At 39.4% G+C, this 72,089-nt stretch overlaps 2 protein-coding genes, 1 non-coding gene, 2 pseudogenes and 2 gene segments (V, D, J or C); 6 read left to right on the top strand and 1 right to left on the bottom strand.

The window, feature by feature from the left end:
• Positions 1 to 3,600: 3,600 nt before the first annotated feature.
• Positions 3,601 to 3,673, top strand: trnar-ucg (transfer RNA arginine (anticodon UCG)). The gene has a single exon. It is a non-coding gene; the product is annotated as a tRNA-Arg (tRNA).
• Positions 3,674 to 16,701: 13,028 nt separating this feature from the next.
• LOC137194876 (uncharacterized) lies at positions 16,702 to 33,182 on the bottom strand (annotated as a pseudogene).
• Positions 33,183 to 36,534: 3,352 nt separating this feature from the next.
• On the top strand, positions 36,535 to 39,332 carry LOC137194808 (uncharacterized). The gene is made up of 9 exons (XM_067606968.1): positions 36,535 to 36,807; positions 36,891 to 36,932; positions 37,101 to 37,163; positions 37,358 to 37,399; positions 37,485 to 37,547; positions 37,812 to 37,874; positions 37,986 to 38,048; positions 38,259 to 38,387; positions 38,973 to 39,332. The coding sequence occupies exons 1-9, from the start codon at positions 36,552 to 36,554 to the stop codon at positions 39,254 to 39,256; spliced, it is 1,005 nt and encodes a 334-aa protein (XP_067463069.1). The 5' UTR covers positions 36,535 to 36,551; the 3' UTR covers positions 39,257 to 39,332.
• Positions 39,333 to 46,164: 6,832 nt separating this feature from the next.
• LOC137194875 (uncharacterized) lies at positions 46,165 to 51,302 on the top strand. Its single transcript, XM_067607053.1, has 4 exons — positions 46,165 to 46,491; positions 47,153 to 47,234; positions 50,388 to 50,674; positions 51,279 to 51,302. The coding sequence occupies exons 1-4, from the start codon at positions 46,180 to 46,182 to the stop codon at positions 51,300 to 51,302; spliced, it is 705 nt and encodes a 234-aa protein (XP_067463154.1). The 5' UTR covers positions 46,165 to 46,179.
• Positions 51,303 to 56,849: 5,547 nt separating this feature from the next.
• On the top strand, positions 56,850 to 57,707 carry LOC137194874 (uncharacterized; annotated as a pseudogene).
• Positions 57,708 to 60,579: 2,872 nt separating this feature from the next.
• LOC137194873 (Ig kappa-b4 chain C region-like) lies at positions 60,580 to 62,406 on the top strand. The segment is given in 3 exon segments: positions 60,580 to 60,598; positions 60,976 to 61,053; positions 61,906 to 62,406. Coding segments are annotated over 3 exon segments (429 nt in total).
• A 1,362-nt stretch (positions 62,407 to 63,768) lies between these two features.
• On the top strand, positions 63,769 to 66,965 carry LOC137194872 (T-cell receptor alpha chain V region RL-5-like). The segment is given in 4 exon segments: positions 63,769 to 63,858; positions 65,379 to 65,421; positions 65,715 to 66,037; positions 66,798 to 66,965. Coding segments are annotated over 4 exon segments (624 nt in total).
• Positions 66,966 to 72,089: the final 5,124 nt, after the last annotated feature.

Genomic DNA, 72,089 nt, shown 5'->3' with positions numbered 1-72,089 from the left:
TTCTGCACTGTGTTCAACCATTCTGTCAATAATAACTGCTGCTGTGAAGAGAACAATTCTCAGACTGAATGTTGAACATCAGATAGTTTCTCCTGTTGATTTAAACCTTGTTGTACAGATGGAACATTGGCTGTGGATTATTCTTGCTGCTCTTTTCTTTGGTAAGACAGAAAGCAGAATGTGTTTCCTTTCTCAACAGTTTTTAACACAGAACTGAGCTATAAGTGCTTTTAATGTCCATCATAAAGGAAACAAGTTATTTCTGCTGCCATTTATAACTTTTTTAGAAAAAAAGATGTGGTTCAGTCTGACAGACAGCAGTCAGTATAAACAGACTATTCTAGATGTGTCAGTGTCTGCTAGGTAACTCTTTAAAGCTGCTGATTGTTCTCCTTTAATCAATCATCTTTATTGATTCATCTCTTCCTCTGCATGTTCTGTTCTTCCCCAGAGTGTAAAGGACAAGACAGCGTGACCCAGCCAACAGGAGATGTCATTGTTGCTGAAGGAGACACAGTTACACTTGGCTGTCAATATAAGAGCAGTGGAACTCCCTATTTGTTCTGGTACAAACAAGAAGTAAATGATTCCCCAAAGTTTATACTGCGACGTGATAATTATGGAGCTGAACATAATGCTGCTGAGTTTGAGAAGAATAGATTTGATGCTACAGTTAACGGGACATCAGTTCCTCTGAAGATCCAGAAGCTGCAGCTGTCTGACTCTGCTGTGTACTACTGTGCTCTGCAGCCCACAGTGACAGGAAACACCAAAACTCTGTACAAAAACCTTTGGAGCAAAGACAACAGAATACTCCATAACATCCACTAGAGGGAGTCACACACTGTTAAACTTCAGTGGTTTCTTATCAAACAGTCTAGATTCTTTTCCCTCATGAGACACAGTTGTGATGAAGAGTTTTACAAATGAATGTCATTTGACATATGAGTCTCCTCCTACTGACTGCAGAGGTGGCTGCATGGCAGAGAGCTGTTTGATTCCAGCTGTGAACATCAGACCAAACACAACTCACAAAACCACTCAACACTTATTCAAACTCAACATTCACTTACAGCATTTCACTTGTGTAACCATGGAAACACTGGCTGTCATTTTACTGTTTTCAGCTCTTGTAGGTACGTATGTTTTTGTCATTGTGTGATATTTTCCAAATGATGGATATTTGACTCTGGAACAGAACTTTAATACAACATGTTTCCTTCACTAGGTAACACCTTGGAAGATGATTTCTATAGAAATCAGTCAAATGAACAGTTGATCAGTTTGTGTCCACAGAGTAACACTGTACAGTTGACATTTTCCACTGTCTTCTCCTCTCAGCCTCATGAACAATGTTAGTCTAATGGCTTCATTTTCTCTACTTTTTCCAGGACTAATAGCTGGAGACACAATCTCTCCTGAACAAGATGAAGTCAGTGGAAGAGAAGGAGAATCTGTCACACTCACATGTACCTATCAGACAAGTGCAGGGGGTGCTATGCTTTACTGGTACAAACATCATTCTGACCTTCAGGCACCTCAGTTTATACTCAGGAAAGGAGCAGGATCACTGAATGGTGTTGATTATATTCCTGATAATCGATATAAATCCAAAACATCAGATACATCAACTGAGCTGACCATACAGAATCTAACCCTGGCAGACACAGCTCTCTACTACTGTGCTCTAGACACACAGTGATAGAAAGTGTAGAAGAGGCTGTACAAAAACCTGAACACAGATATCTGACTACTCTTCAAAGAGGAGGGAAGTGGTATTCAAACCACAGCTTCATATCAGATGGATTCTGCTAATTCCTGTTTTATCAGAGTCACTGTGGTTACAGCTGCTAATGAAACACTGTGGGAGGATTCACATGAGCAGCAAATCCACATCAATGACAAACCAGCTGGATGATGCTTCAAACACAAGACACCATTTCAGAGACAAAAAATATTAAATGAAAAAAACTAATCAACAGATTATTCAAAATTAAAAAGTTTTGATATTTGCAGCCTTGTTCATTTTTCCTTGTTTTGGTTTGTATCAAGATTTCAAGTGTTTGTTGTCACTATTCAGCCATGATGTGTCAGTAGATGAACACAACACAGAACGCATCGTTGCCATCAGAAAAAGTGCTTTCAGTCAGTCAGTATTCTGTCATTGCAGCTAAACAGTGGAACTCGCTCCTCAAGCTCATCAAGGAAATTCATACATATCACACTTTCACAGACCAGCTGACGATGTGGCTCATTGAAAACCAGGTTTGCCGACATTAGTCTGTCGACAGCCCTCTCTGCTGCCATCTTGTGTTTTTAATGTGATACATGTAATTCTGTTTTATCATATGTCTTCAGTTATTACCTTATTCTGTTCATGCTGTTGTGTATATATGTGTATATAACAAAAACATCGTAAAAACGGTAAAACGTCTGTCAGCAAAAGTTGCCAAACACTTACCATCAAATAACAGTAAAAAACCTTTAATTATTCTACAGAGATTTCTTTAAAAATACGGATATTTACTTTGAACATTGTCTGCATTTTTACAGTCCAACCATTGTAAAATAAAAAGAAAATATCATTATAAAACATCACTAGAATGTTAAACAAATGTGTTAACCTGCACAAAAAAATTTTTAATGATTGCAGAAATATCTTAAAATTACTTAATTTAAATGAAGACTGTTGTTTTCATACAGTAATCTTTGTTAAATTCATAGGATTATCCAATCCATCCACAAGAACTCCCCATCAAAGGACAGATTTCTGGATGTAAAACACAGAAAAATTATGTAAAATTACATTTAAATTACCCTCCTATAACACCCATTAACTGTATCTTGAGAGCTTTAGGCTTTTATTTTATGTGATTATCCAGTCTATTTACAGTAAATTCCTGGTAAAAATGATTTTATACTGTACAAAAATATAAGATCATGTGATAATAGTTTATAAAAACATAATTATGATAATCGTTACTTTATATAAACATTATTTGACAGTAAGAACAAGCAACTCTCCAATATATTTACAGGCTTTTCCCATTAATGTATGAGGTTTACTTTATATAAACATTATTTGATAGTATTTAAAAGCAACTATAAAATATATCTATTAGGGGTGTGCCCGAATACAAAGACGCTATTCAGCAAAGCACAAAAAACATGTGAAATACCAGCGTGGAGGTCGGTTACATCACTATCTCAGTTTCTCTCCTCTGCTCCGCTGTTACGTCTATCAGCAGGTCTCAATGAGGGGAGTCACATCCACCTGCTACATGACTCACATTTCCTTATTTGGACATCACTCCTGGAATACACTGAGAGCGTGGTGCTGATAACGCCAAGGTCACAGGTTCGATCTGTATACTGGCCAGGATCAGTTGTTGTAAAGGGAGAAGTTCTTGTGCCGCCTGCAGATGGAAAGAAAGTTGATGTAAACTTCCCTGTTTCTAACCCATGGAATGACCAACAGTGCCACATCATCTCACACGTGTATCCCGTGAAAGCTTCACGTCCAAAGTCCTGCTCCTTCTTACTCGTTGTCTGGAGACTACTACTGTAGCCACACTGAAACGTACACTTCCCTTTCCACATGACCACGTGGCCTAAAGGACAAGGCGTCTGACTTCGGATCAGAAGATTGAGGGTTCAAATCCCTTCGTGGTTGGCTATCCCTGCTTGCATTGCATATGTGTCTGTTGAGTGGAGAAAACCTCAACAAGAGGCTGTGAACATGTACATCAACCTATGTGACATTGCTGATCATGGGTAAAATCTACTAGTAGTCACAGAAATGCAGCAGATTAAACAAAGTGTTTGGCTTTAGGAACTTACAGGAAGTATGTGTTTCCTGTGATTAACATCTGTATCAGAGGGGGTACCTGTAAATATTCGGCACCCTCGCTCTGCTTATTATGGGCACATTAAGCAGGAGTAACGCTTTGGAGGAATCCTGGTTAACGTCAGTTCCTTCAAATCAAGGCATTGTGTGTTTCCTGCCATGAAGATTTGTATGCAGAGCGTTGGCTTTTCAATGTTTGGAACCACAACATTGCTGATTGTGATGAAAAACTACTCATGAGTGGAGTAATGCTTTGGAGGAACTGTGCTATAAATGTGTTTGGTGTGTACACCAGCATTATGCAGAGAAAACCTACTTCTGTCATGGAATAACTTGAGATGGACAGCAGCAAAGTCACCAGCAATGTGGGGGGAAATTCAACCTTCTGGGGGTTACACAGTCCCAACTGTCAATAGGCTGCCTATACTGTAAGGCAGGTTCAGGAAGTGCTACCATCGTCCTCCCCCCATCGCTTCAATTGGATGCGTCCATCCATGTAATGTCACAGGTCAAGCAGGAAATAAATCAAGATGGAAAGAGTGGAGTTTGAATCTAAAATAACGGTAGCTGATACAAATGGATGAAGGTCCCAGAAAACAAAAAGGTGGAGCAGAAAAGGTCAGAGAGAAAAAGAAAAAGATCTTGAGGCTGATGCTGCAAAATGTTTTAAGTTAACACATTTATTCAAAATATCGATGCCACTGCCAACCAAAATCCTTCTAGCATTAGCATGGCTAGCTGCAGTGATAACATTAACAGTCCATCACCAGATGAAGAGGAGGAGGAAGAGTCTGGACAGAAGAGCAGCAGGCTGATTCCAGTGGAGAGCAGGAGCAAGAAGAGGAGGACGCTGCCGAGGATGAGTGAAAGCTGCATGATAACCTCCAGCAGGTGATACTGCTAACGTTAGCTCATGTAGTGACAGTGTTAACAGCAGAGCTCTGAACCTGACGCTCTCTGTTACACAAGTAGCATGCAAGAGCAGCTTCATCAAGAATAGATTACGGAGCACTACATTTAGAAGCCTTCATGTTTATGGCTACAGAATAAAACTTTCTTATAGCTTTAGACACTGATGGAATGATGTAATCGACAGGATGGCAGAGAAGAGACGTCTTCTCACCACCTAAGGTAGGACATGCTATTCTATTCTATTCTATTCTATTCTATTCTATTGTATTTGTTGCTTATGCTGTTTTTTAAATGATGTCAGCTGATTGGTCACACTGGGTCCACTCCATTAGGCTGCAGGCCTGCTGCTTGTCACAGCCTGACAATACCAGTGAGTGAATGTTTAAATAGTGTCGGTATCATGAAATCCTGACTGTTAAGCCTGATGTGTGAATTGCATCAGATCAGCTGCAAACACAATGTTGGATGATTGACTATTAATAGTTCTCACAATTCCAGATCATCAATGAATTAAATCCTAAATACGCCTCTTGGGCTGCTGATTTGACCTCTAAGCTATTTCTTGGCTATTTATTTATTTATTATAGTATTTTATGAAACCCTGTAAGTACACCTGTTGTTTGGGTTCTAACTTGATATCTATTGCTTAGCTTATATGTTATAAATACCCTGTTATTGCTTTATGCAACTCATAAGTGTGTTTGTTGGGGATAAATGTTGCCGGTCCAGATGAGAATTGCCAGGGCAGAATTTTGTTCCCAGTCTGACTCTGCAGCCCACAGTGACAGAAAACACCAAAACTCAAAGTCAAACACAACCTGACAGATTTTTGATGCTTCTGTAGTTTCACATGACAACAGATCAGTCATGTAAAAGCTGCTCCAGGCAAAGTTTTTATGTTGACAATGAAGACATAAGAGAAGAGAAAGAGTCCTGCGATGGTGATATAACTGGTAGGATGTCAGTATACACATCCTCCTTACTGGGATCAGTGATGTCACAGTGATGTCATTAAGGGAGGAGGGGCTTCCTCTACAGATGGGAGAAGCCCAACTGTCCCCATCAGAAAGTAAGCAGACTTCAGTAAGTTGACTTTGAGGATTACTGAGCTGTTTATCTTTGAACATGTTGCTTTTAGTGCCAGCTCTGCTCCTCTGTATATTCACTGGTAAGTCACATTTTAATTAATCTCTTGGAGTTAAATTAAATGAGAGGAACATTCATATCTGATAATGTAATTAAAGCAGCTACATAGTTACTGAAGCACAGAACAAGAAGCCCAAGAAAATGTAAGTTTGTTCACTAACTTCTCGATTTAAATATTTTCATGTAGGTCTCAGCTGTGAAGAACTCACTGCAGTCAAGAATGAAGAGAACAGTTTGGAGGGCAGCGCTGTTACTCTGTCCTATAAATACCCAAAACTTTCACCTAGTGATTATTTCTTCTGGTATCGACAATATCCAGGAAAACCACCAGAGAACCTCATCCGGCACTCGGCTTCTGGAGCAGTAGCAAATACAAAACCTGGACTGGAGATTACAGTGAAGGACAAACAAATCCATCTGCAGATCTCCTCTGCTGCAGTGTCTGACTCTGCTGTGTACTACTGTGCTCTGCAGCCCACAGTGACAGGAAACACCAAAACTCTGTACAAAAACCTTTGGAGCAAAGACAACAGAATACTCCACAACATCCACTAGAGGGAGTCACACACTGTTAAACTTCAGTGGTTTCTTATCAAACAGTCTAGATTCTTTTCCCTCATGAGACACAGTTGTGATGAAGAGTTTTACAAATGAATGTCATTTGACATATGAGTCTCCTCCTACTGACTGCAGAGGTGGCTGCATGGCAGAGAGCTGTTTGATTCCAGCTGTGAACATCAGACCAAACACAACTCACAAAACCACTCAACACTTATTCAAACTCAACATTCACTTACAGCACATTTCACTTGTGTAACCATGGAAACACTGGCTGTCATTTCACTGTTTTCAGCTCTTGTAGGTACGTATGTTTTTGTCATTGTGTGATATTTTCCAAATGATGGATATTTGACTCTGGAACAGAACTTTAATACAACATGTTTCCTTCACTAGGTAACACCTTGGAAGATGATTTCTATAGAAATCAGTCAAATGAACAGTTGATCAGTTTGTGTCCACAGAGTAACACTGTACAGTTGACATTTTCCACTGTCTTCTCCTCTCAGCCTCATGAACAATGTTAGTCTAATGGCTTCATTTTCTCTACTTTTTCCAGGACTAATAGCTGGAGACACAATCTCTCCTGTAAAAGATGAAGTCAGTGGAAGAGAAGGAGGATCTGTCACACTCACATGTACCTATGATACAACCGAGACTACTCCTTTGCTTTACTGGTACAAACATCATTCTGACCTTCAGGCACCTCAGTTTATACTCTGGAAAGGAAGAGGATCACAGAGTCACCGAGAATATATTCCTGATAAACGATATAAATCCCAAACATCAGATACATCAACTGAGCTGACCATACAGAGTCTAACCCTGGCAGACACAGCTCTCTACTACTGTGCTCTAGACACACAGTGATAGAAAGTGTAGAAGAGGCTGTACAAAAACCTGAACACAGATATCTGACTATTCTTTAAAGAGGAGGGAAGTGGTATTCAAACCACAGCTTCATATCAGATGGATTCTGCTAATTCCTGTTTTATCAGAGTCACTGTGGTTACAGCTGCTAATGAAACACTGTGGGAGGATTCACATGAGCAGCAAATCCACAACAACTCTATTTATATATCACAATTCATGCATAAAATGCCACACAAACTGCTAAATATGAAAGCAGATAATCATAGCATTTCTGATAAAACAAAACAAAAAAAAATTAAACCAACAGGAAAAGACAACATAAAATAACCATAAGGTAAAAACACTTCAGGAGAAAGCAACAGTAAAAAGATGTGTCTTAAGTTTTCATTGTAAAGTGTCAACAGATTCAGAGCCCTTCAGACTCTCAGACAGACTGTAATTAACGAAGGCTGCCTCCCTGAGTCTGTTAGTTCTGACCTCAGGAACAATCAAGAGGTTTGAGCCAGAGGATCATCTGTCTTATCCATGTCAGACAGATAAGACGGGGCAAAGCCAGTCAGTGATTAACACCAATAGAAGAACTTTAACATTAATTCTGAGACTGACAGGTAACCAGTGTAAATATTTTAAAATTGGAGTAATGTGGTGTCTCTGTCTGGTTTTCATCAGAACACCTGCTGCTGCGTTCTGTACGAGCTGTAACTGACCAACAGCTTTCTTAGACACACCAGACAGAAGAGCGTTACAATAGTCCAGCCTGTATTGTACAACCTGTATGTATTAACTTTTCTGTGTCTGACTCTGACACTATTCCTTAAATGATAGAAGGACACTTGAGTCACGTTTCTTATGTGACATTAAACATTTAGGTCCGTCAATAATAACACCAAGATTATTGACCTGCTCCTTGGTGTTTAGTGTGAATAATTTTAGGTGGTCATCAGGATCTCAGTTTTGTCTTGATTCAGCTGTAACAAGTTCTGAGTCAGATGCATGCAATCTTGTCACTGATAGAACTGTAATCATTTGAACTTACAGAGATACGTATATAGCAGGGTATCATCTGCGTAATTATGGAGATTGATGTTGCAATATCTAATAATATTGCCAAGCGGTAACATATACAGACTGAGAAGAATTGGTCCTAAGATAGAGTCCTGAGGGACACCACGTCAGGTCTATTTTATTGGGGGAGTGGTCGTCCATGGCCACAATGAATTGTCGACCAGTTAAGTAAGACCTGAACCATCAAAGAACTGTACCAGAGAGACAGACCCAGTGTTCAAGTCTGTCCAGCAGAATAATGTGATCTACAGGATCAAATGCAGCACTGAGATCTAACAGGACAAGCACAGAGAGATTCTTCTCATCAGTGTTCATCCTGAGGTCATTCACAACTTTGACTAGAACTGTTTCCATACTGTGATGGGCCCTGAAACCAGACTGGAACTTTTCAAATACAGTGTTGTCACAGAAGACCTCCTTCAACATTTTTTTTCCTAAAATCTTACTCAGAAAAGGCAGGTTGGATATTGGTCTGCAGTTTGAGATGACAGAACAATCTATACTGTCTTTTTAAGCAGTGGTTTAATTAAAGTGGTTTTGAAAGCTGCAGGAAAGGTGCCTGTGAACAGTGAGTGATTAATTATTGTTAAAACTTCCTCTGCTAAAAAGTTAAAAAACAGTTTTTAAAAAGTGGTGGGAATGAGATCAAGAGCACAGGTAGAGGATTTTAACTCACAGACAACTTTCTTGATTGTTTCCAAGTCCACTGATGTAAACTGATGTAACTGATGCTTGGTGTATTATAATATTCATTCATTGTCTGTAAAATAGGCAGAAAATTCATTGCATTTAGTAACGTTCAGGTGATCAGAGTAATAGTTCGGGGCCAGGCTCATGAGACTGTCAGCAGTTGAAAAGAGAAGCCTTGGATTGTTAGAATTTGTATTTATGAGTTGAGAGAAATACGATCGCCTGGTGTTTCTGATGGCTGCATTGTGTTCTGCTCTGAGTTCTTTAAAGACATCATGGTGGACCTGAAGTTTTGTCTTTCTCCATCTCCGTTCAGCTTTGTGACAGTTTAATTTGAGTTGGTTGATATCCTGTTTTCTCCATGATGGTTTCTGTTTTTGAGGATTTTTTTGTCTCTGACTGGGGCGATATGGTCAATAGCTGATTGTAGTTTTGTATTTAAATTGTCCACTAGATCATCAACAGATAAAGGGAGAGTTGGCAAAGATATATTTTTTGTATGCAACATAAAATTTACTGCCATTTCAGATGTAAGATATCATCTTTTTACAGTGTGTCTAGAATTACAATACAGCCTATGAAGAGAGACGGTGAATTCAATAAATGATCAGACAGAAGCACATTCATAACTGATGAAATGTCAGCAGAAAGTCCCCGTGTAGTGACAAGGTCTAAGGTTTGACCACAGCTGTGAGTTGGTTCATTGACATGTTGTATGAAGCTCAGATCTTCCAATAGATGTGAAAAGTCAGAAGCCTTCTTGTCTGTGTTATTGTCAGTGTGTAAATTAGAGTCAGCAATGATGATTATATTGTCATAGTTAGAGCTGATGATAGATAAGAGCTCAGAGAGATAAGACAAGACATTTGGGCAATGCTTTGGTGGTCTACAGACAATAGCTGCAAAAAGACATTTCAGTATGACAGCATGGTACTCAAATGAACTAAAAACATCTAAAGAATCATCCCTCGGCCTCAGAGCATCGATACATATGGCGGCTGTCCCTCCGCCCCTCTTCCCTTGTCTAATGGAGTAGGAGAAATTATAAGTTTGCAGGTTAAATTTCATTAAGAGCATCTGTGTTTAGCCAGGTTTCAGTTGAAAATAGACAGTCAAACTGAGGCTCTACAATAAGATCATTCATTTAAAAGGTTTGACTGCTGAGGGACCTGATATTTAAAAGTGCTATTTGTAGATTTACTGTCTTGCTTTGATCTGTAAGTGGTTGGTAACAGCTACTGGATGCAGGGATGCATATGAGGTCTTATAAGAGACTGAGATTTGTTGAATTAGATTTTAAAATGGTCTATGAGGTCTTTCAGTTGCATGGACTGGAATCCTGCCTGGTGAGCAGATAGATGGTACATGCTGATCAGATAAACTTGAGGATATGTGTGAAGTATTTGTTGCAGCAGAACAAAGTCTGTGAAAAGTCCGATGGTCAATTTTACAGTCAGAGCCTGAATAAACACTGTGGGAGGATTCACTTGAGTAGCAAATCCACATCAATGACAAACCAGCTGGATGATGCTTCAAACACAAATTGTGATGAAGTTCATGATGTCATTGATGGTTCGACAACCTATAGAGGTGATTTCCTGGCCCCGCCCTCTGAGGTTCAACTCAACCAATGAGATTCTTTCTGTCTCCAGAGCAGAAATGTTTGAGGAAGTAAAATCCCAATCAGCTTGATGCTGAGGAGAAGGGCTGTGCAGCAGAGAGGCTGTTTAGTTTCTTCATTCTACTGCAGTGGAAGAACATTGATCATCTGCTGTCTGTTTGGTTTCAACAACTCCAAAGACATGTTGCTTTGCCTCTTTATACTTTTATCTCACTTTATAGGTGAGTGTTGGAACAGAGATGAAAGTCTCATTTTACCTGATGTATTAACCAGATATCTGTTTTTCATAGCTGAATGATTTTGTGGAAGTAAATTCAGAAACGAACCTGCTGATTGTTCTCCTTTAATCAATCATCTTTATTGATTCATCTCTTCCTCTGCATGTTCTGTTCTTCCCCAGAGTGTAAAGGACAAGACAGCGTGACCCAGCCAACAGGAGATGTCATTGATACTGAAGGAGACACAGTTACACTTGCTTGTACATTTGAGACCAGTTACTCAAATCCCACTTTGTTCTGGTACAAACAAGAAGTAAATGATTTTCCAAAGTATATTTTGCGACGAGATACCTTTGGAACAGGAGATAATGCTCCTGAGTTTGTGAGAGAAAGATTTAATGCTACAATCATCAAACCATCAGTTCCTCTGAAGATCCAGAAGCTGCAGCTGTCTGACTCTGCTGTGTACTACTGTGCTCTGCAGCCCACAGTGACAGGAAACACCAAAACTCTGTACAAAAACCTTTGGAGCAAAGACAACAGAATACTCCACAACATCCACTAGAGGGAGTCACACACTGTTAAACTTCAGTGGTTTCTTATCAAACAGTCTAGATTCTTTTCCCTCATGAGACACAGTTGTGATGAAGAGTTTTACAAATGAATGTCATTTGACATATGAGTCTCCTCCTACTGACTGCAGAGGTGGCTGCATGGCAGAGAGCTGTTTGATTCCAGCTGTGAACATCAGACCAAACACATCTCACAAAACCACTCAACACTTATTCAAACTCAACATTCACTTACAGCACATTTCACTTGTGTAACCATGGAAACACTGGCTGTCATTTCACTGTTTTCAGCTCTTGTAGGTACGTATGTTTTTGTCATTGTGTGATATTTTCCAAATGATGGATATTTGACTCTGGAACAGAACTTTAATACAACATGTTTCCTTCACTAGGTAACACCTTGGAAGATGATTTCTATAGAAATCAGTCAAATGAACAGTTGATCAGTTTGTGTCCACAGAGTAACACTGTACAGTTGACATTTTCCACTGTCTTCTCCTCTCAGCCTCATGAACAATGTTAGTCTAATGGCTTCATTTTCTCTACTTTTTCCAGGACTAATAGCTGGAGACACAATCTCTCCTGTACGAGATGAAGTCAGTAGAAGAGAAGGAGAATCTGTCACACTCACATGTACCTATGATACAACTGAAACTTATATTTCCCTTTACTGGTACAAACATCATTCTGACCTTCAGGCACCTCAGTTTATACTCCGGAAAGGAGCAAGAGACATTACAACTGAATATATTCCTGATGATCGATATAAAAGCAAAACATCATATACAACAACTGAGCTCACCATACAGAATCTAACCCTGGCAGACACAGCTCTCTACTACTGTGCTCTAGACACACAGTGATAGAAAGTGTAGAAGAGGCTGTACAAAAACCTGAACACAGATATCTGACTACTCTTCAAAGAGGAGGGAAGTGGTATTCAAACCACAGCTTCACATCAGATGGATTCTGCTAATTCCTGTTTTATCAGAGTCACTGTGGTTACAGCTGCTAATGAAACACTGTGGGAGGATTCACATGAGCAGCAAATCCACATCAATGACAAACCAGCTGGATGATGCTTCAAACACAAAACCATTTCATGGAACAAAAGATTAAATGAAAAAACAAATCAACAGATTATTCACATTAAAGTTTTGATATTTGCAGCCTTGTTCATTTTTCCTTGTTTTGGTTTGTATAAAGATTTCAAGTGTTTGTTGTCACTATTCCGCAAAGCACAAAAAACATGTGAAATACCAGCGTGCAGGTCGGTTACATCACTATCTCAGTGTCTCTCCTCTGCTCCGCTGTTACGTCTATCAGCAGGTCTCAATGAGGGGAGTCACATCCACCTGCTACATGACTCACATTTCCTTATTTGGACATCACTCCTGGAATACACTGAGAGCGTGGTGCTGATAACGCCAAGGTCACAGGTTCGATCTCTATACTGGCCAGGATCAGTTGTTGTAAAGGGAGAAGTTCTTGTGCCGCCTGCAGATGGAAAGAAAGTTGATGTAAACTTCCCTGTTTCTAACCCATGGAATGACCAACAGTGCCACATCATCTCACACGTGTATCCTGTGAAAGCTTCACGTCCAAAGTCCTGCTCCTTCTTACTCGTTGTCTGGAGACTACTACTGTAGCTGCATTGAAACGTACACTTCCCTTTCCACATGACCACGTGGCCTAAAGGACGAGGCGTCTGACTTCGGATCAGAAGATTGAGGGTTTGAATCCCTTCGTGGTTGGCTATCCCTGCTTGCATTGCATATGTGTCTGTTGAGTGAAGAAAACCCCAACGAGAGGCTGTGAACATGTACATCAACCTATGTGACATTGCTGATCATGGGTAAAATCTGCTAATAGTCACAGAAATGCAGCAGATTAAACAAAGTGTTTGGCTTTAGGAACTTACAGGAAGTATGTGTTTTCTGTGATTAACATCTGTATCAGAGGGGGTACCTGTAAATATTCGGCACCCTCGCTCTGCTTATTATGGGCACATTCAGCAGGAGTAACGCTTTGGAGGAATCCTGGTTAACATCAGTTCCTTCAAATCAAGGCATTTTGTGTTTCCTGCCATGAAGATTTGTATGCAGAGCGTTGGCTTTTCAATGTTTGGAACCACAACATTGCTGATTGTGATGAAAAACTACTCATGAGTGGAGTAATGCTTTGGAGGAACTGTGCTATAAATGTGTTTGGTGTGTACACCAGCATTATGCAGAGAAAAGCTACTTCTGTCATGGAATAACTTTGAGATGGACAGCAGCAAAGTCACCAGCAATGTGGGGGGAAATTCAACCTTCTGGGGGTTACACAGTCCCAACTGTCAATAGGCTGCCTATACTGTAAGGCAGGTTCAGGAAGTGCTACCATCGTCCTCCCCCCATCGCTTCAATTGGATGCGTCCATCCATGTAATGTCACAGGTCAAGCAGGAAATAAATCAAGATGGAAAGAGTGGAGTTTGAATGTAAAATAACGTTAGCCGATACAAATGGATGAAGGTCCCAAAAAACAAAAAGGTGGAGCAGAAAAGGTCAGAGAGAAAAAGAAAAAGAATCTTGAGGCTGATGCCGCAAAATGTTTCAAGTTAACACATTTATTCAAAATATCGATGCCACTGCCAACCAAAATCCTGTTAGCGTTAGCATGGCTAGCTGCAGTGATAACATTAACAGTCCATCGCCAAATGAAGAGGAGGAGGAAGAGTCTGGACAGATGAGCAGCAGGCTGATTCCAGTGGAGAGCAGGAGCAAGAAGAGGAGGACGCTGCCGAGGACGAGAGAAAGCTGCATGATAACCTCCAGCAGGTGATACTGCTAACGTTAGCTCATGTAGTGACAGTGTTAACAGCAGAGCTCTGAACCTGACGTTCTCTGTTACACAAGTAGCATGCAAGAGCAGCTTCATCAAGAATAGATTACGGAGCACTACATTTAGAAGCCTTCATGTTTATGGCTACAGAATAAAACTTTCTTATAGCTTTAGACACTGATGGAATGATGTAATCGACAGGATGGCAGAGAAGAGACGTCTTCTCACCGCCTAAGGTAGGACATGCTATTCTATTCTATTCTATTGTATTTGTTGCTTATGCTGTTTTTTAAATGATGTCAGCTGATTGGTCACACTGGGTCCACTCCATTAGGCTGCAGGCCTGCTGCTTGTCACAGCCTGACAATACCAGTGAGTGAATGTTTAAATAGTGTCGGTATCATGAAATCCTGACTGTTAAGCCTGATGTGTGAATTGCATCAGATCAGCTGAAACACAATGTTGGATGATTGACTATTAATAGTTCTCACAATTCCAGATCATCAATGAATTAAATCCTAAATACGCCTCTTGGGGTGCTGATTTGTCCTCTAAGCTATTTCTTGTCTATTTATTTATTTATTATATTATTTTATGAAACCCTGTAAGTACACCTGTTGTTTGGGTTCTAACTTGATACCTATTGCTTAGCTTATATGTTATAAATACCCTGTTATTGCTTTATGCAACTCATAAGTGTGTTTGTTGGGGGTAAATGTTGCCGGTCCAGATGAGAATTGCCAGGGCAGAATTTTGTTCCCAGTCTGACTCTGCAGCCCACAGTGACAGAAAACACCAAAACTCAAACTCAAACACAACCTGACAGATTTTTGATGCTTCTGTAGTTTCACATGACAACAGATCAGTCATGTAAAAGCTGCTCCAGGCAAAGTTTTTATGTTGACAATGAAGACATAAGAGAAGAGAAAGAGTCCTGCGATGGTGATATAACTGGTAGGATGTCAGTATACACATCCTCCTTACTGGGATCAGTGATGTCACAGTGATGTCATTAAGGGAGGAGGGGCTTCCTCTACAGATGGGAGAAGCCCAGCTGTCCCCATCAGAAAGTAAGCAGACTTCAGAAAGTTGACTTTGAGGATTACTGAGCTGTTTATCTTTGAACATGTTGCTTTTAGTGCCAGCTCTGCTCCTCTGTATATTCACTGGTAAGTCACATTTTATTCATTTCATTAATTATTTGAATTCAGTGGCAAGAACATTCATATCTGATAATGTAATTAAAGCAGCTACATAGTTACTGAAGCACAGAACAAGAAGCCCAAGAAAATGTAAATTTGTTCACTAACTTCTGGATTTAAATATTTTCATGTAGGTGTCAGCTGTGAAGAACTCACTGCAGTCAAGAATGAAGAGAACAGTTTGGAGGGCAGCACTGTTACTCTGTCCTATAAATACCCAAAACTTAAATCTGGTGATTATTTCTTCTGGTATCGACAATATCCAGGAAAACCACCAGAGAACCTCATCCGGCACTCGGCTTCTGGAACAGTAGCAAATCCAAAACCTGGACTGGAGATTACAGTGAAGGACAAAAAAATCCATCTGCAGATCTCCTCTGCTGCAGTGTCTGACTCTGCTGTGTACTACTGTGCTCTGCAGCCCACAGTGACAGGAAACACCAAAACTCTGTACAAAAACCTTTGGAGCAAAGACAACAGAATACTCCACAACATCCACTAGAGGGAGTCACACACTGTTAAACTTCAGTGGTTTCTTATCAAACAGTCTAGATTCTTTTCCCTCATGAGACACAGTTGTGATGAAGAGTTTTACAAATGAATGTCATTTGACATATGAGTCTCCTCCTACTGACTGCAGAGGTGGCTGCATGGCAGAGAGCTGTTTGATTCCAGCTGTGAACATCAGACCAAACACAACTCACAAAACCACTCAACACTTATTCAAACTCAAACAGCATTTCACTTGTGTAACCATGGAAACACTGGCTGTCATTTTACTGTTTTCAGCTCTTGTAGGTACGTATGTTTTTGTCATTGTGTGATATTTTCCAAATGATGGATATTTGACAGTTGATCAGTTGATAATTGAAAAAATATATAAATTAGTTATGGACAGGCCCACTGTTGTGTTTTTCATTGTATGTACCCTATCACTCAATTCAGGCAAATTAGATGTTTTTACCTAATACATAAAAAGAGCCCCCCCCCCCTTCAAAGCCCTGGTCTGGTCTGTTGCTTTGGTTCGCTTGTAGCCTACTACCTGCCTCTCGCCTGGAGTTTGCTATATTAGCCTGCTTTATCAAGCTGTTTTTGAATGAGGCCATAAGCGGAGCAACCGTGGGGGCAGAGAGGGCCACTGCCTCAGGGCCCGCGCTCAGTAGGGTCCGCGCTCAGTAGGGTCCGCGCTCAGTAGGGCCCACTGTGGACGTAGCGCTTGACCCCGCGGGTTCAGCAGGAATAGGAGAACTTAACTCTCTCAGCTTCTTCTGTTCATTCTCTATGGTAGTTTTTATCTCTATGGGTGTAATCCCCCCTCCCACCACAGTGTGGGTTGCAATGGCAGAGTGGCGCTGTCCGTATTTCTGCTCGGTTAACTCTGCGGGAAGTGAAGACCGCAGAAGCAGCGATTCAAAGTTTATGACTAACTTTGCTGAAAACTTTATCCAAAATATGAGATATTCGCGTCTTTTTATGTTTCTGGTGAATGAAACTTGCCAGACAAAGTTTCAGCCTTCTGAGGCTCATTAAGAGCTCTTTGCGTTCATGTGTGGATGAGGCCAAACTATCCAACCTCACTTTGCTGTGTGTTGAGCGGGACATAAACATTAATAAGGACTAAGTGTTTGGCAGGTTTGCCACCATGAAGGAGAGGAGGATGAAGTTTTAAAAGGGACCGTGAAATGTAGAAAGTTTGTCAAACTGTTTGGATTATTTTGTTCCATGGAGGATGGAGAAATATACAAATGGACTAACGATACACTAAACTACAGCAGTCTAAGCAGGGACAACAACTGGTGAGTGAAACATCCATAATTAGTCTTTATTAACTTAAAAGAAATCAGTCATAATGTTAGATGAATGTGTTTAACTCCATGTTTACTGCATCTCAGCACCTGTCTGTGTCACTGCCTGTGGTGTTGCAGACTGTCCTCTTTGTATTTGAATAGACCTTGTAGTGTTGTGGACCGCTGTGTCTATTTTATGTTTATGTTATTTCCGTGTTAGAAAGACATGGTGTGGAGACAGAGCACCTGGCTTGTCTCTATCTATCGGTGGTGGTGCTGAACTGTTGGTCAGTCGGTGTATGTAGAGCACCACATGCTGTCCTCAGTGCTGAAACATTTGAACACGGCTGGCAACCTGTTTTCTTTTTTGTTCTTCAGAACAAGCTTGTCTCAAAGTGGCTTCACTGTATGTTTCCTGAGACATAGGCTTGCATGGCTCAATAACAATTTGTGATTATGAATAGGATATATCAGCTATTTTACAGTTGCGCATTTTAAAATGACTGTTTTAGAAAGGCCCCTTGAGAATGCTTCGCCCCCTCTGTGCTGAGAGTCTAGCTCCGTCCCTGAATGAGGCATAATGGCAAGTAAGAGACAACATGAATCTCTGAAAAAAAGCTGAAAAACGGAGGAAGAGAAAACTGGGCCCCCATGACCAATTATGCTTAGGGCCTCCAAATGGTTAGCAGCGGCCCTGACGGAAGGTTGGATATCGGCCTATAGTTAGTCAGTAGATTACTATCTAGGTTTAGTTTTTTTAATAAAGGTTTTACAACAGCTGTTTTGAAGGTATCTGGGAAGATGCCTGTTCTAAGAGATGTATTTATAATGTTCAGGACATGACTTGAGACACTATTAAACACCCGCTTAAAAACTGCAGTAGGTATAGGATCAGTGCAGTTTTGCAAAGATCACTTCATGTGATACATGTAGATCTTCCCATGGTTACATTACAGTGTTTGCTGAGATCATCTGTGTTTACACCAGCAGCTCTATTTGAGGTTATTTTGTTGTTGTATAACAGTGCGAGCTCCTCACACTCTGCTGGTGAAGACTGTGGAGGGGTGGGGGGGGCGGTGTTGAGCAGCTGATCAACAGTGGAGATCAGTACTCTAGAGTTTCCAGCGTTCTCTGTAATAATTTTAGAGAAGTACTCCTTTCTTGCCATGCGTACAGCTTTGTTATAGGCAGTTTCTCTTGATCTCATTAACATAATTATTGCTTAACCATGGGGAGATTCTGTTGGTCGACCTCTTTTTGACTTTTAGTGGAGCAACAGTATTTAACACAGATGACAGTGCACCATTGAGATTTTCTACCATGTCATTTAGAGAGCAGTCATGACTGTGTGGCTCGAATGATCTCATAAGATCAGAAAATTTAGCTTCAGCTCTATCATCTTAAAAATGCTTTTGATCTATTAGTTCGTTTTTAGTTCTAGTTAAGGTTTCTCGGCATCAAAGAGTACACAGTGATGGTCAGAGAGGTAATTCAGTTACTGAAACATTATCGATGTTTAACCCAGTTGCTATCACTGAGACTAGAGTATTACCATGCTGGTGAGTCGGACCAGTTATATGCTGAGTTAGTGCAAAACTGTCTAGTAAATTTATGAGCTCTATAGTTTTAGAATCATTTCTTTTATTAAAATGGATATTCAGGTCTCCGTTTAGGATCACCTTATCATATCCAGTAACACAGAGTGAGATCAGCTCAGACCATCAGTTATCAGATCATTAACTAGAATAATGTTGTACAGTGATGTCTCATGTTTAGGGATATTTCTGTAACTTCCTGTATGTAAGAATCAATAAATAACACTTCCCACATCCAGCTGATACAAAAAGCTGCTACCAGTCTGTTAACCAGGAGGAAGAGTAACTGAGAGAAGTGAAAATACAGATCTAAGAGGAGACGGAGAGATTCAGGGAGGAGCTAAGCTGTTACTGAACTATAGAAGAGAGACGAACTTCCATATTCAGCAGAGTTCAATACACAAACCACAAACTTCAAAAGACACAAACTTTCACTGTGATGTTTAAAACAAAACAGGTTTTCAATCCTCTCATGAGCTGTTCTGGATCAGAACATCAGCAGAATTCCTGAATATATTCTTGAATATAAGATGCTAAATGAAATATTCAGTTATTTGAAACAACAATTTTCAGGTTTTGCTGATCCTTCTGAATTTGAACTCTACTATTGAGAAATAAAACAACTTGAATCCATCATCTCCATGATCTGTGTGACTTCAGACTCTGGTATTGAATCTTTTTATTCTTCATTTTATAATAGAATAGAATTGATTTCTTGGGTCACAATATTTCTGGTGTACCACAGGGTTCAATCCTAGGTCCTCTCACTTTCAGTTCATGTGTTGCCTTTGAATCGGTAACTATAGAATCTGATATATTTAGTTATTTACAGCAAAGTGTGAAACAACAGCATTTGAGTGATTCTAGAAAAGAGATCCTTTAACTTCCCATAAAATTCTTTAGAGTGGTTTAACTCAAACCTGCTAAGGTGTCCATTAATGTTAAGCATACTGCTTATGGTCTGGATGTGATGCTGAGTTTTCCTTCAAGCTTTTCAGCTGATTTATGTTATAATGTGATAAATAAATGTTGTATTAACTTTAGGAACATAGATTAGATCCTTCTTGAGTTTGCAAATCCTGAAAATGTGAGTCATCCTTTCAATCATTGTGGCTTCCTTTCTGTAACTGAGAGAAGTGAAAACACAGATCTAAGAGATTCAGGGAGGAGCTAAGCTGTTACTGAACTATAGAAGAGAGACGAACTTCCATATTCAGCAGAGTTCAATACACAAACCTCAAACATTACCTTCATTCAACATGCTGGCATTGAATAGCTCTGTATTTGTATTGCTGTTTCTCTGCATTTTAGCAGGTATGTTAGATTTAACCATTAAATAATTTAATGTTTTCGAAATGTAATTAATTTATTGAGAATTTCACATGTTATAACAGAGTTATCTCTTCCTTTAGGTGTCAGCTGTGAAGAACTCACTCCAGTCAACAATGAAGAGAACAGTTTAGAAGGCAGCACTGTTACTCTGTCCTACAAATACTACAAACAAGCTGATAATAATGATAATTTCTTCTGGTATCGACAATATCCAGGAAAACCACCAGAGTTTCTCATGTACATCTCAGGGCTAAATGTCACAAGACTAGCAGATTCTCTGAAATCAGAAACAAGATTCTTTACTGATCTGTTTGAAGAAAAGCGTGGAGTCAAACTGCAGATCTCCTCTGCTGCAGTGTCTGACTCTGCTGTGTACTACTGTGCTCTGCAGCCCACAGTGACAGGAAACACCAAAACTCTGTACAAAAACCTTTGGAGCAAAGACAACAGAATACTCCACAACATCCACTAGAGGGAGTCAAACACTGTTAAACTTCAGTGGTTTCTTATCAAACAGTCTAGATTCTTTTCCCTCATGAGACACAGTTGTGATGAAGAGTTTTACAAATGAATGTCATTTGACATATGAGTCTCCTCCTACTGACTGCAGAGGTGGCTGCATGGCAGAGAGCTGTTTGATTCCAGCTGTGAACATCAGACCAAACACAACTCACAAAACCACTCAACACTTATTCAAACTCAACATTCACTTACAGCACATTTCACTTGTGTAACCATGGAAACACTGGCTGTCATTTTACTGTTTTCAGCTCTTGTAGGTACGTATGTTTTTGTCATTGTGTGATATTTTCCAAATGATGGATATTTGACTCTGGAACAGAACTTTAATACAACATGTTTCCTTCACTAGGTAACACCTTGGAAGATGATTTCTATAGAAATCAGTCAAATGAACAGTTGATCAGTTTGTGTCCACAGAGTAACACTGTACAGTTGACATTTTCCACTGTCTTCTCCTCTCAGCCTCATGAACAATGTTAGTCTAATGGCTTCATTTTCTCTACTTTTTCCAGGACTAATAGCTGGAGACACAATCTCTCCTGTGCGAGATGAAGTCAGTAGAAGAGAAGGAGAATCTGTCACACTCACATGTACCTATAAGACAAGTTATACTGATGTTTGGCTTCACTGGTACAGGCATCATTCTGACCTTCAGGCACCTCAGTTTATACTCTGGAAAGGAGCAAAATCACGGAGTGATGAATTTATTCCTGATAAACGATATAAATCTCAAACATCAGATACAACAACTGAGCTGACCATACAGAGTCTAACCCTGGCAGACACAGCTCTCTACTACTGTGCTCTAGACACACAGTGATAGAAAGTGTAGAAGAGGCTGTACAAAAACCTGAACACAGATATCTGACTACTCTTCAAAGAGGAGGGAAGTGGTATTCAAACCACAGCTTCATATCAGATGGATTCTGCTAATTCCTGTTTTATCAGAGTCACTGTGGTTACAGCTGCTAATGAAACACTGTGGGAGGATTCACATGAGCAGCAAATCCACATCAATGACAAACCAGCTGCATGATGCTTCAAACACAAGACACCATCAAACATAAAGTGACATAAAACTGTGTGTTGAACAAAAACCTGAAGTTACTCGTCGGGTTAAAAAGTGAATGTAATGAAAATATGAGAATGTTTGTTTTATACTGTCAGTTTTTATCATGAGCTGTTTAGGTTCTGCTGTAAAATCATAATTTGACATATAAGTCAATCTTTAAAATGTTCAATATTATATTTCAGTATCATATTAGCTATGAGCTAATCAGTATGATGTGATATGAAAAGCACATTGAACACATTATTAGTCAGAGCTGTGAGAGCAGGGAGGAGGAGATTGAGGGAGGAGCAAACTGTCACTGAAGTACAAAAACCTTCTTTAGTGTCAAAATTAAAAATATCCACCTGCAACTGACCTATTCAAGAAATATAACATGCAGTTCACTTTATCCACCAGTCTGTGCTCCCCCTCTTCTACACTCTCCAGTTTTACTACCAACTGTTGCTGAAATATCTGGCCTCATTCGAAAATCCAAATCTTCTGCCTGCCAACTAGATCTTCCTCCTACTCACTTGGTAAGAGCCTGTCTACCCCACCTGTCCTCTCTAATAACCGACATCGTACATTCCTCCCTTATTTCTGGTCTTGTTCCTTCATCTGTCAACACAATTTGAATAATTTCAATATCAAATTTACCATTTCTCTCTTAAATACTCAAAAGAACAGTTGCAGCTCAGATTCAGGTTCACTTGTCAGACAATAACCTGTATGAACATTTTCAGTCTGGTTTCCGTCCCTCCCACAGTACAGAGACAGACTTGGTCAGAATCACCAATGACCTGTTGATAGCAGCAGTCTCTGGCCTCTCAACCATTCTTGTCCTCCTGGATTTGAGTGCAGCCTTTGACACCATGTCACATACCATCCTCCTTGACAGATTAGCTTCCACTGGAATCACTGGTATCCCACTTTCCTGGTTTCATTCATATCTCTCTGGTTGCCCTCATTTTGTCCAACTTAAAAATCTAAAATCCCAGTCCTTCCCTGTTATTAGTGTTCCTCAGGGCTCTGTCTAGGGCCTCCTTCATTTTATCATTTATCTCTTACCACTTGGCCATATTCTCAGAAAATCTGGAATACAGTTCCACTGCTATGCGGATGACACCCAGCTCTACCTGTCTACCAAACCTACTTCCACTCTTGCATCCTCTTCCTCTTCCGCTTGCCTGCTGGAAATCAAATCCTGGCTTTCACATAATTTCCTCAAACTTAACAGTGATAAAACAGAGATTCTCCTCGTGGGTACAAAATCTACTTTATCCAAACTCACCAGTTTTTCACTGACTATTGATTATTCCACAGTCACCCCTTCCCCCCAGGTTAAGAGTCTGGGTGTCATCCTTGACAGCACATTATCCTTTGAGCCACACATCAATAATATCACCCTGTCTGCTGCCTTCCACTTACCCAATATCTCTCATCTCTGTCTGTCTTTTACATCCAACAGTACTGCCATTCTCACTCATGCTCTGATTATATCCTGTATTGATTACTTCAACTCTATCCTTTCTGGTCTTCCTCACAAGTTCCTCCATAAACTTCAACTGGTTCAAGATTCTGCTGCCTGTATCATTACCAGAACCTCTTCCAAAGAACATTTCACCTCTGTTCTCCAGCAACTATACTGGCTTCCTGTTAAACACCGTATTGACTTTAAGATTCTGCTTCTCACCTTCAAGGCCCTTCATAAGTTAGCACCTCTGTATCTCTCTGACCTCCTTCACACCTTCACACCCTCCTGTACTCTCAGATCATCCTCTGCCATTCTCCTCACTACACCTCCTGCCTGCTTGACAACCAAGGGGTCCAGAGCCTTCAGCTGTGCTGCCCCTCACCTCTGGACCTCTGTCTCCCAGACATACGCAACACTGATTCTCTCCCAACCTTCAAATCCCGTCTCAAAATGCACCTTTTCAAAGTGGCTCATTCCCTCTGATTGCTTTATTCAAATCAACTTTGCATTGATGATGATTTTATACTTCTATTTACTATTTTAACCCTATTTTGTATGATGCTGCTTTTTTGGATTTATTGATGTTGTTTTCACTGCTGTGTGTTTGTGGCAGTGACAAGAAACACCAAAACTCTGTACAAAAACCTTTGGAGCAAAGACAACAGAATACTCCACAACATCCACTAGAGGGAGTCACACACTGTTAAAATTCAGTGGTTTGAATCTTCACATATTTGACTCAGCCCTACAAAAGACTCATCTGTATCCAACATGTGTGAAACCTGGATTATGATGGTGACTGCAGCATCAGTGTCATTTCCACAGTTGAATCACAGAAGTGTAACAGAAGGGATGAATGGGTCTGACTCTTTCTCTCTTGATAAGGATTCCTGTCTCTCAGCTCAGAGTATCTGCTGATGCAGAGTACTGATCCCATAGCAGTGCTCTCTTTTTCCCACATTCAAATCTGTGCACCCCACTGCTTGAAACTCATTGGAACAACTTCAACATGAGGTCTCATGAGGTCATGGATTGCTGACGTGACTGAGTGAATATAACTGGTAGTGAAAACACTGAAATGTTATAATGACATGGAAGAAGAGACTGTATTACATGTAGATTGGTCTCATCATGGCAGATACTTGATCTGATGAATCACCTGAGTATTACTGCAGATACTGATGTAGTGTGTCAGTGTTTGTCTGTTCAAGGCTCCATTCTGGGGCTTTTTCTCTTCAACATCTACATGCTGCCACTAGCTCAGGTTATGGAAAACAACTAAATATGTTACTAGTTATGCAGATGATACACAAATTTACATAACCATATCACCAGAGGACTATGGTCCAATACAAGCACTGAGTAAGTGCACTGAACAAATCACTGATTGGATGTGCCAGAATTTTCTTCAATTAAACAAAGACAAAACTGAAGTAATTGTTTTTGGAGCCAAGGAAGAACGTTTAAAAGTCAGCACTCAGCTTCAGTCGATAATGTTGAAAACTACAAACCAAGCCAGAAATCTTGGTGTAGTCATGGACTCAGACCTGAATTTCAACAGCTACATTAAGACAATTACAAAGTCAGACTACTATCACCTGAAGAATATATCAAGAATTAAAGGACTTATGTCTCAGCAGGATTTGGAAAAACTTGTCCATGTATTTATCTTCAGTAGACTCGACTACTGTAACGCTGTCTTCACAGGTCTCCCTAAAAAACAATCAGACAGCTGCAGCTGATTCAGACGCTGCTGCTCGAGTCCTCACTAAGACCAAGAAAGTGTATCAAATCACTCCAGTTCTCAGATCTTTACACTGGCTTCCTGTCTGTCAAACAACTGATGTCAAAATACTGCTGTATGTTTATAAAGCACTGAATGGTTTAAAATACATTTCTGACCTGCTGCTTCATTATGAACCATCCAGACCTCTCAGGTCGTCTGGATCAGGTCTGCTTTCTGTCCCCAGAGTCAAAACTAAACATGGAGAAGCAGCGTTCAGTTTTTATGCTCCACATATCTGAACAAACTCCCAGAAAACTGCAGATCTGCTGCAACTCTCAGTTCTTTTAAATCACAGCTGAAGACTTTTCTGTCTGAGTTTTATTAAACCAAATTTAAGGGTCAATATTTTACACTGCACTGTAACTTTTATTCTCCTGTTTTATCTGTCTTATTCTTTTTTTTAGCTTCTTTTTATTTCCAAATTTAACACTTTTTATTGTATTTAAATGTCTTTTTACTTGTGTTGCTTTTATATTCTGTTTTGATGCCTTTTATGCTCTATGTAAAACACTTTGAATTGCCTTGTTGTTGAAATGTGCTTCACAAATAAACTTGCCTTTCCTAACAGAGAGAACTATAAATACAGAACTACAAAGAGACGGAGAGATTCAGGGAGGAGCTAAACTGTTACTGAACTATAGAAGAGAGACGAACTTCCATATTCAGCAGAGTTCAATACACAACCACAAACATTACCTTCATTCAACATGCTGGCTTTGCAATACTCCGTATTTTACTTACTATTTCTGGCCATTCTTGCAGGTATGTTGGATTCTGTATTTTATAAAAGTTTAATACTAATAGTATCTGAATGTGATTCATTGAGACTTTGACAACATGTTATAACAGAGTTATCTCTTCCTTTAGGTGTCAGCTGTGAAGAACTCACTCCAGTCAACAATGAAGAGAACAGTTTAGAAGGCAGCACTGTTACTCTGTCCTACAAATACTACAAACAACCAACTGGTATTGATGAGTTTTACTGGTATCGACAATATCCAGGAAAACCACTAGTATTCCTCATCTCTCATTCGGGAGCTGGAAGTACAATAAATGCTCCAATCTCTGGACTGGAGATTTCAGTGGAGGGAAAACAAATCCATCTGCAGATCTCCTCTGCTGCAGTGACAGACTCTGCTCTGTACTACTGTGCTGTGAGGCCCACAGTGACAGCAAACCCACAGTCTCTGTACAAAAACACAAGCTGACACACTGACAAGCTGCTGGAAGCCTTTTTTCCACACTGTTGTACTGAACTTTTTACCTCCACTAGAGGGCCACATTATCAAGTAGGCGGTGCACTACTTCTGCACTGTGTTCAACCATTCTGTCAATAATAACTGCTGCTGTGAAGAGAACAATTCTCAGACTGAATGTTGAACATCAGATAGTTTCTCCTGTTGATTTAAACCTTGTTGTAGAGATGGAACATTGGCTGTGGATTATTCTTGCTGCTCTTTTCTTTGGTAAGACAGAAAGCAGAATGTGTTTCCTTTCTCAACAGTTTTTAACACAGAACTGAGCTATAAGTACTTTAAATGTCCATCATGGAGGGAACAAGTTATTTCTGCCACCATTTATAACTTTTTTAGAAAAAAAGATGTAGTTCAGTCTGACAGACAGCAGTCAGTAAAAAAACAGACTATTCTAGATGTCTCAGTGTCTGCTAGGTAACTCTTTAAAGCTGCCGATTGTTCTCCTTTAATCAATCATCTTTATTGATTCATCTCTTCCTCTGCATGTTCTGTTCTTCCCCAGAGTGTAAAGGACAAGACAGCGTGACCCAGCCAACAGGAGATGTCATTGATGCTGAAGGAGACACAGTTACACTTGCTTGTACATTTGAGACCAGTAGAACAAGTCCCACTTTGTTCTGGTACAAACAAGAAGTAAATGATTTCCCAAAGTATATTTTGCGACGAGATACCTTTGGAACAGGAGATAATGCTCCTGAGTTTGTGAGAGAAAGATTTAATGCTACAATCATCAAAACATCAGTTCCTCTGAAGATCCAGAAGCTGCAGCTGTCTGACTCTGCTGTGTACTACTGTGCTCTGCGGCCCACAGTGACAGGAAACACCAAAACTCTGTACAAAAACCTTTGGAGCAAAGACAACAGAATACTCCACAACATCCACTAGAGGGAGTCACACACTGTTAAACTTCAGTGGTTTCTTATCAAACAGTCTAGATTCTTTTCCCTCATGAGACACAGTTGTGATGAAGAGTTTTACAAATGAATGTCATTTGACATATGAGTCTCCTCCTACTGACTGCAGAGGTGGCTGCATGGCAGAGAGCTGTTTGATTCCAGCTGTGAACATCAGACCAAACACAACTCACAAAACAACTCAACACTTATTCAAACTCAACATTCACTTACAGCATTTCACTTGTGTAACCATGGAAACACTGGCTGTCATTTTACTGTTTTCAGCTCTTGTAGGTACGTATGTTTTTGTCATTGTGTGATATTTTCCAAATGATGGATATTTGACTCTGGAACAGAACTTTAATACAACATGTTTCCTTCACTAGGTAACACCTTGGAAGATGATTTCTATAGAAATCAGTCAAATGAACAGTTGATCAGTTTGTGTCCACAGAGTAACACTGTACAGTTGACATTTTCCACTGTCTTCTCCTCTCAGCCTCATGAACAATGTTAGTCTAATGGCTTCATTTTCTCTACTTTTTCCAGGACTAATAGCTGGAGACACAGTCTCTCCTGTAAAAGATGAAGTCAGTGGAAGAGAAGGAGAATCTGTCACACTCACATGTACCTATCAGACAAGTTATAGCAAGCCTGTGCTTTACTGGTACAAACATCATTCTGACCTTCAGGCACCTCAGTTTATACTCTGGAAACAAGAAGGGAGCAGAGCTGAATATATTCCTGATAAACAATATAAATCCAAAACATCAGCTACAACAACTGAGCTGACCATACAGAGTCTAACCCTGGCAGACTCTGCTCTGTACTACTGTGCTGTAGACACACAGTGATAGAAAGTGTAGAAGAGGCTGTACAAAGACCTGAACACAGATATCTGACTACTCTTCAAAGAGGAGGGAAGTGGTATTCAAACCACAGCTTCATATCAGATGGTTTCTGCTAATTCCTGTTTTATCAGAGTCACTGTGGTTACAGCTGCTAATGAAACACTGTGGGAGGATTCACATGAGCAGCAAATCCACATCAATGACAAACCAGCTGCATGATGCTTCAAACACAAGACACCATCAAACATAAAGTGACATAAAACTGTGTGTTGAACAAAAACCTGAAGTTACTCGTCGGGTTAAAAAGTGAATGTAATGAAAATATGAGAATGTTTGTTTCATACTGTCAGTTTTTATCATGAGCTGTTTAGGTTCTGCTGTATAAAAATGAGTTTTTAAAAGAGTTTTAAAAGAGGACACTGAGGTAGCTTGTGTGATTTCCAGAGGAAGGTTATTCCACAATTGGGGAGCTCTAACAGCAAATGCCCTTCTACCCTGTCTCAAGCTTTGCCCTGGGGACTGAGAGCAACAGCTGGTCCACAGATCTTAGAGAACAAGCTGGGGGGGAAGGGATGAAGGTCAGTGATATAAGATGGGGCTAGGCTGTTCAGAGATTCAAAAACAAGCAGTAAAATTTTAAAATCAATTCTAAAAACCACAGGTAACCAGTGCAATGAGGCGAGAACAGGGGAAATGTGATCATATTTTCTAGGTCCTATAAGAACCCTAGCCGCAGTATTCTGTACAAGCTGTAGGTGGTTGATTGATTTTAGGGGCAGTTCAGCAAATAAGGAGTTGCAGTAATCTAAATGACTAGAGACAAAAGCATGAATGAGTATTTCAGCATCACTGAAAGAAAGAAAAGATCTAATCTTTGCAATGTTCCTGATTTGAGTGATAGCTGATTTGGTGATTTTGGTAAAATGTTTAGAAAAATTCAAGTCTGAATCAAAGATTACACCCAGATTTCTGGCCTCATGGGTGCACTGCAAACCCTGGGAAACTAAGGTCTTGCTTATAGAGTCCCTGTGTGCTCTGGGCCCAAACACCATCACTTCAGTTTTGTCATTATTGAGCATTAAGAAATTATTGGACATCCAAGATCTAATACTTGAAAGACACGTTGTGAGTGAGGTAAGTGAGGTAATGTCTGATGGATTTATGGATAGATATATCTGTGTATCGTCTGCATAAAAATGGAAGGAAATATTGGAGTTGTGAATGACTTGACCCAGTGGTAACATGTAAATGGAAAACAGTAAAGGGCCAAGAACTGATCCTTGAAGAACGCCGCAGCTGATAATTGAGAATTTGGAAGAGACATTTCCAATTGAAACTGAGAATGTTCTGTTGTCAAATAAGACTTAAACCAGTCTAGAGCAGTACCAGTCACGCCGATGCAGTTTTCTAGTCGATTAATTAATATTCCATGATCGACTGTGTCAAATGCTGCAGAAAGGTCTAAAGTACCAGAACAGTCCAGCAGCCAGAATCCAAATTCATTCTAATGTCATTTAAAACTTACTTTAAAAGTGCAGTTTCTGTGCTATGATGAGTGTGAAAACCAGCCTGAATCTTTTCAAAGAGAGAGTGGTCATTCATAAAAGAAATAAGCTGAGAGTAAACCACTTTCTCCAGCGCCTTGGTGAGAAAGGGTCATTTGGATATGGATCTAAAATTATTCAGATTAGTGGTGTCAAGATTTGATTTTTTGAGAAGGGGGTGAAAAACAGCAGATTTAAAAATCGGAGGCACAATCCCTGAAGACATAGATTTGTTAAAAATTGTTAAAATATCTGAGGATAAAAAGGCAGAAAACTCCTTTAAAAATCTAGTGGGTAAAACATCAGAGGGAGAGGTGGAAGATTTCATGCCATTGATTATCCTCAGTAAATCTAACTTAAAGAATTAAAAAACTGATGCACTTCACAGTGTGGCAAAATAAGCAGAAATGGTATGATTTGGGCTCTAATGTTGAAAACTTTATTGACAAAAAACAAATGAAAACTCACACCTTTCAATTGAGGAGACTTCTATGGAATTGGGAGTTAATGGTACTAAAAAGTAACTCGTTGGGGATTTGCAGCAATAAGATGAGGGAAGAGTTTTGATCTTTTGTCCTTTACAGTGTAATTAAATTCTTTTAAAAGCTCTTTCATGGCATTAAAATCGTGTCTTAATTTGGAAACTTTCCATTTCCGTTCAGCACGTTTACATGCCCTTCTAATGTTCTGGACACACTCATTAAACCATGGAGATGGTTTTGTCAAAATAGGACTTTAGACAATTGAACAGGTGCTACAGTGTCCAGTGTAGCAGCACAACGTTGCTAATATTTAGAAGCCAGCTCCTCTACAGAGCAGGAATAATCTAAAGGGTCAAGCTGCTGTGAAGCATGATGGGTATTGCAGAAATTCTCACAGGTTTGTGGCGTGATGGGTCTAAAATAACGAGGGCCTGTAGTGTTAGAAATCATAAGCACTAATGGGATGTTAAAAAGGATAGCTGCAAGGTCAGAAACATGCTTGTTTAAGGACTGTAGATTTACTGGATTAATGCCATAGGTAATAATTAGGTCAAGAGTATGACCATGTTGGTGAGTAGAGCCAGAGACATGCTGAATACAGTCAAAAGTACTGATAAGATCAAGGAATTCAGATGCACGTTTGTCACTTTGGTTGTCAAGGTCTAAGGTTTGACCACAGCTGTGAGTTGGTTCATTGACATGTTGTATGAAGCTCAGATCTTCCAATAGATGTGAAAAGTCAGAAGCCTTCTTGTCTGTGTTATTGTCAGTGTGTAAATTAGAGTCAGCAATGATGATCATATTGTCATAGTTAGAGCTGGTGATAGATAAGAGCTCAGAGAGATCAGACAAGACATTTGGGCAATGCTTTGGTGGTCTACAGACAATAACTGCAAAAAGACATTTCAGTATGACAGCATGGTACTCAAATGAACTAAAATCATCTAAAGAAACATCCCTCAGCCTCAGAGCATCGATACATATGGCGGCTGTCCCTCCGCCCCTCTTCCCTTGTCTAATGGAGTAGGAGAAATTATAAGTTTGCAGGTTAAATTTCATTAAGAGCATCTGTGTTTAGCCAGGTTTCAGTTAAAAATAGACAGTCAAACTGAGGCTCTACAATCAGATCATTCATTTAAAAGGTTTGACTGCTGAGGGACCTGATATTTAAAAGTGTTATTTGCAGATTTACTGTCTTGCTTTGATCTGTAAGTGGTTGGTAACAGCTACTGGATGTAGGGATGCATATGAGGTCTTATAAGAGACTGAGATTTGTTGAATTAGATTTTAAAATGGTCTATGAGGTCTTTCAGTTGCATGGACTGGAATCCTGCCTGGTGAGCAGATAGATGGTACATGATGATCAGATAAACTTGAGGATATGTGTGAAGTATTTGTTGCAGCAGAACAAAGTCTGTGAAAAGTCTGATGGTCAATTTTACAGTCAGAGTCTGAATAAACACTGTGGGAGGATTCACTTGAGCAGCAAATCCACATCAATGACAAACCAGCTGGATGAGGCTTCAAACACAAACTGTGATGAAGTTCATGATGTCATTGATGGTTCGACAACCTATAGAGGTGATTTCCTGGCCCCGCCCTCTGAGGTTCAACTCAACCAATGAGATTCTTTCTGTCTGCAGAGCAGAAATGTTTGAGGAAGTAAAATCCCAATCAGCTTGATGCTGAGGAGAAGGGCTGTGCAGCAGAGAGGCTGTTTAGTTTCTTCATTCTACTGCAGTGGAAGAACATTGATCATCTGCTGTCTGTTTGGTTTCAACAACTCCAAAGACATGTTGCTTTACCTCTTTATACTTTTATCTCACTTTATAGGTGAGTGTTAGAAAAGAGAGGAAAGTCTCATTTTACCTGATGTATTAACCAGATATCTGTTTTTCATAGCTGGATGATTTTATGGAAGTAAATTCACAAACAAACCTGCTGATTGTTCTCCTTTAATCAATCATCTTTATTGATTCATCTCTTCCTCTGCATGTTCTGTTCTTCCCCAGAGTGTAAAGGACAAGACAGCGTGACCCAGCCAACAGGAGATGTCATTGCTGCTGAAGGAGACACAGTTACACTTGGTTGTACATTTCAGAGTGGAAATCCAACTTTGTTCTGGTACAAACAGGATGGAAACAACAGCCCCAAATTCATCCTGAGCCGAGTTAACCTGGATGAAGGGAACACACCAGATGAGTTTAAAGAAAGATTTTCATCCACACTGGTTTCCAATTCAGTTCCTCTGCAGATCTCCTCTGCTGCAGTGTCTGACTCTGCTGTGTACTACTGTGCTCTGCAGCCCACAGTGACAGGAAACACCAAAACTCTGTACAAAAACCTTTGGAGCAAAGACAACAGAATACTCCACAACATCCACTAGAGGGAGTCACACACTGTTAAACTTCAGTGGTTTCTTATCAAACAGTCTAGATTCTTTTCCCTCATGAGACACAGTTGTGATGAAGAGTTTTACAAATGAATGTCATTTGACATATGAGTCTCCTCCTACTGACTGCAGAGGTGGCTGCATGGCAGAGAGCTGTTTGATTCCAGCTGTGAACATCAGACCAAACACAACTCACAAAACCACTCAACACTTATTCACACTCAACATTCACTTACAGCATTTCACTTGTGTAACCATGGAAACACTGGCTGTCATTTCACTGTTTTCAGCTCTTGTAGGTACGTATGTTTTTGTCATTGTGTGATATTTTCCAAATGATGGATATTTGACTCTGGAACAGAACTTTAATACAACATGTTTCCTTCACTAGGTAACACCTTGGAAGATGATTTCTATAGAAATCAGTCAAATGAACAGTTGATCAGTTTGTGTCCACAGAGTAACACTGTACAGTTGACATTTTCCACTGTCTTCTCCTCTCAGCCTCATGAACAATGTTAGTCTAATGGCTTCATTTTCTCTACTTTTTCCAGGACTAATAGCTGGAGACACAATCTCTCCTGTACGAGATGAAGTCAGTGGAAGAGAAGGAGAATCTGTCACACTCAGATGTACCTATGATACAACTTCTAGCTATCCTTACCTTTACTGGTACAAATATCATTCTGACTTTCAGGCACCTCAGTTTATACTCTGGAAAGGAGGAAAGAGGAGCACAGTTGAATATATTCCTAATAAACGATATAAATCCCAAACATCAGATACAACAACTGAGCTGACCATACAGAGTCTAACCCTGGCAGACACAGCTCTCTACTACTGTGCTGTAGACACACAGTGATAGAAAGTGTAGAAGAGGCTGTACAAAAACCTGAACACAGATATCTGACTACTCTTCAAAGAGGAGGGAAGTGGTATTCAAACCACAGCTTCATATCAGATGGATTCTGCTAATTCCTGTTTTATCAGAGTCACTGTGGTTACAGCTGCTAATGAAACACTGTGAGAGGATTCACATGAGCAGCAAATCCACAACAATGACAAACCAGCTGGATGATGCTTCAAACACAAGACACCATCAAACATAAAGTGACATAAAACTGTGTGTTGAACAAAAACCTGAAGTTACTCGTCGGGTTAAAAAGTGAATGTAATGAAAATATGAGAATGTTTGTTTCATACTGTCAGTTTTTATCATGAGTTGTTTCCATTAGACATTCAACAAGGGTGTCTGCTGCCTCCACTGTTTGAACTACGAGTGTGAATGAGATATGGTCACTGACTTCATGTTGTCTTCAGGTATTTACATTTGTTGACATAAGAACTGTCAGTTGTCAGTGTTTTACTATTATCTACCTGATAAAAGTTTTAAGTTATGTAAACCAGGACAGAAAAGACACAAACTTTCACTGTTTCCAGGTTTTCAAGCCTCTCATGAGCTGTTCTGGATAAGAATGTCAGCAGAAAAGACTGTTACAAGGATTTTTAATATAGAAAAACAGGGAATTCATCTTCATCTTTACCCAAAGTTGTGGGATATTAAATATGTAGATGAAGTATTTCTTACCTTTCTGTCCACTGTTTTATCCTTCAGGAGTGTAGCAGCTGTGAAATATAGGTGATCCCTCTGGAAACTAAAAATAAACTAAACAAGACACATAAATAAATGACCAAAAAACCTCTTCCATGGACGACCTGAACAAGTTCTGCTGTGAAATTATAATTTGACTTTAAAGTCAATCTTTGTCTTTTGATCTGAAAATCAACTTTTTAGGTAAATTAAAGATGTAAGCAGCGTTGAACGGGCCCTTGCGCCTCCGAGCACGTCAGGCTGCGGTGCAATCGAAGGGCTTCTGTCACGGGCATGTAGATGTCTTCAGACAGTGCAAGAAGGAGATAAACATCACTTCCTTTGTCCACTATTTTGCCTGCTGCTGGGGCTGCTTCACTGAAATTTCATAGGGGGCGCTATTCATCCAGTTTGCATCACTGATGGAATATTGTCATATAGACGTGTTCAGGCCGGGACTCTTATCAAACATGTAAAGTACACATGTCAATCAAACTTTGACCAGGTTGTGTGGATTAAAAGTCTTTACTTCTCTAAAAATAGACTTGATGAAAATTAGGAAGTGAATTTGTTTTACACACAAACTCATCAAGAGTTTTCAATTTACTAATTGAAATTCAAGTGAATGGGCCCAAAACTTGCATAATTTTGATGACACAGGTGTGAACAAGACAGACATGTCTCACCCTGCACAAAATTCTCATCCTGTCAATCATGTTAGTGAATGACCACAACTCCTACAGTGACACTCTGTGGATCATCTATGCACCTTAGAGCTTTATATGGTGCAGCAGAGTCTTTACATATTTGGACACTACATGTTTTTTGTTGTGTTGGCTTTACTCTGCAGCACTATTTGCAATAAATTCTTTAAAAACACACTTTAATACACATCAGATGAGTTGTAGCCCTTTACAACCTGAGTCTGGGAAACAAACACAGTTTCTCTGTGTCCTCTTAGAAGGTTTGAGCCAGGTCATTGGTACTTTGCCAACATTGACACATGTGTGTGATATTGTGCTGTGCAAATACTTTTCACTCAGTGACTGATAAGGTTCTGGCGGTGAAGTGAGCTTCTCTTTTATGCAGTTTTGTAAAACCTTTTCAAAACCTTTGCACAGATATTTCTGTGTAGTTTCAAAAAAACAAGAAAATTATAGTCAGAGGGGCCTACTACTTCACATTCTCTGCATGGGGAAGATGGATAATGACTTGGATTGGTGCTAATCTCTACCACAATGGCAAGAGAGGGACATGGAATTCTAATTACAATGATGAACATGGCTATATCAGTGTGACTAATGCATTGGTTCTACAGCTGGAAAAGGAGGATGTGGTCTACATGGTTTTACCTGCAGACCATGGTATATGGGATGATACCTATGATCGTACTACCTTTAGTGGATTGTTTTGCATAGTTTGTAAAAAAGTCATACAATATATATATGTATATGAAAGGGTGCACATTGTTGCTGTGTTGGCTTTGCTCTGAGAGATTTGAAACAAAAGAATGACTATGAGGTTAAAATGCTGACTCTAAGCTTTAATTTGGGGATATTGAAACCTGAGTCTGGGAAAAGCAACCCATACACACAAAAAGATCAGAGACTGTAATCCCACTTATCAGTTGTTTAGTTCTGATGAGGATCTGATGATCATTCAACATTAAAGGTTCACAACTTTTCAAGTCTGTCTTAAAACAACAGTCAGGTGTCCATATGAGCAGTGAAAGAGGTTTTCCTCGCTGTAATCATTCCTCCTGTTCATACTGGATATGAAAAGATCCTTCAAATGTGCTTTCAATGGAAGTGATGGAGTCCAAAAGTCATTTTGTGCACAAATGTATTTAAAAGTCTGTGTGAAGCTTCTATTCAGCTTCAGCAGTCTGAGTTAGTCATATCAAGTGGATATCTGACACATTTACAGTCTTTGTGTTTCCCTGTTGAGCTGCAGGTGGAAGTGTAGTAACAAAAAGAGGAACTTTGGCACTAAAAAGACTGTAACGTTGAAAGATATCTACTTGATTTGACTCATTTGGACGCTGAAGCTTCATATTAGCTTCAGATAAACTTTTAAACATATTTCTGTACAGAAGGAGGACTGTGGATTTTGCCCCTATCACTTACATTATAAGTACATTTTGAATTGATCTTCTAATGGTCAGTATGAACAGGAACATTTTAATGTTCATAAGGGCACCCGACTGTTGTTTTAAGAGAGACCTGAAAGATTGTGAGCCCGTCCTTTAATGTTGTTATTTTGAAGGAAAGAACATCATTCTAACTAGTTGTAGTCTGCAGTTCAGTGTTCAAGGATCTTTGGTGCTATTTTTACATTTGTTATCAGACACCTGGTTCATTCTCATACAGCACTTCAGTGACCTGTTTTACGTGTTTATAAAGACGGGAGCTGTGCGAGACGTGTCAGACTGCGTCTTGCTGTCTAAAGAGGTGATATTTCACAATGAGGCGTGCTGCAGCTTTTCTGGCGTTGCTGCTCTGTCTGTACTGGACGAGGGCTCAGGGTGAGAGTGGAGGGCTGACAGAGAATGATGTCACTAAGACAGATGTTCAGTCTGAGATCCTGAGTGTTAAAGCAACCAGTGATCAGACTAACATCACCCCTGATATCTGGGCTGAGCTGAAGGAGCTGAGAGACATGGTGGTCCAACACAGTGTGGAGCTGAAGAAGATGGAGAAGCTGGAGCAAGAGAATACAGGTTCATTCACATAGTGCTAAACAGACTCATGCAATGTTCACATATTCATCACTTTTAGGACTAATTTACTGCTTTTATTCCAGCCATACAGGCCAGACTGACAGCCAGTGAAATCAAGAATGCAGGTAGATATTTATATTTTATTAAATGATATATAATTCATTCATGTTTGTGATGTTTTTCCTGTCAAGCTCAAGAGTTGAATGTATCCAAATCTTTAAGGTGTTTACTGAGATTAATATCTAAGATTCAAAATGGAAAAAAAAAGAAAACAACTTTAATCGTATTCACAGTTTTGGAGGCCAGAATGACCGCCAGTGACAACAAAGTGGAGGAGCTCGAGAGAGAGAACACAGGTAAAAAAAAGAAAAATTTTAAAAAATGACATTTTATGTTGGAAAACATGTTGTTGTTTTAAAGTCTATCAGACGTGAAGCCCAAAAGTGATGAAAGAGGAGTAAAAAGATCTAATTAGCAGGAACAAGTTTAACATATTGATGAATTTTTACATGTGGATGTTAATCTTAATTTATTTCCTCCTCTAATGCAGATCTTCTAGCCAGAGTAACAGCAACAGAAAATAAGAGCACAGGTAGGTTTACATAGTGATCAAGGAAAAATGTGAAACTGCAGATCATAGTCCTACTTTACAATAAGAGTTTTAAATGTTTTCACAGTCTTGGAGGCCAGAATGACCGCCAGTGACAACAAAGTGGAGGAGCTCCAGAGAGAGAACACAGGTAAGCTTAAAAACATCACAGTGTGGAAATGAAACTGAGTTTATTATGTTAGCAATGAGAACATATAAAGGGTAAGTTTCATTAATGATGTTTCGGTGGGAAAACTTTAAACATCACAGAGCACAGATGAGCTACAAAAATCAATAAAAAGCAAAAATAGCATCGTATGTTTGAAATATAAACATATACATATAATGTCATTTTACACTTGACTGTTGGTCGACTGTAAACCTTTCATAATAGTGACTAGAAATGTGTTCACAGATTTGAAGGCCAGATTGAACACTGCTGAAAATGTGGTGGAGGAGCTCAAGAGGGAGAACACCGGTAAGCTGCAAAACACACAGCTGCCAGTTTATTAGATACACATACAGGTATTTCAAGTTCCAGTTATGTAGTTTACCTCCTTTACAATAAAAATGATGAATGTGTTCACAGTGTTGGAGGCCAGAATGAGCTCCAATGAGCTCCAGGTGGAGGAGCTCAAGAGAGAGAATGCAGGTGAGCTGCTTATATCATTAATAAAAAGTCAAAAAGTCATATTATGGTAGCAGTGAGAATGGCAACGGTAAATCAAGGCTCATCCTCTGTGCAGCAGGATGCAGAGTGACATGAATACAGTTATTAAATGAGGCAGAAGTGACATTTTGCAGCTGTTACTGATGTGAGAGGAAAATATTCTCTCTATGTGTGTCTTCCACATTCACACAGATCGACCAAAGGTGGCGTTTTCTGTCGGCCTTACTGACGCAGGAGCAGTTGGACCCTTCAATACTGCCATCACACTTAAGTTCAGTAAAATTTTCACCAACATCGGCCAGGCTTATAACCCAACTACAGGTACGTACACCTCTTTCACCTTCTCACACTGTTTTTGTTTGAATTATTACACAATCTCATAGATTTATGATCTAACTTATCATTTTTTTGGAATTGCCTTTTCATACATAACTTTTATTGCATCCCTAGTTGTCTAAATGTGGAATATCTCTCTTTAAATTCTCTGTCTCTCTATTTTTCATATTTTTTCCATTTTTGTATTTCTTGTCCTCTCAGTAGGCTAGTTCTGAGTTGGAAGCTCTTATAAAGCTCTTTCAGATAAAGTATGTTATACTGGGATATACATGATGCCATTTTGGTGAAGGGACTTTCTCTTTTACATAGTTTGCACATGTTTTAAAGTATTATGTAGTTATTTTCATTCTATTTGACAGCTTCTTTTATTCTGATGGGTTCTTTCTGTGAAAGCTTTGATAGTTCTCACTTGTATTTGGTTTGGTTTGTGTTTTCACTGAATTGACTCGTCGATCAGATTTCTAACACAGTCTAACATACAAGGACTTGGCAACAAATCCCCAGAATTAGACAAACACCTATAAAGCCTGATCAAATCAATGAATAGACTGAATTCCTCCTTTGTTGCAGGTGTCTTTACAGCCCCAGTCAGAGGAGCCTACTCCTTCAGATTCCATGGGTTTGAAACACGGTCTTCACATTGGATGGGTATTGAACTGTATCACAATAACAAGAGAATCACTGTTAGTTATGATATAAATGACGACCATGGTTATGTCTCTGTGTCTCATGGGTTTATTCTCCAACTGGAAAAGGGAGATATGATCTATCTGGTTCTCCCCTCAAACTACATTGTTTTTGATAATGACTATAATGGTACCACTTTTAGTGGATTCCTACTTTTTGCTATGTGAGGTCTGCTGTAAAAACAACACAGTTGATTACATGATGTCACAACATTACACTATTAAAAATAGCAAATCCAAATAAGCTGTTTGTATGTGTGTATTTTTGTCTGGTTACATGAACAAGACACAGGAAGAAAAAGTTCTCTACTGACAATATCAACAACTTCTCCACAGTTTAAAAAACAAGGTACATTTTAGTGTTTGTTTCTTTTTTCAAAAATAAAACCTAAACCAAACCCATCCTGCAAAACTTGCCTGAAATTCATCCAAACCCAAACAGATCACACCCTCCGCTTCTTTATTTTTAATTCTTTTAATTTTTTCTTTCTTTTCTTCACATGCTGTCCCCTCTTACCTATCTGTGTCCTTTTATGTTTTGTAAACCAATATCATCTCCTGAAGTAGTGACAATATTCTCTGACTCCATACACAACTGTCTTATGAAGAGAGAACACAGCAACCTTTTTGTGAAAAACATTACAGTTTTGGAGACCAGAATAAACACAAGTGAAAATGTGGCTGCGGAGCTCAATATAGACATCATGAGTAAGCTACCCTATTAATTTTTCCCCTCAATTGCAGATCTTTTGGTCAGAGAAAACTGAGAATAGGAATACATGTAGGCCTACATAGTAATCAAGACAAAATGTGAAAACTGTAGACCATAATCCTATTTCACAATAAAAGTGATGAATGTGTTGACAGTGTTGGAGACCAGTATGAGCTTCAAGAGAGAGAACGCAGGTAAAAAGAAAAAGAAAAAGAAAATTACAGTAAAAATGTCATATAATTAGAAAACATGTTGTTTTAAAGTCTATCAGATGTGAAATCCAAAACTGATGAAAGAGGAGTAAAAAGATCTATTTCAGACAGTGCAAGAAGGAGATAAACATCACTTCCTTTGTCCACTATTTTGCCTGCTGCTGGGGCTGCTTCACTGAAATTTCGTAGGGGGCGCTATTCAGCCAGTTTGCATCACTGATGGAATATTGTCATGTAGACGTGTTCAGGCCGGGACTCTTATCAAACATGTAAAGTTTGGTGCAGACTGGAGCATTTACAATAAAGTTATAACAACTTCGGTGAAACATCAAATCTCAACGGTGTGAGGATGAGAATTTTGTGCAGGGTGAGACATGTCTGTCTTGCTCACACCTGTGTCATCAAAATCATGCAAGTTTTGGGCCCATTCACTTGAATTTCAATTAGTAAATTGAAAACTCTTGATGAGTTTGTGTGTAAAACAAATTAATTTTCATGAAGTCTATTTTTAGGAAAGTAAAGACTTTTAACCCACATGACCTGGTGACAGTTTGATTGACATGTGTACTGTCAGGTGTGTAGAGACAATAAGTAACTGCAGCTGGACACAGAAAAATACTCATATATTTGAATGGAGAGTGTGAGTGAACCGCTAGGTGCTCGGGCCCTAATAAAGGAAAAACTGCAGTACAGAGCTACAAATTTTAGTGTTGATTTTATTTTTCTGCAGCACTTTATCACTAAACTGTCACTCTCACTCCATTTTTTCCCTTCCCCTCATAGGTCATCCCCATTACTGAATTATAAATATAAGACCTATAATCATTGCAAAATAAATGATAATAACACCAAACTTCATACAAAGTTTGTATATAATGTACTGTATGTATATAGACCTTTCTGCTGTATCCCCCCCCCCCCCCCCCCCTCTCCAATTCTCTCTCTCTCCCTCTCATTGGAGAGGAAAATTTTAGAGTACTCTTCTGGTGAAATATCCTCATAAATCCCATGACTTTGGCCAAATCTTACATTAGAAATCATATTTTAGTAGGACATTTCATGGTGAATCCATTGACACAGGTTTGAAAGTGTTCAGACTTATAGTTTAGACGTCAGAATCCTGTTTGACACAAAGGTCATGCCTCCCCATTGCTTTACATTATAAGGGTGATGGGTGAATTTTTACATTTAATCTAATTTTTCACCACACCTGATGTGCATGCCAAATTTGATACGTTTACAGGGTCAAATTTAGGGTTTAAGTGACGTAATAATAAAGAAAGAAAGAAAGAAAGAAAGAAAGAAAGAAAGAAAGAAAGACACAAACAAACACAAAATACAAGAGGGTCTTCGCCCTAAATATAATTTTCAGATCTTTTTTTTGTTTTTTAGTCCTGACTTGTAACATAAATACAATGTTACTGATACTTGTGTTTGACTAAAATGTTCAATATTATATTTTAATTTTCTTATTGATTGATATTATATCAATCTGAAAAGCACCTTGAACACATTATTAGTCAGAGCTGTGAGAGCAGGGAGGAGGAGATTAAGGGAGGAGCAAAACTGTCACTGAAGTACAGAAAGACACAAACTTTCACTGTGGTGTTTCATACTAAACAACACACACAGTTTCTTCTTATCTTCAAGATGGTGTCAATGCAATTAAGTCTGTTTTCAACTTTGTTTCTGATCACACTAACAGGTAGGTGACACACTTCATATTTACTTCTATTGATGTTTGATTGAAAACTGAGCATGAAGTTGTATGTATTCATGTTATGAGTCTTTGACAACATGTTATAACAGAGTTATCTCTTCCTTTAGGTGTCAGCTGTCAAGAACTCACTCCAGTCAACAATGAAGAGAACAGTTTAGAAGGCAGCACTGTTACTCTGTCCTACAACTACTCCAAACAAGCTGATGGCACTGATCATTTCTTCTGGTACCGACAATATCCAGGAAAACCACCAGAGTTCATCATCTATCATTTAGGAACTGGAAAGATATTAAATGCTCTAATTTCTGGACTGGAGATTTCAGTGGAGGGAAAACAAATCCATCTGCAGATCTCCTCTGCTGCAGTGACAGACTCTGCTCTGTACTACTGTGCTGTGAGGCCCACAGTGACAGCAAACCCACAGTCTCTGTACAAAAACACAAGCTGACACACTGACAAGCTGCTGGAAGCCTTTTTTCCACACTGTTGTACTGAACTTTTTACCTCCACTAGAGGGCCACATTATCAAGTAGGCGGTGCACTACTTCTGTACTGTGTTCAACCATTCTGTCAATAATAACTGCTGCTGTGAAGAGAACAATTCTCAGACTGAATGTTGAACATCAGATAGTTTCTCCTGTCAGGAGCGTCGCAGTCGTGGGTGTTATGGATGATGTGACATTCGCACTTTCACAGAAAAATAATTCCGTCCCCCCACTTTTTCCTGAGGTAGTCATTGATGAAATGAAACTGAGTTTCCCATACATGAAAAACATATTGGTCAAGTTAGATTAATTGAACAGCCATCCAGCCAAACAGCCATTTGACCAACCCACCAGGCCAGAGAAGAGTAAACAGTTAAAGTACAGTAAAGTTACGTTTGTGCATTCAGCAACCGTGCTTCTGTTACTCGCTGCTGGTTGATGAGAGAATAACAGATCAGAGGTATGAAACAGCTATTTAACTAGTTAGTAATGTAGAATTTTCTTTTGTAACTGTCTTGTTATGCGATGTATCACCTCAGCTAACATCATTGAACATAAATGAAATAGGCTATCCTAAATGTGAGCCAGGTGGCAAATTTGTTTGTAAAGTCACTTCTATTGTAGTTTTAAATAGTCAAAGACAAAGGTGAGCTTTCATATTTAAGATGTGTAACATCTGTCTGTCATAGGGAAATGTGTTGCCTGCCTTATTGTAAAGTCTTAATGACCAAATTAATGTTTGTTAGCATGCTAATCGCTAATCGTGAGTTAAGCTAATCGCTAATTAGCCACCATGCTAGGTGGACTTTAGCAAGAATATGTACAAGTTACCTCTGTGTCCAGAATGTAAACTCACATAGTTTATGCTGTTTTAAGCTAAATGTCAAAGGAATATGTTGCTTTAGACGTCATAGTTTTACTCCTCATGTCAGAGAGTTATGTGTGTTTTACATTTAATATAAGTTAGAATGAGCTATAGTTTGTATTGTGGATTAAAGCTAGACCACAGTAATATTACTATTTATTATTGAGCTTAAAAAGGGTTCAGATGGTTGTAGCTGTGGTCTGTGAGAGCTAGTTGCTCACTCTCTGCACTCACTAGCCTCAAATCACCTGCTTATGTGATTTTCTCCTGTTAGCTTTGAGGAAGACTTCAGATGAAGAGGAACAGATTCTTCCCTGTGGCTGTTGGAGAGGAACTGACACCTGCTGATACAAAACCTCATGGACAACTTTTGGTATTTAATTTCCCAGTTAAAGACAATTAAAGGTCCCCTTTGGATTTTTTTTTTTTTAATTGAAGACAGTTTATGTTGCACTAGTCCCTGGACTCAGAAATGACTCTTTACTGATACTGATTTGTTAGCAGGGTTCAGGTTGTTATGCATCCATATACTATCCATTTCATTTTAATGGTAGTGTAAGTTTCCTTTAATTTCATGTCTATAAGGTGTGTGAGGAAGTAGATAAAGATACTCCGTGATTATCTTAAGTATAATAAGGATAACTATGCTCCAGCACAGCAATTCATACAAATAACTGGATGTAAGTAGTAAACTGCTATGAGACCCTAAATAAATTCTGCTGACTTGTTACACTCATATGGTCTCAATGGTAAGCTGAAGCAGTAGTTACAACTACAGTAGTAGAAAACATTGTTTAAATTCATGGCATTCATTTTGATTTGGCATGTTGAGACTGGAACAGGGCTCGAAGGCGGGGGGTTGCCGTGCTCATGTCCCACCTCTAGAACCCCCACACTTTTAAAAACGCTGCTCCACCCCTGTTTGGGGGCTTCCAACATACTGCAATCATTTTCTTAGCAGCTGTCAGACCTGAAAGCACTATACACTTCTGATGTTTAGAGACCTGAAGCGAGGAAATGATGTTCAAAACCAAAACTGGTATGAAATAAATGCTGTCAGTTTGGAGGCAACATCCTGCCAGAACTGGGCACCAGGCGGACATTCCCATGTGAAGAAATGTGTTGGGAGTCTTTAACAAGAACAAGGTGCACGAGGCATCACTGATAACTTTGATGACATAAAGCTTCAGGGGCGTCAGGTAAATTCTGTGCATATAATTATAATGAATCTGCTGATGGTCGGGATTCTGAGAGTCCAGATTAATGAAATGAAATCTTACTACTGTGTCTGAAAACAATTTCTTTTTGCATTTTCATAAACACGTCTAATGCAGGTCATAGTGAGCTTGATTATCATTTTGTCTACACAGAAGAACTTGACAAGAACGTCCTTTTTCTCCACAGTTTGTGTTCCTGTCATTGTTGATCAGATGTGGTGACAGACCTCATGTTAGCTCCAGGAGACGTTATATGATAGGACACTGAACACTTTGATAGAAACATCTCTTTTATATCTCCAAAACTAAATGAAACGTATTGAGACGATGATGATGATGATGGTGGTGGAATACCAGGGTGGTTCACTGATTAAAGAGACCTTCCTGTTTAAAACAGTTGACAGGTTGAATCTCCTCATGATGAGCTGCTCTGGATAAGAGCGTCAGCTAAACAGCTGAAATGTAAATGTGATGTAAATGTTGAGAGTTCCTCAACAGATGATAAAGAGGAAGGGCCAATGATGTGAAGGCCCAGATCCATCAGAGTATCAATGTTCTTCCTCTCTCTCCTCCCCTCTCACTGCAGACATGAAACACTGGCTGAGAAACATCCTGATTCTGACTCTCTGGCTAGGTAACTCTTTAAAGCTGCTGATTGTTCTCCTTTAATCAATCATCTTTATTGATTCATCTCTTCCTCTGCATGTTCTGTTCTTCCCCAGAGTGTAAAGGACAAGACAGCGTGACCCAGCCAACAGGAGATGTCATTGCTACTGAAGGAGACACAGTTACACTTGCTTGTACATTTAAGACCACTAGAACAGATTCCACTTTGTTCTGGTACAAACAAGAAGTAAACGATTTCCCAAAGTTGTTACTTCAACGCTTCTCTGGAACAGCAGCTAATACTGCAGCCGAAGAGAGGATTGATGCTAAAATCAACGAGACATCAGTTCCTCTGAAGATCCAGAAGCTGCAGCTGTCTGACTCTGCTCTGTACCACTGTGCTCTGCGGCCCACAGTGACAGGAAACACCAAAACTCTGTACAAAAACCTTTGGACCTCTGGTCCAGCACTGCTTTTTCCACACAGTCCTCCTGAACAACAGAACATCTCCTGCTGCTTCCATGACACAGAAATATAACAAACATAATCAGTAACAAGTTTTAGTTCAGGCAAACTGTTCTTTTTCATGCACACAGAAAGACATTTTCTGACATTTTAAATAGTTGGAGCGAGTGTTTGGCCTGAGATAACTGTCAGGAGCTCCAAGTAAATATGATGAGTTTGTCAGAAGGCTGATGGATCTCAGTGTTCAACTCAAACTTAACAGAACTGAAAGCCGTGTTAAACTGTGATGAAGTTCATGATGTCATTGATGGTTCAACAACCTATGAAGGTGATTTCCTGGCCCCGCCCACTGAGGTTCAACTCAACCAATGAGATTATTTCTGTCTGCAGAGCAGAAATGTTTGAGGAAGTAAAATCCCAATCAGCTTGATGCTGAGGAGAAGGGCTGTGCAGCAGAGAGGCTGTTTAGTTTCTTCATTCTACTGCAGTGGAAGAACATTGATCATCTGCTGTCTGTTTGGTTTCAACAACTCCAAAGACATGTTGCTTTACCTCTTTATACTTTTATCTCACTTTATAGGTGAGTGTTAGAACAGAGATGAAAGTCTCATTTTACCTGATGTATTAACCAGATATCTGTTTTTCATAGCTGGATGATTTTGTGGAAGTAAATTCACAAACAGAAAGAACATGTTGGGTTTTTAATGCATTTTAAAATGATGAAAGATGACAGTAAAAGTCAAGAACCTCTGTTGAGTCTCTTAAAATCTCTTGCAGACTAACTGACATGAATGACTCATTTTGCAGCCATGGGTTCCATGAACAGCATAAAGCCAGAAAATACTGAAGAACGTGTTGCAGAGGGAGGAAACATCAACCTGACCTGTAAATATGAGGGTTCTATCAACAATATCCAGTGGTACCGACAATACCAGAGATCCAGACCAGAGTTCCTGCTCTACATCACTGAGGGGGGATTGATTCATCCAACTGTTTCTGATTTCTCAGCTCACATTAACAAAACAGAGAAAGAGAAACGTGTTCATCTGCAGATCTCCTCTGCTGCAGTGTCTGACTCTGCTGTGTACTACTGTGCTCTGCAGCCCACAGTGACAGGAAACACCAAAACTCTGTACAAAAACCTTTGGAGCAAAGACAACAGAATACTCCACAACATCCACTAGAGGGAGTCACACACTGTTAAACTTCAGTGGTTTCTTATCAAACAGTCTAGATTCTTTTCCCTCATGAGACACAGTTGTGATGAAGAGTTTTACAAATGAATGTCATTTGACATATGAGTCTCCTCCTACTGACTGCAGAGGTGGCTGCATGGCAGAGAGCTGTTTGATTCCAGCTGTGAACATCAGACCAAACACAACTCACAAAACCACTCAACACTTATTCAAACTCAACATTCACTTACAGCACATTTCACTTGTGTAACCATGGAAACACTGGCTGTCATTTCACTGTTTTCAGCTCTTGTAGGTACGTATGTTTTTGTCATTGTGTGATATTTTCCAAATGATGGATATTTGACTCTGGAACAGAACTTTAATACAACATGTTTCCTTCACTAGGTAACACCTTGGAAGATGATTTCTATAGAAATCAGTCAAATGAACAGTTGATCAGTTTGTGTCCACAGAGTAACACTGTACAGTTGACATTTTCCACTGTCTTCTCCTCTCAGCCTCATGAACAATGTTAGTCTAATGGCTTCATTTTCTCGACTTTTTCCAGGACTAATAGCTGGAGACACAATCTCTCGTGTAAAAGAACAAGTCAGTGGAAGAGAAGGAGAATCTGTCACACTCACATGTACCTATGAGACAGATTATGATGGTGCTTACCTTTACTGGTACAAACATCATTCTGATCTTCAGGCACCTCAGTTTATACTCTGGAAAGGAGCAGGATCAGTGAGTGATGAACAATATATTCCTGATAAACGATATAAATCCCAAACAACAGATACATCAACTGAGCTGACCATACAGAATCTAACCCTGGCAGACACAGCTCTCTACTACTGTGCTGTAGACACACAGTGATAGAAAGTGTAGAAGAGGCTGTACAAAAACCTGAACACAGATATCTGACTACTCTTCAAAGAGGAGGGAAGTGGTATTCAAACCACAGCTTCATATCAGATGGATTCTGCTAATTCCTGTTTTATCAGAGTCACTGTGGTTACAGCTGCTAATGAAACACTGTGGGAGGATTCACATGAGCAGCAAATCCACATCAATGACAAACCAGCTGGATGATGCTTCAAACACAAGACACCATCAAACATAATAAATGGACACTGAAAACACTGAAAAACAAACTCTTATTAAAAATTCAAGGTATCAGATTAGAATGACATCATATGTAACTGATTTATGGAAATGAATGTTTTGTCTATTAAACAGATTTAAACATGATGTATATAAATGACACTTTAGAGGAGTTTTCCATTCAACACCATGAAACCAAATCACACAGCAGAAGTTCAGCAATGAAACAACTATTTCTGTTAAATAATGTTTGATGAGGGGGACTTGATGGGATTTCTTTCCTCCTCTTAAAAACCAGTGCCGAAGAACTCACTCCAGCTTGGCGTCCACTCTTTCAGTGCTTAATAGACTCCCACACTGTCCCTGCACTGTGGAAAAAACTGTTATCACTCCAGTCCCAAAGAAGTCTTGTCCAGTTGAGAACAATGATTATAGGCCTGTAGCATTAACCTCAATAGTGATGAAATGCTTTGAAATATATATTGTGTCTTTACTGAATAATGAGGTGAACCCAGAGTTAAAATCCTTGCAGGTTTTATAAACAAGGAAGGAGCACTGATGATGTCATCAGCAGTATCACCCACTTAGACTTAGACATTTGGTGCACGTTTACTTTTTATTGATTTTAGCTCAGTTTTTAACACTTTGCAGCCTTATTTATTATGAAATAAACTGAAACAGTTGAATGTCAATCCTTTTATTATTAAATGGTATTTTTCTTTTTTAACTGACAGAGTTCAGTATGTAAAGATAAATGAGGCAATATCTGACCCTGAACACATCAGCACAGGTGTCCCACAAGGATGTGTGAGCTCCCCACTTCCCTTCACGCTGTTGTGGATATTTTGAGCGATGGTCAGCACCTCAGTGGAGAAAAGTGAACATGAGCCTTTGATGTCTTAAAGCCGAAAAAGTTTATTGACATACTTGATCAAGGAGAACTGAAATAGCGAACATCGAAGTCATCTGCAACTCGGATGCTGTCTCTTTCCGTTCTGCCCTCTGAAAGTCTGAGTCTTAGTCTTTAACCCAAGCAGATCAGCCTACAATATGAAAAATTAGTCTCATTGGTTCACTAGTTTCTAAACAAGGAATTACATTTTACCCGTGTCAGTTTAGGTCAGGTTGCATGAAATTTCAGGCCACTGTCAGGAGATTTGTTTTGAATGTCTGACTGCGTCAGTAGAATCTACGTATCCACCTATCTGTGTTGTCTAGGAAACCCTCCTCCGACCTCGGTGACCATGGCGATGCTGATTTACCCTCCATCAGAGAGGTTTCTGCTTTCCCCAAAACATCACAGACAGCTGGAGTCTCAAGGAGAGGAGAATATGTCCCATTCCTGCTTAAGAATTACAGTGTGACCTCAAGGCCCAGGCTTGACCCAATGCAACCCAATTAATAACCCCTGAAGAAGGAAAATTCCATAACACACGCTTTACATGAACGGCTGTGTGAGCAAAACTCCACAAAACTACATTGTAAAATTCTCTGATGACGCCACCATTCTGGGCTTATTACACAGTGATGAAGACACATCACTTTACCACTATGATATCAAACAGTTTGTGGATTAATGTGACGCTCACCATCTTATCTTGAATATAAATAAAACAGAGGAGATGATATTCGATCCAAAGTCAATTGGTGACCATAGTCCAACTATCATTCACAACACACCCAACAAACAGGTTTCCTCATACAAATATCTCGTTGTTCACACTGACAGCTCGCTCACATGGCATGTACATGTTGAAAATCTGCTCCAGGCTACAACAGAGGATGTACTTTGTGAGAAGGCTTATACTCTAAACAGCAAACTAATGTTTTCATTTTTACCAAATGATTTTAGAAAGTTTGGTGACCTGTCAGCACTTTTTAAGTCTAAGCTTGCACATCTTATCCAAACAGACATGAAGATTATAGGTCAAAAAGAACAAAACCATCTTCAGTCTTTATGTGAAAAATCTGTGCTCAGAGAGGCACAGAAAATTCTGAATGATCCAACACACATCCTGAACTTTGAATTTGAAGTGTTGCCTTTCAGGATCCTGCAATGCAGACTGAACCGGTACAAGAACTCATTCATTCCATCCTCCATCAAGATATTAAATAGCTACAAGTAGTGGAGTTTATTCATCGTGCATTCATATTAAATGGCTATAGTCAAAGAAAACTAATATCTTTTTTCCTCTGAGTGATTTATAATTGAATCAAAAAGGCTTCCTTGTAATTACTGAGTAATTAGTACAACTTACACAAGTCTCTCCTGACTGAACTGTTACTGAGGACGAAGTGATGATGTGAAAAAAAAAACTGAAATTATTTTAATGTAAAATCACTTTTTGTATCCAACATGAGTGAAACATGATTTATATGATGGTGACTGCAGCATCAGAGTTTCCAGAGTTAAAGGTAGAGGAAGAGTAACTGAGAGAAGTAAAAATACAGATCTAAGAGGAGACGGAGAGATTCAGGGAGGAGCTAAGCTGTTACTGAACTATAGAAGAGAGACGAACTTCCATATTCAGCAGAGTTCAATACACAAACCACAAACATTACCTTCATTCAACATGCTGGCATTGGACTATTATGTATTTTCTTTACTGTTTCTAGTCATTCTAACAGGTATGAAAGTTTCTGCATGAAAAAAATTCAATTCCACTTTTGTCTGAATGTGATTCCTTGATCGTGACTTTAACATGTTATAACAGAGTTATCTCTTCCTTTAGGTGTCAGCTGTCAAGAACTCACTCCAGTCAACAATGAAGAGTACAGTTTAGAAGGCAGCACTGTTACTCTGTCCTACAAATATACTAAAGGAGCTGCTGATTATTTCTTCTGGTATCGACAATATCCAGGAAAACCACCAGAGTTCCTCATCTCTCACACAGACACAGGGGCTTTACTATCAGATCCAGTATCTAGACTCTCTGTTAATGTGATTAAAGATAAAACCCAAATGGATCTGCAGATCTCCTCTGCTGCAGTGACAGACTCTGCTCTGTACTACTGTGCTGTGAGGCCCACAGTGACAGCAAACCCACAGTCTCTGTACAAAAACACAAGCTGACACACTGACAAGCTGCTGGAAGCCTTTTTTCCACACTGTTGTACTGAACTTTTTACCTCCACTAGAGGGCCACATTATCAAGTAGGCGGTGCACTACTTCTGCACTGTGTTCAACCATTCTGTCAATAATAACTGCTGCTGTGAAGAGAACAATTCTCAGACTGAATGTTGAACATCAGATAGTTTCTCCTGTTGATTTAAACCTTGTTGTAGAGATGGAACATTGGCTGTGGATTATTCTTGCTGCTCTTTTCTTTGGTAAGACAGAAAGCAGAATGTGTTTCCTTTCTCAACAGTTTTTAACACACAACTGAGCTATAAGTGCTTTTAATGTCCATCATAGAGGGAACAGGTAATTTCTGCTGCCATTTATAACTTTTTTTAGAAAACAAGATGTAGTTCAGTCTGACAGACAGCAGTCAGTAAAAAACAGACTATTCTGGACATCTCAGTGTCTGCTAGGTAACTCTTTAAAGCTGCTGATTGTTCTCCTTTAATCAATCATCTTTATTGATTCATCTCTTCCTCTGCATGTTCTGTTCTTCCCCAGAGTGTAAAGGACAAGACAGCGTGACCCAGCCAACAGGAGATGTCATTGCTGCTGAAGGAGACACAGTTACACTTGCTTGTACATTTAAGACCAGTGGAAGTCCCACTTTGTTCTGGTACAAACAAGAAGTAAATGATTTCCCAAAGTTTATGCTAAGAGGTTTAATGTCTGGAACAGCAGCTAATACTGCAGCTGAAGAACGGATTGATGCTAAAATCAACGGAACATCAGTTCCTCTGAAGATCCAGAAGCTGCAGCTGTCTGACTCTGCTGTGTACTACTGTGCTCTGCAGCCCACAGTGACAGGAAACACCAAAACTCTGTACAAAAACCTTTGGAGCAAAGACAACAGAATACTCCACAACATCCACTAGAGGGAGTCACACACTGTTAAACTTCAGTGGTTTCTTATCAAACAGTCTAGATTCTTTTCCCTCATGAGACACAGTTGTGATGAAGAGTTTTACAAATGAATGTCATTTGACATATGAGTCTCCTCCTACTGACTGCAGAGGTGGCTGCAAGGCAGAGAGCTGTTTGATTCCAGCTGTGAACATCAGACCAAACACAACTCACAAAACCACTCAACACTTATTCAAACTCAACATTCACTTACAGCACATTTCACTTGTGTAACCATGGAAACACTGGCTGTCATTTTACTGTTTTCAGCTCTTGTAGGTACGTATGTTTTTGTCATTGTGTGATATTTTCCAAATGATGGATATTTGACTCTGGAACAGAACTTTAATACAACATGTTTCCTTCACTAGGTAACACCTTGGAAGATGATTTCTGTAGAAATCAGTCAAATGAACAGTTGATCAGTTTGTGTCCACAGAGTAACACTGTACAGTTGACATTTTCCACTGTCTTCTCCTCTCAGCCTCATGAACAATGTTAGTCTAATGGCTTCATTTTCTCTACTTTTTCCAGGACTAATAGCTGGAGACACAATCTCCCCTGTAAAAGATGAAGTCAGTGGAAGAGAAGGAGAATCTGTCACACTCACATGTACCTATGATACAACTGAACCTTATATTTACCTTTACTGGTACAAACATCATTCTGACCTTCAGGCACCTCAGTTTATACTCAGGAAAGGAGCAAAATCAGCGAGTGGTGATGAATATATTCCTAATAAACGATATACATCCAAAACATCAGCTACATCAACTGAGCTGACCATACAGAGTCTAACCCTGGCAGACACAGCTCTCTACTACTGTGCTCTGCAGCCCACAGTGATAGAAAGTGTAGAAGAGGCTGTACAAAAACCTGAACACAGATATCTGACTACTCTTCAAAGAGGAGGGAAGTGGTATTCAAACCACAGCTTCATATCAGATGGATTCTGCTAATTCCTGTTTTATCAGAGTCACTGTGGTTACAGCTGCTAATGAAACACTGTGGGAGGATTCACATGAGCAGCAAATCCACATCAATGACAAACCAGCTGGATGATGCTTCAAACACAAGACACCATCAAACATAAAGTGACATAAACTGTGTGTTGAACAAAAACCTGAAGTTACTCGTCGGGTTAAAAAGTGAATGTAATGAAAATATGAGAATGTTTGTTTCATACTGTCAGTTTTTATCATGAGCTGTTTCCATTAGACATTCAACAAGGGTGTCTGCTGCCTCCACTGTTTGAACTACGAGTCAAGTCAAATTAAATAAACTGTTATGTATATAGCACATTTCACACAACAGGCATAAACTCATTGTGCTTAAAAACAAAAGCAAAACATAACAAAAAAAGTAAAGATCATACATGACAATAACCTATAATATTACATTAACATTACATATATAAAATATAAGATAAAACATAAAATAAGGAGATGTTACATATATAAAAACATATAAGACAACATATAAACTTAGAAGGTAAGAAGGTATTGCAATAAGAGAATAGGGTGAGAAGGTATTATTATTATCATTATTAAAAAGAAATAACAATAATAATACTGATTATAAAATGAAGGTTTTACCCTTTAAACTAACTAAAAGCTTGTGAAAAAAGATGTTTTTAGTCTGCTTTTAAAGGAAGACACTGTTGTAACAGACCTGAGTTCATGTGGTAGAGAATTCCAGAGAGTAGGACCATAATGACTGAAGGCACCATGAGCTGAAGTAAGTAAGTAAAACTTTATTTATATAGCACCTTTTTAACACAGGTTACAAAGTGCTTTACAGTGACGTTGGGACACAAAGAAAATAGGACACAAAAACCATGAAAGACACATTCAAGAACACATACAGACATCTCACACATAGGAACACAGCAAGCATACAGTCATCACCCAGAGCACACACTTGAATTTATCAAATGTTATGAGAAAGCCATTTTAAAAAAGGAGGTTTTTAGGTGTTTTTTTTGAAACAGTCAACAGATTAAGCTGATCTGATGGAAGTGGGGAGATTGTTCCAAAGTCTGGGTGACAGGGCAGCAAAAGCACAGTCACCTTTGGTTTTTAGTTTGGCACGTGGTACGGCCAACGGGTTTTGGTTGGAAGACCTAACTGACCGCATGGTAGTATACGGGCTTAGTAGCTCAGATACATAGGCAGGAGCTAAACCGTGTAAGGCCTTGTAAGTGATGAAGAGAATCTTGAAATCAATCCTGAGCTTCACTGGCAGCCGATGCAGTGAGGCTAAAACAGGAGTGATGTTGGATCTGCGGCCAGTCCTAGTTAATAGCCTCGCTGCTGCATTTTGTACAAGCTGAAGACGTGACAGGTCAGCTTGAGAGTTTATTCTTGGTATAGTGAGGAGACCTTTACTTGATGATCTCAGGGGTCTGTCTGCTGTGTATTCAGAGAGCATGTCAATGATGTAGGAGGGAGCTAGACTGTTCATAGCTTTAAAAACAATAAGAAGTATTTTAAAATCAGTTCTTTCTGTTCACAGCTTTTGGTTTTGGTTAATACTCTGGCTGCAGCATTCTGAATAAGCTGGAGTTTATTACACGCTTGCTTTGCCAGTCCAGCAAAGAGTCCATTACAATAATCTAGTTGACTGGAAATTAATGCATGAACCAACTTTTCAGAATCTGACTGTGATAGGAAAGATCTAACTTTGGATATATTTCTAAGATGATAAAAAGCAGTCTTAGAGATATCAGATACGTGCTTCTGAAAGTTAAGATCAGCGTCCAAAATCACACCCAAGTTTTTGACATGCTCACAGGGTTTTACCAACAGGGGAGTTAACAAAGAATGAATCTGGTGCCTCAAAGCCTACAGACCTGCTAAAAGAATCTCTGTTTTGTCCTCATTTAGTTGTCAGAAATTTTTGGCCATCCGATATTTGACATCAGTAAAGCACTGGATGAGATCATTCACTGGGTTAAGGTGGTTGGCAGAAACAGATATGTATAACTGTGTGTCGTCAGCATAGGACTGATATGATATGTTGTATTGTTGAATGATGGACCCAAGTGGGAGCATATACAGATTAAACAGTAGAGGACCAGGAACTGACCCTTGAGGGACTCCATATGGAACGCTGACTTCATCTGATTCAAAGTTACCAACAGAAACAGAGAAAGATCTACCAGTAAGGTAAGAAGAAAACCAGTTAAGAACAGTGCGTCTAAGACCTAAACAGTGTTCAAAGCTCTTAAGAAGAATTTCATGGTCAACTGTATCGAAGGCTGCGCTGAGGTGGAGAAGTACCAGAACATTTACACACTTCAACTCCTCCTTTTATTGAACAACAGCGCCATCAGGTGGACACTGACAACATGATTCACTGATCAAATGAAATCTTTATTTTTTTTATCAAATCTTTTTTAAAATATTTCTTAACAAGAGTACAAACTCTAATAATGTTCAGCCATTGAACATAATGTAACATCTCATTTGGAGTAACAATGAAACATATCACCCCACAGCAGAGCTTCCCCCAACCCTGTCTGCCCCCACATAACAATAAATAAATAATAAATAAATAAACCCAGGACCAGCGGAACAGTTAGTGTGGACTCATTGGATGATCAAGGATGACCACAGTGAGTGTGGATCAATACACAGCAGGCAGCAGAAGATCATGACAGATACAGGAATCACAACAGGCCTTTCAGTGTCTCAGCAGCTGAGAGCCTCATATTCAAATTCACCTCTTTATCCCCGTTTATATCGTTTTTATCATTATAACATCAAGAAAAGAGAGAACCCATTGTCTGATGGTCAGAGTGTTTGGGGGCCTCCAACATACTGCAATCATTTTCTTAGCAGCTGTTAGACCTGAAAGCACTATACACTTCTGATGTTTAGGTTGGTTAGGTTAGTTAACAGGTTGAATGTCCTCATGATGAGCTGCTCTGGATAAGAGCGTCAGCTGAGCAGCTGAAATGTAAATGTGATGTAAATGTTGAGAGTTCCTCAACAGATGATAAAGAGGAAGGGCCAATGATGTGAAGGCCCAGATCCATCAGAGTATCAATGTTCTTCCTCTCTCTCCTCCCCTCTCACTGCAGACATGAAACACTGGCTGAGAAACATCCTGATTCTGACTCTCTGGCTAGGTAACTCTTTAAAGCTGCTGATTGTTCTCCTTTAATCAATCATCTTTATTGATTCATCTCTTCCTCTGCATGTTCTGTTCTTCCCCAGAGTGTAAAGGACAAGACAGCGTGACCCAGCCAACAGGAGATGTCATTGCTGCTGAAGGAGACACAGTTACACTTGCTTGTACATTTGAGACCAGTGACTCAGGTTCTACTTTGTTCTGGTACAAACAAGAAGTAAATGATTCCCCAAAGTTTATGCTGAGACGTTTAATGTCTGGAACAGCAGCTAATACTGCAGCTGAAGAACGGATTGATGCTAAAATCAACGGGACATCAGTTCCTCTGAAGATCCAGAAGCTGCAGCTGTCTGACTCTGCTGTGTACTACTGTGCTCTGCAGCCCACAGTGACAGGAAACACCAAAACTCTGTACAAAAACCTTTGGAGCAAAGACAACAGAATACTCCACAACATCCACTAGAGGGAGTCACACACTGTTAAACTTCAGTGGTTTGAATCTTCACATATTTGACTCAGCCCTACAAAAGACTCATCTGTATCCAACATGTGTGAAACCTGGATTATGATGGTGACTGCAGCATCAGTGTCATTTCCACAGTTGAATCACAGAAGTGTAACAGAAGGGATGAATGGGTCCGACTCTTTCTCTCTTGATAAGGATTCCTGTCTCTCAGCTCAGAGTATCTGCTGATGCAGAGTACTGATCCCATAGCAGTGCTCTCTTTTTCCCACATTCAAATCTGTGCACCCCACTGCTTGAAACTCATTGGAACAACTTCAACATGAGGTCACATGAGGTCATGGATTGCTGATGTGACTGAATGAATATAACTGGTAGTGAAAACACTGAAATGTTATAATGACATGGAAGAAGAGACTGTATTACATGTAGATTGGTCTCATCATGGCAGATACTTGATCTGATGAATCACCTGAGTATTACTGCAGATACTGATGTAGTGTGTCAGTGTTTGTCTGTTCAAGGCTCCATTCTGGGGCCTTTTCTCTTCAACATCTACATGCTGCCACTAGCTCAGGTTATGGAAAACAACTAAATATGTTACTAGTTATGCAGATGATACACAAATTTACATAACCATATCACCAGGGGACTATGGTCCAATACAAGCACTGAGTAAGTGTACTGAACAAATCAATGATTGGATGTGCCAGAATTTTCTTCAATTAAACAAAGACAAAACTGAAGTAATTGTTTTTGGAGCCAAGGAAGAATGTTTAAAAGTCAGCACTCAGCTTCAATCGATAATGTTAAAAACTACAAACCAAGCCAGAAATCTTGGTGTAGTCATGGACTCAGACCTGAATTTCAACAGCTACATTAAAACAATTACAAAGTCAGCCTACTATCACCTGAAGAATATATCAAGAATTAAAGGAATTATGTCTCAGCAGGATCTGGAAAAACTTGTCCATGTATTTATCTTCAGTAGACTCAACTACTGTAACGCTGTCTTCACAGGTCTCCCTAAAAAACAATCAGACAGCTGCAGCTGATTCAGACGCTGCTGCTCGAGTCCTCACTAAGACCAAGAAAGTGGATCAAATCACTCCAGTTCTTGGATCTTTACACTGGCTTCCTGTCTGTCAAACAACTGATGTCAAAATACTGCTGTATGTTTATAAAGCACTGAATGGTTTAGGGCCAAAATACATTTCTGATCTGCTGCTTCATTATGAACCATCCAGACCTCTCAGGTCGTCTGAATCAGGTCTGCTTTCTGTCCCCAGAGTCAAAACTAAACATGGAGAAGCAGCGTTCAGTTTTTATGCTCCACATATCTGAACAAACTCCCAGAAAACTGCAGATCTGCTGCAACTCTCAGTTCTTTTAAATCGCAGCTGAAGACTTTTCTGTTTGAGTTTTATTGAACCAAATTTAAGGGTCAATATTTTACACTGCACTGTAACTTTTATTCTCCTGTTTTATCTGTCTTATTCTTTTTTTAGCTTCTTTTTATCTCCAAATTTAACACTTGTTATTGTATTTAAATGTCTTTTTACTTGTGTTGCTTTTATATTCTGTCTTGATGCCTTTTATGCTCTATGTAAAGCACTTTGAATTGCCTTGTTGTTGAAATGTGCTTCACAAATAAACTTGCCTTTCCTAACAGAGAGAACTATAAATACAGAACTACAAAGAGACGGAGACATTCAGGGAGGAGCTAAACTGTTACTGAACTATAGAAGAGAGACGGACTTCCATATTCAGCAGAGTTCAATACACAAACCACAAACATTACCTTCATTCAACATGCTGGCTTTGCAATACTCCGTATTTTACTTACTATTTCTGGCCATTCTTGCAGGTATGTTGGATTCTGTATTTTATAAAAGTTTAATACTAATAGTATCTGAATGTGATTCATTTACTGAGACAACATGTTATAACAGAGTTATCTCTTCCTTTAGGTGTCAGCTGTGAAGAACTCACTCCAGTCAACAATGAAGAGAACAGTTTAGAAGGCAGCACTGTTACTCTGTCCTACAAATACTCCAAACAAGCTGCTGGCACTGATAATTTCTTCTGGTATCGACAATATCCAGGAAAACCACCAGAATTCCTCATCTCTCACACAGGAACGAGGGATCCACTATCAGCTGCAGTACCTAGATTGTCTTTTAATGTGAGTGAAGATAAAACCCAAATGGATCTGCAGATCTCCTCTGCTGCAGTGTCTGACTCTGCTGTGTACTACTGTGCTCTGCAGCCCACAGTGACAGGAAACACCAAAACTCTGTACAAAAACCTTTGGAGCAAAGACAACAGAATACTCCACAACATCCACTAGAGGGAGTCACACACTGTTAAACTTTAAGGATATTAAACAACAAATGTTTGAGGAACATCCACTAAAGGTGTCCCCTCTCTCTCTCTCTCTCTCTCTCTCTCTCTCTCTCTCTCTGCTGCTGTTTATCCTTCAAACTGAAACTGGTTCACACAACCTGAAGGTTTTGGTCCAGAAATTTACAGTTTTAATTTTAATATAATGAAACTAAAGTTTTGCACTCTTGCTAACGGGTGATTTTTGAAATGATGAAGATGTAAACTATTAGTCTGGTTGTTGAAAACGATACATTGGAGTAAGAGAGAGCGCTTTCAACTTTTTATCTTTAGTACTGAAACCTGTCTGTTGTCATGGTTCAGCAGTGATGCCTCTCTGTTGCCATGGTTACTGAGCTCAAAGAGGGAAGTGAAACACTGAAGAGCAGAAATGTGATCAGTCTCTCTCCCTGCAGTGGGTGGAGTCGCCCCCACCCTGACTTGTTGCCTAAACCCAACTGCACACGGGACTCAGGATGCAAACCCGGGTCTCTGCTGCCAGAGTCCTGCATGTTGTACGCCTGCCATCCACTCCATCCTCCTCCTTCTGACTTCACAGCCATATATACCATACCATCATAAGGATGATACAGTTTAATACTAATGTATGTCAATGTTTAGTTGAGTTTTTTCCTTCTCAAACACACTGCTGGTCGGCTCTTTCATGTGATATCTTTCCATGCAGATAGGTCTGTGAAAATGACTCCCGCTTCCTTTGTTGGGCTGACAAATCTCAGAGCTGTGTGTCTCAAAACCTGCACAAATAAAATATTTGATATTAAGGAAACAGCTTAACCACCTTGATTTTTTTCCCGCCCAAATACCTGACATGTTTCTGTTCCTTAATGATCTTGTTACAACATGTGAGCTGTTGTTACATATGTAATAATCACAGTATATCACCTGTTTTGATGGTTTTGGTTAAAGGTCATCAGCCATACTGAGCCATGGCTCACCAACAGTAGCAGACTGGTATATTCTCTCTTTTCAAAGAGGAAACACTGAGCTCATAATTAATGACAAACATGGGATCATTGTTGAGTTGATGCTAAGAAGCTGTGATGGTAAACTTCACTGATTTCAGAGGAATCTCCTTATAAATAAAACTGTTTGTGTGAGTCCTTTATTTCATTGTTTGAATATAGTTTTAGTTTTGACACACTTAATAAAGTGTGTGTGTGTGTGTGTGTGTGTGTGTGTGTGTGTGTGTGTGTGTGTGTGTGTGTTCAGTGAACTGTATCAGTCAGTTTCTGTTCAGTCTGACTGAGGGAGGTTTTTGTACGACGGTTTTTCACTGTGTGAACACACTCTGACTGTTGATATCATGATAACTCTGACAGTAATAAACTGCTGCATCTTCAGCCTGAACTCCACTGATGGTCAGAGTGAAGTCAGAATGAAGAAAGAGTTTGATCCACTGCCTGTAAAACGACCTGGAATCCCTGATACTCGCTGATTAGCAGAGTAAATGAGAAGTTTAGGAGTTTCTCCATCTCTCTGTTGGTACCAGGCTAAAGCGTAGTAGGTGCTCCCATTAGAAGTCCAACTGTGAACACCCTGACTGGTCTTACAGCTGATGGTTGCGGAGCCTCCCAGAGCAGATGTCACTGCTGCAGGCTGAGTCACTGTGATCTGGCCTCTGGACTCTGAGGATACAGAGACAAAAACATAAAGCAGCGTCATGGTTTTGATGGTTTTGTGGGCTTCATTTCAGAGGGACAGATGTTCATAGAGGAGAGGAGTTTGATTCTCTGGACTTTACCTGTGAAGCAGCAGCAGAGGAGAGTCCAGATGAGGACGGAGATCAAAGTCATGTTGTTGATGAGGAGGATTTCTGTGGCTTCTGTTGTGATGAAGGAAGGTTGTCAGTCATCCAGTGTTCAACTCTCAGGACTATAAACTCTCCCAGAGCACTGGAGCATGGTGCCGCTGATGCAAAGTGTCTCTCTATGGAAATGCTCTGACTGACTCCAACAGGGACTTGGATTACTCTGATGATGCTGTTTTATCAATGGATCAATCAACTTATCACAGTATTGATTAGGATGTGTCAGTGATTATTTTTATGTGGTTTGGACTTCATGTGTATTGACAGCTGTTTTTTTTTTTAGAATGTATTTTGTTATATTCAAATGTATTACCACAAAAAGATAATATAACTTGAGTTTTAAAATCATTATATATGAAATAAAATCACATATTCATAAATTGGCGGCTCTGTGTTGTTGTAAGTTTTCGAGTTATTTCAGTAATTTTACTTCATTTTGGTGAGTTTGTTTGTGTCAAAGTCAGAGAGCCGTGTCTCTCTACACTGAGAGGTTTTTGTACGGCGGCTCAATGAGTTTGTATCACTGTGGTACACATTCGGTGGAGGAACCAGACTGGATATTGGAAGTAAGTTTCTGCTAAAATATTAAATACTGTATCATCAGTTAAGTTTATAATTTCTACGTCTGAACATTTGTAGTAGATATAAGTTTCCACTGTGCTGATCTAAAACACTTTAAAGTCTCAGTTTTATTGTTTGTTCCTCTTGTGTTTCCTTAAAGTTGAACTCAAAGCAGCTTTACTGAACTTTTTTTTGAAATGTTCAAGTTAATTTGTTAAATGTGAACAGCTTGAACTGCAGGACAGAGTAAAAAACAACAGTCCTACTTTAAAAATGATTTTAATTTCAGCCTTTAATTCTCTGTTTTAATTTAATAATTTAAATTCAAAGAAGATAAACAATGTGAAATGCTGTGAATCTCTGATCATTTAAAATGTCTCCAGTTGTCTTTTAACCTCAGTCTGAAATCATTTTGACAGATTTTTGAGGGTTTTTCATTTTTTGAATGTCTCAACATTTTCCGTATATTACGGTGGTCTGTTAGTTTTGACTGATGAATCTGATTAACTGTTGATCTTCTGATAGTTTTGAAAGTAAATATGTTGTTATAAATTCAAACTAAATCATAGATGTCTGAATTATATATTCAAACTTTATGTCCTTATTTATATATAGTGTATAGTGTAAAATAAAATACATTAAACAGTCATATAAACGACTTAAAGGAGTTTCTGTCAGATGTTTTTTCTGCTCCACCAGTCACTCACTGACACACTGTTTCACTTCCCTCTGAGAAACCTCTCATGCACATCAGCACAGAAAGAGTCCTCATATGGCTCCACCCTCTCACAGTAAAGGTGTCCAAGTGTCTGGTGTTGGATTGACAGCTGTCCTCTAATCTGATTGGTGTCTCCTAGGTGATGTCCGTCCCACCCTGACGGTGCTGCCCCCCTCCAGCGAGGAGCTGCAGCAGGGGAAGGCCACGCTCATATGTCTGGCCAACAAGGGCTTCCCCTCAGACTGGAGTCTGGCCTGGAAGGTGGACGGCAGCAGCAGCAGCAGCAGCAGCGGGGAGGAGAGCAGGAGCCCCGGGGTGCTGCAGAAGGACGGCCGCTACAGCTGGAGCAGCACCCTGAGGCTCCCTGCAGACCAGTGGAGGAAGGTGGGCTCTGTGACCTGTGAGGCCACCCAGGGCTCCCAGACTCCAGTCTCAGAGACACTGAGGAGAGACCAGTGTTCCCAGTCCTGACCTGACTCACTGGGACTCTGCTACTGGTTTTACTCTGCTACTGCTCTCACTCTGATCTCTAATCAGAACAGTGTAACATTGTGTAACTTCAAACTGTAACAACTGCATTATTGTAGTACTGATGACTTAGATGCTTGAAACAATAAACATTTTCTCTCTTGAAATCAAATATTTTTCTGTGGATGTTTGACACCAACAATACATGCAGGATTATAACTCTTTCTTGATCTTAATCTTGGGATTATATAAAGTATTGTTACATATCTATGAAGTCTTTGAGTCTCAACTGACAGTGTGTCTGTTTAGCAGTGGTATCATAAATCATTATGTAAAACATGGTGTTAATGGAAGGATGAAAGGATCCCATAATTTTAAAATCCTTTCAAAATGTAGTTTACATTAATAGAGTTTAGAGGATTAGAAACAAAGTGCAGAGTATTGTCAGCAAAAGATGATATCACCTGGTTCTTCTTTTACACCAAAGGTTTCCATGTCAGTATGTTTGTTGCATGTTTCTTTAAGAATACCAAAAGAACACCTCTGATGTGTTTTTATTTATGTGCTGCATTAAAGTTCTTATTGAATTGTCCCTGGTTTTGAGATGTTAAAATGTGCAATAATATGTTTTAATGTCTGAAAGGGTATTATCTTATTCAAAGAGAAAATTAAAATATGTATTTGTAATGTTTTAAACAGATATAGGACTTTGTTTGCTCATATCTTAGTTTTCTAAACTGGTTTGATCATTTCATGGAAAATCACCCAGGTATCCTTTGACCTTGATGTAATTTATTATTATTTCAGTTTCATAAAGGGTAAATGTGCATTAAGCTGATATCCTGAATCCTGTCAATAAATTGACAAAAGTCTAAAGAATAAAAAATGAAGATCTGACATAGAATGCAGGACATAATCATAACAAATATGTAAAAATAACAAAACACGAGTGTGATCTCTAAAGTTACACTATGTACATATACAGTAGGTACAATCATTGTACAAATGTAGTGCATACGGCCTGCCTCCCCATGTTCCCCCCACACTAGACCTCTGACCTTTTCATGTGTGTCTGAAAGAAAAAAGGGAAAAAAAACTGCTAATAACACAAAAATGACTGTCTAAGATAATTTTGTTTCCAGTAGAGTTCTTCTTAAAAGCCCTCCTTAATTTCAGCTCCTGCCATAAAAACAAGAGATACCAACATTGTTTCCCTCTGAGATCTGATTATTATTATTATATCAGAAGGAATATAGGATTTTGTGAAATATAATAAAATGTCATCGGCATATAGATAGATTTTTCAATGGTGTGACTGAAACAACATTTGAAATTTTGTGATGTTTCTAATGTAATGATGACAAAATGTAGAGAGTGGTGCAGAAAGAGGAAGTCCACTGCTGTTTTAATCTTAAAGCTGAATCTGGTTCACTGACAGTTTGGCCCAGAGGATAAATAATAAGAAACATCTTCACTGATTACTTTTGTAGACACATAACGGACCGTATTTTAAGTGCAGCGTGGTAGATCCTGGATGTACGGACTGTGCGGGCGTCTCCAGGCACTCCTGTTATTCAGGTTCATGAATGTGCCGGAGCACAAAGTGCAAAAGGGCTGGATGAAGGTGAATATAGAAGGGAGGGTGGGCTGATTATTTGTCAAGTCAATTATTATCAAACAGTCTAGATTTCTTGTAGTGGTGATGAAAACAACAGAAATAGAAGCAATACAGATAAATAGATCATATCGACATTCTATAGAAAATATGACATCATAATTTCTCTTCATGAACCGGTTGACATCACAGACTCAGAGTTTGATTGGTTTATTCTTATTATAAAACAAGTTTCTCTGTAGTTCTCTCGGATTTCTTGTGGTGAACCACAGGGTTCAATCCTGGGTCCTCTTATTTTCAGTTTAGATGTTACTGTTGGATCAAAGAGTTAAGTGTTAGTGTTTCAGATCTTCCTACAATCCAGTGATTCTTAAACTGAGATCTTTTAATTTGCCCCTAAAATTCTGCCAAACAGGTGAAATCTGCTGACACTGTCTGTTGATGTTAATCTTACTGCTCATAGTCTGTGTATAATATTTGATGCTGTGTTTTCCTTTAATCATCAGCTGACTTAAATCGTACAGTGAAGAGGTAATGTTGTCTCCACTTTTGAAGCAAACCAATAGGTTCTTCTTGTGTTTGTACAGCCTGAAAAGGTGATCAGCTACCTTTCTGCAACTCCAGTTATAAATGTAACCAGTCTGTTAACCAGGAGGAAGAGTAACTGAGAGAAGTGAAAATACAGATCTAAGAGAAGACGGAAAGATTCAGGGAGGAGCTAAGCTGTTACTGAACTATAGAAGAGAGACGAACTTTCATATTCAGCAGAGTTCAATACACAAACCACAAACATTACCTTCATTCAACATGCTGGCATTGGACTATTATGTATTTTCTTTACTGTTTCTGGCCATTCTTGCAGGTATGTTAGATTCTGCATGAAAAAAATTCAATTCCACTTTTGTCTGAATGTGATTCCTTGATCGTGACTTTAACATGTTATAACAGAGTTATCTCTTCCTTTAGGTGTCAGCTGTGAAGAACTCACTCCAGTCAACAATGAAGAGAACAGTTTAGAAGGCAGCACTGTTACTCTGTCCTACAAATACTACAAAAGTATAACTAGTGCTGCTGATTTCTTCTGGTATCAACAATATCCAGGAAAACCACCAGAATTTCTCCTGTACATCTCAGGATTGAACAATACAAGACCAGCAGACTCTCTAAACAAAAGGTTCTCTACTAAACTGTCTGGAGAAAAACATGTTGATCTGCAGATCTCCTCTGCTGCAGTGACTGACTCTGCTCTGTACTACTGTGCTGTGAGGCCCACAGTGACAGCAAACCCACAGTCTCTGTACAAAAACACAAGCTGACACACTGACAAGCTGCTGGAAGCCTTTTTTCCACACTGTTGTACTGAACTTTTTACCTCCACTAGAGGGCCACATTATCAAGTAGGCGGTGCACTACTTCTGCACTGTGTTCAACCATTCTGTCAATAATAACTGCTGCTGTGAAGAGAACAATTCTCAGACTGAATGTTGAACATCAGATAGTTTCTCCTGTTGATTTAAACCTTGTTGTAGAGATGGCATTGGCTGTGGATTATTCTTGCTGCTCTTTTCTTTGGTAAGACAGAAAGCAGAATGTGTTTCCTTTCTCAACAGTTTTTAACACAGTACTGATCTATAAGTGCTTTTAATGTCCATCATAGAGGGAACAAGTTATTTCTGCCTCCATTTATAACTTTTTTTAGAAAACAAGATGTGGTTCAGTCTGACAGACAGCAGTCAGTAAAAAAACAGACTATTCTAGATGTCTCAGTGTCTGCTAGGTAACTCTTTAAAGCTGCTGATTTTTCTGCTTTAATCAATCATCTATATTGATTCATCTCTTCCTCTGCATGTTCTGTTCTTCCCCAGAATGTAAAGGACAAAACAGCGTGACCCAGCCAAGAGGAGATGTCATTGCTGCTGAAGGAGACACAGTTACACTTGGCTGTACATTTAAGACCAGTGTAACTCCCTATTTGTTCTGGTACAAACAAGAAGTAAATGATTTCCCAAAGTATATGCTGCAGCGTTACATGTCTGGTGGAGGAGATAATGCTGCAGAGTTCCAGAAAAACAGATTTGATGCTACAGTTAATGGGACATCAGTTCCTCTGAAGATCCAGAAGCTGCAGCTGTCTGACTCTGCTGTGTACTACTGTGCTCTGCAGCCCACAGTGACAGGAAACACCAAAACTCTGTACAAAAACCTTTGGAGCAAAGACAACAGAATACTCCACAACATCCACTAGAGGGAGTCACACACTGTTAAACGTCAGTGGTTTCTTATCAAACAGTCTAGATTCTTTTCCCTCACAAGACACAGTTGTGATGAAGAGTTTTACAAATGAATGTCATTTGACATATGAGTCTCCTCCTACTGACTGCAGAGGTGGCTGCATGGCAGAGAGCTGTTTGATTCCAGCTGTGAACATCAGACCAAACACAACTCACAAAACCACTCAACACTTATTCAAACTCAACATTGACTTACAGCATTTCACTTGTGTAACCATGGAAACACTGGCTGTCATTTTACTGTTTTCAGCTCTTGTAGGTACGTATGTTTTTGTCATTGTGTGATATTTTCCAAATGATGGATATTTGACTCTGGAACAGAACTTTAATACAACATGTTTCCTTCACTAGGTAACACCTTGGAAGATGATTTCTATAGAAATCAGTCAAATGAACAGTTGATCAGTTTGTGTCCACAGAGTAACACTGTACAGTTGACATTTTCCACTGTCTTCTCCTCTCAGCCTCATGAACAATGTTAGTCTAATGGCTTCATTTTCTCTACCTTTTCCAGGACTAATAGCTGGAGACACAATCTCTCCTGTAAAGGATGAAGTCAGTGGAAGAGAAGGAGAATCTGTCACACTCACATGTACCTATCAGACAAGTGCAGGTGGTGCTCACCTTTACTGGTACAAACATCATTCTGACCTTCAGGCACCTCAGTTTATACTCAGGAAAGGAGTAGGAACAGTGAGTCATCTAGAATATATTCCTGATAATCGATATAAATCCAAAACATCAGCTACAACAACTGAGCTGACCATACAGAGTCTAACCCTGGCAGACTCAGCTCTCTACTACTGTGCTCTAGACACACAGTGATAGAAAGTGTAGAAGAGGCTGTACAAAAACCTGAACACAGATATCTGACTACTCTTCAAAGAGGAGGGAAGTGGTATTCAAACCACAGCTTCATATCAGATGGATTCTGCTAATTCCTGTTTTATCAGAGTCACTGTGGTTACAGCTGCTAATGAAACACTGTGGGAGGATTCACATGAGCAACAAATCCACATCAATGACAAACCAGCTGGATGATGCTTCAAACACAAGACACCATCAAACATAAAGTGACATAAAACTGTGTGTTGAACAAAAACCTGAAGTTACTCGTCGGGTTAAAAAGTGAATGTAATGAAAATATGAGAATGTTTGTTTCATACTGTCAGTTTTTATCATGAGCTGTTTCCATTAGACATTCAACAAGGGTGTCTGCTGCCTCCACTGTTTGAACTACGAGTCAAGTCAAATTAAATAAACTGTTATGTATATAGCACATTTCACACAACAGGCATAAACTCATTGTGCTTAAAAACAAAAGCAAAACAAAACAAAAAAAGTAAAAAACATACATGACAATAACCTATAATATTACATTAACATTACATATATAAAATATAAGATAAAACATAAAATAAGGAGATGTTACTTATATTAAAACATATAAGACAACATATAAACTTAGAAGGTAAGAAGGTATTGCAATAAGAGAATAGGGTGAGAAGGTATTATTATTATCATTATTAAAAAGAAATAAAAATAATAATACTGATTATAAAATGAAGGTTTTACCCTTTAAACTAACTAAAAGCTTGTGAAAAAAGATGTTTTTAGTCTGCTTTTAAAGGAAGACACTGTTGTAACAGACCTGAGTTCATGTGGTAGAGAATTCCAGAGAGTAGGACCATAATGACTGAAGGCACCATGAGCTGATTAAGTAAGTAAGTAAAACTTTATTTATATAGCACCTTTTTAACACAGGTTACAAAGTGCTTTACAGTGACGTTGGGACACAAAGAAAATAGGACACAAAAACCATGAAAGACACATTCAAGAACACATACAGACATCTCACACATACGAACACAGCAAGCATACAGTCATCACCCAGAGCACACACTTGAATTTATCAAATGTTATGAGAAAACCATTTTAAAAAAGGAGGTTTTTAGGTGTTTTTTTTTGAAACAGTCAACAGATTCAGCTGATCTGATGGAAGTGGGGAGATTGTTCCAAAGTCTGGGTGACAGGGCAGCAAAAGCACAGTCATCTTTGGTTTTTAGTTTGGCACATGGTACGGCCAACAGGTTTTGGTTGGAAGACCTAACTGACCGCATGGTAGTATACGGGCTTAGTAGCTCGGATACATAGGCAGGAGCTAAACCGTGTAAGGCCTTGTAAGTGATGAAGAGAATCTTGAAATCAATCCTGAGCTTCACTGGCAGCCGATGCAGTGAGGCTAAAACAGGAGTGATGTTGGATCTGCGGCCAGTCCTAGTTAATAGCCTCGCTGCTGCATTTTGTACAAGCTGAAGACGTGACAGGTCAGCTTGAGAGTTTATTCTTGGTATAGTGAGGAGACCTTTACTTGATGATCTCAGGGGTCTGTCTGCTGTGTATTCAGAGAGCATGTCAATGATGTAGGAGGGAGCTAGACTGTTCATAGCTTTAAAAACAATAAGAAGTATTTTAAAATCAATTCTTTCTGTTCACAGCTTTTGGTTTTGGTTAATACTCTGGCTGCAGCATTCTGAATAAGCTGGAGTTTATTACACGCTTGCTTTGCCAGTCCAGCAAAGAGTCCATCACAATAATCTAGTTGACTGGAAATGAATGCATGAACCAACTTTTCAGAATCTGACTGTGATAGGAAAGATGTAACTTTGGATATATTTCTAAGATGATAAAAAGCAGTCTTAGAGATATCGGATACGTGCTTCTGAAAGTTAAGATCAGCGTCCAAAATCACACCCAAGTTTTTGACATGCTCACAGGGTTTTACCAACAGGGGAGTTAACAAAGAGTGAATCTGGTGCCTCAAAGCCTTCAGACCTGCTATAAGAATCTCTGTTTTGTCCTCATTTAGTTGTAAGAAATTTTTGGCCATCCGATATTTGACATCAGTAAAGCACTGGATGAGATCATTCACTGGGTTAAGGTGGTTGGCAGAAACAGATATGTATAACCGTGTGTCATCAGCATAGGACTGATATGATATGTTGTGTTGTTGAATGATGGACCCAAGTGGGAGCATATACAGATTAAACAGTAGAGGACCAGGAACTGACCCTTGAGGGACTCCATATGGAACGCTGACTTCATCTGATTCAAAGTTACCAACAGAAACAGAGAAAGATCTACCAGTAAGGTAAGAAGAAAACCAGTTAAGAACAGTGCCTCTAAGACCTAAACAGTGTTCAAAGGTCTTAAGAAGAATTTCATGGTCAACTGTATCGAAGGCTGCGCTGAGGTGGAGAAGTACCAGAACATTTACACACTTCAACTCCTCCTTTTATTGAACAACAGCGCCATCAGGTGGACACTGACAACATGATTCACTGATCAAATGAAATCTTTATTTTTTTTTATCAAATCTTTATTTAAAATATTTCTTAACAAGAGTACAAACACTAATGTTCAGCCATTGAACATAATGTAACATCTCATTTGGAGTAACAATGAAACATATCACCCCACAGCAGAGCTTCCCCCAACCCTGTCTGCCCCCACATAACAATAAATAAATAAACCCAGGACCAGTGGAACAGTTAGTGTGGACTCATTGGATGATCAAGGATGACCACAGTGAGTGTGGATCAATACACAGCAGGCAGCAGAAGATCATGACAGATACAGGAATCACAACAGGCCTTTCAATGTCTCAGCAGCTGAGAGCCTCATATTCAAATTCACCTCTTTATCCCCGTTTATATCGTTTTTATCATTATAACATCAAGAAAAGAGAGAACCCATTGTCTGATGGTCAGAGTGTTTGGGGGCCTCCAACATACTGCAATCATTTTCTTAGCAGCTGTTAGACCTGAAAGCACTATACACTTCTGATGTTTAGGTTGGTTAGGTTAGTTAACAGGTTCAATCTCCTCATGATGAGCTGCTCTGGATAAGAGCGTCAGCTAAACAGCTGAAATGTAAATGTGATGTAAATGTTGAGAGTTCCTCAACAGATGATAAAGAGGAAGGGCCAATGATGTGAAGGCCCAGATCCATCAGAGTATCAATGTTCTTCCTCTCTCTCCTCCCCTCTCACTGCAGACATGAAACACTGGCTGAGAAACATCCTGATTCTGACTCTCTGGCTAGGTAACTCTTTAAAGCTGCTGATTGTTCTCCTTTAATCTATCATCTTTATTGATTCATCTCTTCCTCTGCATGTTCTGTTCTTCCCCAGAGTGTAAAGGACAAGACAGCGTGACCCAGCCAACAGGAGATGTCATTGCTGCTGAAGGAGACACAGTTACACTTGCTTGTACATTTGAGACCACTAGAGCAAGTCTCACTTTGTTCTGGTACAAACAAGAAGTAAATGATTTTCCAAAGTATATGCTGCTGCGTTTCATGTCTGGAGGAGGAGATAATGCTGCAGAGTTCCAGGAAGACAGATTTGATGCTACAGTTAAAGGGACATCAGTTCCTCTGAAGATCCAGAAGCTGCAGCTGTCTGACTCTGCTGTGTACTACTGTGCTCTGCAGCCCACAGTGACAGGAAACACCAAAACTCTGTACAAAAACATTTGGAGCAAAGACAACAGAATACTCCACAACATCCACTAGAGGGAGTCACACACTGTTAAACTTCAGTGGTTTCTTATCAAACAGTCTAGATTCTTTTCCCTCATGAGACACAGTCGTGATGAAGAGTTTTACAAATGAATGTCATTTGACATATGAGTCTCCTCCTACTGACTGCAGAGGTGGCTGCATGGCAGAGAGCTGTTTGATTCCAGCTGTGAACATCAGACCAAACACAACTCACAAAACCACTCAACACTTATTCAAACTCAACGTTGACTTACAGCACATTTCACTTGTGTAACCATGGAAACACTGGCTGTCATTTTACTGTTTTCAGCTCTTGTAGGTACGTATGTTTTTGTCATTGTGTGATATTTTCCAAATGATGGATATTTGACTCTGGAACAGAACTTTAATACAACATGTTTCCTTCACTAGGTAACACCTTGGAAGATGATTTCTATAGAAATCAGTCAAATGAACAGTTGATCAGTTTGTGTCCACAGAGTAACACTGTACAGTTGACATTTTCCACTGTCTTCTCCTCTCAGCCTCATGAACAATGTTAGTCTAATGGCTTCATTTTCTCTACTTTTTCCAGGACTAATAGCTGGAGACACAATCTCTCCTGTACGAGATGAAGTCAGTGGAAGAGAAGGAGAATCTGTCACACTCACATGTACCTATGATACAACTGAAACTCGTGTTTACCTTTACTGGTACAAACATCATTCTGACCTTCAGGCACCTCAATTTATACTCTTGAAAGGATCACTGGGCAAAAATCAATATATTCCTGATGGAAGATATGATTCCCAAACATCAGCTACATCAACTGAGCTGACCATACAGAGTCTAACCCTGGCAGACACAGCTCTCTACTACTGTGCTCTAGACACACAGTGATAGAAAGTGTAGAAGAGGCTGTACAAAAACCTGAACACAGATATCTGACTACTCTTCAAAGAGGAGGGAAGTGGTATTCAAACCACAGCTTCATATCAGATGGATTCTGCTAATTCCTGTTTTATCAGAGTCACTGTGGTTACAGCTGCTAATGAAACACTGTGGGAGGATTCACATGAGCAGCAAATCCACATCAATGACAAACCAGCTGGATGATGCTTCAAACACAAGACACCATCAAACATAAAGTCACATAAAACTGAAGTTACTCGTCGGGTTAAAAAGTGAATGTAATGAAAATATGAGAATGTTTGTTTCATACTGTCAGTTTTTATCATGAGCTGTTTCCACTAGACATTCAACAAGGGTGTCTGCTGCCTACACTGTTTGAACTACGAGTGTGAATGAGATATGGTCACTGACTTCATGTTGTCTTCAGGTATTTATAAATGGACACTGACTGACTGACTTCATCCTCTTTGTTCCCTGTTGGCCATCAGGCCACAA

This window comes from Thunnus thynnus, chromosome 12 (genome assembly GCF_963924715.1).
Source record: "Thunnus thynnus chromosome 12, fThuThy2.1, whole genome shotgun sequence".
Lineage (NCBI taxonomy): Eukaryota > Metazoa > Chordata > Actinopteri > Scombriformes > Scombridae > Thunnus > Thunnus thynnus.
Note: the sequence above shows the minus strand (reverse complement) of the source record. Positions and strands in the feature narration are given on the sequence as shown.

Coding starts and splice junctions, on each gene's coding strand:
- LOC137194875 (XM_067607053.1), top strand. CDS start 46,180: ATGGGTTCCATGAACAGCATAAAGCCAGAAAATACTGAAGAACGTGTT. Junction 47,235..50,387: donor GATGGTGCTTACCTTTACTG/GTACAAACATCA, acceptor CTCTTCCTTTAG/GTGTCAGCTGTCAAGAACTC. Junction 50,675..51,278: donor CTGCTCTGTACTACTGTGCT/GTGAGGCCCACA, acceptor GTTCTTCCCCAG/AGTGTAAAGGACAAGACAGC.
- LOC137194808 (XM_067606968.1), top strand. CDS start 36,552: ATGAGGCGTGCTGCAGCTTTTCTGGCGTTGCTGCTCTGTCTGTACTGG. Junction 36,808..36,890: donor GCTGGAGCAAGAGAATACAG/GTTCATTCACAT, acceptor CTTTTATTCCAG/CCATACAGGCCAGACTGACA. Junction 37,548..37,811: donor GCTCCAGAGAGAGAACACAG/GTAAGCTTAAAA, acceptor ATGTGTTCACAG/ATTTGAAGGCCAGATTGAAC.